Source organism: Oryza glaberrima, chromosome 8 (genome assembly GCF_000147395.1).
Source record: "Oryza glaberrima chromosome 8, OglaRS2, whole genome shotgun sequence".
NCBI classification, from domain to species: Eukaryota; Viridiplantae; Streptophyta; class Magnoliopsida; order Poales; family Poaceae; genus Oryza; species Oryza glaberrima.
In genome coordinates, this window is record NC_068333.1 from 7,596,950 (window position 1) to 7,667,929 (window position 70,980).

At 40.6% G+C, this 70,980-nt stretch overlaps 6 protein-coding genes and 2 long non-coding RNA genes across 16 annotated transcripts in view; 6 read left to right on the plus strand and 2 right to left on the minus strand.

Annotated features, from left to right (window-relative positions):
- The window catches only part of LOC127781460 (probable xyloglucan glycosyltransferase 3), a 5,172-nt gene extending 3,738 nt beyond the window's left edge, over nt 1-1,434 (plus strand). Inside the window, exons 5-6 of the mRNA XM_052308415.1 lie at nt 168-281; nt 388-1,434. Of these exons, the coding sequence (XP_052164375.1) occupies nt 168-281; nt 388-1,092 (819 nt within the window). The 3' untranslated portion in view covers nt 1,093-1,434. The remainder of the gene's footprint in view (nt 1-167; nt 282-387) is intronic.
- Nucleotides 1,435-13,674: 12,240 nt separating this feature from the next.
- On the plus strand, nt 13,675-16,414 carry LOC127783206 (protein NUCLEAR FUSION DEFECTIVE 4-like). The gene is made up of 3 exons (XM_052310441.1): nt 13,675-14,062; nt 14,710-15,596; nt 15,934-16,414. The coding sequence occupies exons 1-3, from the start codon at nt 13,721-13,723 to the stop codon at nt 16,412-16,414; spliced, it is 1,710 nt and encodes a 569-aa protein (XP_052166401.1). The 5' UTR covers nt 13,675-13,720.
- A 2,451-nt stretch (nt 16,415-18,865) lies between these two features.
- Nucleotides 18,866-24,374, plus strand: LOC127782144 (preprotein translocase subunit SECY, chloroplastic). Its single transcript, XM_052309217.1, has 8 exons — nt 18,866-19,086; nt 19,206-19,381; nt 20,022-20,407; nt 21,062-21,361; nt 21,448-21,537; nt 22,648-22,771; nt 22,887-23,050; nt 24,036-24,374. Exons 1-8 carry the CDS (start codon nt 18,881-18,883, stop codon nt 24,264-24,266), a joined length of 1,677 nt encoding a protein of 558 aa, XP_052165177.1. The 5' UTR covers nt 18,866-18,880; the 3' UTR covers nt 24,267-24,374.
- A 619-nt stretch (nt 24,375-24,993) lies between these two features.
- Nucleotides 24,994-30,066, minus strand: LOC127782143 (protein CNGC15b-like). Its single transcript, XM_052309216.1, has 7 exons — nt 29,767-30,066; nt 27,828-28,317; nt 27,527-27,730; nt 26,471-26,784; nt 26,157-26,268; nt 25,841-26,077; nt 24,994-25,680 (listed from the first exon to the last, which is right to left on the minus strand). The coding sequence occupies exons 1-7, from the start codon at nt 29,769-29,771 to the stop codon at nt 24,994-24,996; spliced, it is 2,049 nt and encodes a 682-aa protein (XP_052165176.1). The 5' UTR covers nt 29,772-30,066.
- A 2,624-nt stretch (nt 30,067-32,690) lies between these two features.
- On the plus strand, nt 32,691-34,923 carry LOC127782114 (uncharacterized). Its single transcript, XM_052309189.1, has 4 exons — nt 32,691-32,786; nt 33,051-34,104; nt 34,198-34,315; nt 34,841-34,923. Exons 1-4 carry the CDS (start codon nt 32,691-32,693, stop codon nt 34,845-34,847), a joined length of 1,275 nt encoding a protein of 424 aa, XP_052165149.1. The 3' UTR covers nt 34,848-34,923.
- A 3,891-nt stretch (nt 34,924-38,814) lies between these two features.
- On the minus strand, nt 38,815-42,855 carry LOC127782171 (uncharacterized). Of its 8 annotated transcripts, XR_008019122.1 has the most exons (5): nt 41,803-42,855; nt 41,553-41,677; nt 41,298-41,479; nt 40,972-41,194; nt 38,815-39,181 (listed from the first exon to the last, which is right to left on the minus strand). It is a non-coding gene; the product is annotated as an uncharacterized LOC127782171 (long non-coding RNA). The 8 variants fall into 8 exon arrangements; XR_008019119.1 differs by having other exon boundaries at nt 41,298-41,677; XR_008019117.1 differs by having other exon boundaries at nt 41,298-41,689.
- Nucleotides 42,856-45,320: 2,465 nt separating this feature from the next.
- Nucleotides 45,321-49,180, plus strand: LOC127781296 (glutamyl-tRNA reductase-binding protein, chloroplastic). The gene is made up of 5 exons (XM_052308236.1): nt 45,321-45,787; nt 46,345-46,425; nt 46,585-46,689; nt 48,068-48,217; nt 48,667-49,180. Exons 1-5 carry the CDS (start codon nt 45,395-45,397, stop codon nt 48,889-48,891), a joined length of 954 nt encoding a protein of 317 aa, XP_052164196.1. The 5' UTR covers nt 45,321-45,394; the 3' UTR covers nt 48,892-49,180.
- Nucleotides 49,181-55,996: 6,816 nt separating this feature from the next.
- Nucleotides 55,997-58,303, plus strand: LOC127783297 (uncharacterized). Of its 2 annotated transcripts, none has more exons than XR_008019277.1 (3): nt 55,997-56,171; nt 56,260-56,332; nt 57,947-58,303. It is a non-coding gene; the product is annotated as an uncharacterized LOC127783297 (long non-coding RNA). The 2 variants fall into 2 exon arrangements; XR_008019278.1 differs by lacking the exon at nt 57,947-58,303 and adding an exon at nt 57,037-57,094.
- The last annotated feature ends 12,677 nt before the right edge of the window (nt 58,304-70,980 follow it).

The following is a 70,980-nucleotide window of genomic DNA, read 5'->3' on the forward strand; positions in this document are numbered from 1 at the left end:
AGCTATTTACTCTCATGTAAAATTTAATCGCTATAGCTGTCTTCATTTAGCCCGCTATAGTTATTTGAGAAGGCCAACCACTAAATATCTTAGCCTGCTATTTAAAACATTGGCTATGGCTACTATGATTGAACGATGCCATTTGTTGCATTCTTGTATTATTCTAGGTTCTCTGTGAGCTGCCGGAGTCGTACCAGGCTTACCGGAAGCAGCAGCACCGGTGGCACTCCGGCCCCATGCAGCTCTTCCGTCTCTGCCTCCCGGCCGTCTTCAAGTCCAAGGTAATAACCTCATCGACGCCGGCGCGCCAGCCGCCGCCATTGCTAATGAGATGAGGATGATCTCGAGCTAATTCAGCTCTGACACTATATTATATGATATTTGCAGATCTCGACGTGGAAGAAGGCGAACCTGGTTATGCTGTTCTTCCTGCTGCGGAAGCTGATCCTGCCATTCTACTCGTTCACGCTCTTCTGCGTGATCCTGCCGCTGACCATGTTCGTGCCGGAGGCGGAGCTGCCGATCTGGGTGATCTGCTACGTGCCGGTGATCATGTCGGTGCTCAACATCCTGCCGGCGCCCAAGTCGTTCCCCTTCGTCATCCCTTACCTCCTCTTCGAGAACACCATGTCCGTCACCAAGTTCAACGCCATGGTCTCCGGCCTCTTCCAGCTGGGGAGCTCCTACGAGTGGGTCGTCACCAAGAAGGCCGGCAGGACCTCGTCGGAGTCCGACATCCTCGCCCTCGCCGAGGCCGCCGACGCCGACGCCCGGCCGCCACCGGCCAAGCTCCACCGCGGCGTCTCCGAGGGCGGCCTCAAGGAGTGGGCCAAGCTGCACAAGGAGCAGGAGGACGCCACGGCGGCGGCGGCGGCGGCGGCGGCGGCGCCGGGGACGCCGGTGAAGAAGAGCAAGGCGGCGAAGGCTCCGAACCGGATCTTCAAGAAGGAGCTCGCGCTGGCGTTCCTCCTCCTCACCGCCGCCACGCGCAGCTTGCTCTCGGCGCAGGGGCTGCACTTCTACTTCCTCCTCTTCCAGGGCGTCACCTTCCTCGCCGTCGGCCTCGACCTCATCGGCGAGCAGGTCAGCTAGCGACCACCACCACAATAAAGAAAAAAAAGCCACCGCCGCCGCCGCTGCCGCCGCCATGCGTGCACAGCGCGCCGGCTGGCTGGCCGGAGGCGAAGACGACGACGGCCAGCCAAGACACTTCCATGGATCGACAGAGGATTACATTTTTAGCCTTCTTCTCCTTATTTTTATCCCTTTGATATATTTTTTGTTCAGAGATCAAAAAAACAGAGTGCGTCTCCATGTTACAAAGAACTCTTCTTTTCTTTGTGCTTTAATTAGCTAGTGCTTTGTTGCTAGGAGAGGCAAGCAGGCCGCATCAGGTTGTTAATTACATTCAGATTAAGTTGTCTCAATTCAGTAGCCACATCTTGCTAATTTGCCACATTATGTTATGATCAACATGGTGATATTTTGTAACAGATACTGTACTACATATCAATGGATAAATCAAATCTTGTATGCAAGTTTAAAGTGTTCATCAATATCTGTGCTTGATGTTGGACGAAATTGCTATTTAGGCTGTGTTCGGAGGTGGGTATTGGGAACCTATTTCCCATGCACAGAAAATAGAGCGGTCCATTAGCACATGATTAATTAAGTATTAGCTATTTTTTTAAAAAATAGATTAATATGATTTTTTTAAACAACTTTTGTATATAATTTTTTTTATAAAAAACACACCGTTTAGCAGTTTGAAAAGCGTGCGCGCGGAAAATGAGAGGTGAGTGTTGGGAACTTGCTCTTGCACCCTTAGCGCAGCTGCGTTCCCACCGCACAAGTTTTCAGGTTTTGAGTTAAACTTTTTTTCTAATTCAAGATGAAAGTTTGCACAACTGAAAGTTTCTTATAATTCAGTTTCATATGGAAGTGCTATTAAAAGGAAAAATAGTGTGCGCTCTAATTAGCAATCACTTGTATTGAATGATTTATTTATTATAAGGCAAAAGGCCTGTCCCCAATAGTATGGAGTAGTACGACGGAGTAGTAGAGTTGAGCTGAAATCAGTTGGGCTGAGGACGCACGCATGGTGAGCCCAACTTTGTGCATATCCAGCCCAAAACTAGGCCACAAATGGACCAATTGCATAATGACATAAGACAACAAAGTCCAACAGGCCAGCATCAACATTCAAAGCCCATTACATTCATGTTGCAGCCTGCAACAGTAGCGTAACAACTCATCTTTCTGCCAAGCAGTGGGCTGGGAAGGAGTACTTCTAGGGGAATAAGTTCACCAGAGCTCCCTCAACTTAACAGCGAGATTTTTTGAGATCCCTAAACCACAAAACCAGAAATGTTAATCCCTAAACTTACTAAAACCATGCAAAGGAGGTCCCATGGTAGTATTTGCACCTGGTTTTGCTGACGTGGCATCCTAGTCAGCAAAAAATAAAAAAATAAATATGCGGGGCCACATGTAAGTGAGAGAAAATAGTGTAGGCCCACATCTCTCCTTTCTTTTATTTTTCTCTTCTCTTCTCTCCTCTCGAGCAGGCGCGATGGCAGACTCGGGCGTGAGGCGGCCGGCAGCAGAGCTGGGGCAGCGACAGCGGGAGAGGGGGAGAAAGACGGCCGGTGCGATGGCAAGCTCGGCAGCGGAGAGTAGCGGCGCACGGCGCGGCGGCAGGGGAGAGGAGCGGCAGGAGAGGGGGCACCGGCGGTAGAAGCTACTTCTGATATGTGCCGCCCCTGCCGCCGCCACCGCAGCCGAGCATCTGGAGCACCTGCCTCCGCGTGGCGCCCCGCACGTCGCCCGCAAAGAGCGCCAGGGAGACCTGAACGGCGGGGGCAGACACGGCCGCGTTCCTGGTCCCCGCCGTGGCGAGGATGCGCCCCGCGAGTGGCTGGCAGAAGGTGCGCTGCGCCGCGGCTAGCTGCTACCGCCGGTGTGGCCGACTTGTTCTTCCTCTTCGTCCTCCTGCCCCTTCTGCTCCTCCTCTTCCTCTTCCTCCTCACGCCAGTTGCCCTTGCCGCGCTTGCGGCGGCGCTCCTCGCTCTCACCGCCGCGGCCACCGGGCGACATGTGTGGGTACACGATCTCGGGCTCCCCCTCGCCATCTAGGACATACGCGACCTTGACCGACCGAGTGTTGTAGAATGGCGCGTTCATGGATCCCTACAATACAACGCAATGAAACCACGCGATCATATACCAATCAATCCAATGCGCGGTGAGGCGGGGGTGCATGGCGAGGCGCGTGGACGACGACGCAAACACACCGCGGTGATGTTGACAACGGCGACGCGAATGTCATGCTCGGCGAGATCGTGGAAGCTGCGGGTGTTGGCCTCGTAGAGGCGGCCGTGGCGGTTGACGAACCTAGGCCTCTGATCCAGGATGTTGAAGGGGCCGCGCGACGACTCGCCAAATGGCGGCAGCGGCTAGTGTTGTCCGTAGCCGCCCTCCGACACGTAGTGACCGACGGAGTAGAGTGGGGTGGCGGCGGCGGCGACCTTGTCTCCCTCCGCGCTCGCCCATTGCCACCTGCCTGCTCCGCCCGCTGCCCCACCCGCCCACCGGCCTCTTAGGCTCGGGGAGGAAGAAAAGAAGAGGGAGGAAGAAGAGAAGAGGAGAAGAGAAGACAAAGAAAAGAGAAGAAGAAAAAAGAAAAAGAAAAGAGGAAAAGAGAGGACGCTGACATGTGGGTCCCACCATATGCCACGTCAGTGAAACCGTGGAAAAATTAGGTCAATACTGCCTAGGGACCTTTTTTTGCACAGTTTTTTATAGTTTAGGGGGGGTGGAGATTTCTGGTTTTGTGGTTAATGGACCTCAAAAAATCTCGCTGTTAAGTTTAGGTACCCCTGGTGAACTTATTCCTACTTCTAGGCGATGCAGGCGTGCTGGGCTTTTACCTAGCAGGCTGCAGACGTCATCGGGGATAAGCTGGGCTGGCCAGGGGCAGCTGGAAGCCGCTTTGCTGATATTAGGCCGGCCCGATATCCTAATTAGCTTTCGGCTTTTGCATTTCGAAAGTTTAATTTGTGTCCCTAAATTATGGGCAAGTCTGTTTTTGTCTCCCTCAACCACAAACCAGATGTTTTATTTCACCGGTTCATTTTGTGTCCCTAGCGGTTTAGACTACGTTTTAGTGTCGGCGTATATTGGGGTGTGCCTACGATCGCTCGGAGTGATCACCCCCTATCCCCCCCCCTCCCATGCGCTCCTCTCTCTCTCTTCTTCCTCCCCCTTATTCTCTTCCTACTACGCCATAAATTTAAAAAAAATAAAAAAGTAAAGTTGGAAAAAATTATGTATAGAAATACTATATATAAAAAATATTTAAATTCAAATTTAAATTGAAATGGATATATAAACTTTTGACTTATAAACTTTGGTTATATAAACTTTAGGTGTATAAACTTTAAATGCATAGAAGTACTATATATAAAAAATATTTGAATTCAAATTCAAATTTGAATATGATATATAAACTTTTGACTTATATTTGGATCTCTAAATTTTAGATGTGTAAACTTGAGGTGTATAAACTTTAGGTGCATAAATTTATTAAAATAGGAAAGTAATGCGGTGCCAAAAAAGAAAACCACGTGGAGGAGGGGAGGTTGATCGCTCCAAGTGATCCATCGCCCTTTAGCCTTTTTGCGTCTATTTGGCACATTAACCTGTTCTTCATTTCACTTCAGAAAAAAAAGCAATCGGACCCAAGTGTCATCCTCTCTCTCTGTTGACGAAAAACTCGAACACACCGGCCTGAGAGATCTGCTTAGCTCTTGTGCAGGTCCAAAGATTGATGAGATGCGGGCGTGCCAGTCAGTTTGATCCTGCAACTGACAAGATATGCAAATAGTAGATCAAAACAGTCGATCGGCTGACAAGCCGATGCCGATAATAGCCGATGCCGATACCAGCCGATAGCGATAGGGTGTAAGCAATCGGCTATATGTCTAATGTAGATGATGATATAAAGGCAATCGGCTGTTGATAATAAAATATAACAATAATATAGTTCAGTATAAACCAATCGGCAGATAATGATATAATAAATAAGCATCGATCCGAAGGTTAAAGCACAAATTGGCTGGAGGTCCGATGTCATGAAATTTACAAGATTAGATTAAACAATGAAACCTTTGTTGTCATCGGCTAAATCCAACTTATATGTATATGCAATCCTTATGAGCCGATGCAACGTCCAGATAACTCACCGGCTGAAACCCCGATGAAACCCTTATTAGCAATCAAAAGCAGGCTAGAGATTATGGTTCTAAGCACGACTTAGTAGATCAAACTTAACTAATGCAGCACTAAGTATGAAAAGAAACATAATATCTAGACAATCAAGCCATTGACTGAATTTTCAGGGTGGTAGATGTCTAAGCTAATCTAATCTAGCAACGCGATTTAGCCGATACCGGCAGAAACCCTAAAACGAGAAGCAGCCGATAGAGCTAAATTGATATGCTAAGACTAGACTAACAGAGACATATGATAAATAGGTAGGCAAATATATTATCCAAACCAGAGTAATCCAAGAGGTCGAATGTACTGATGCAACCTTGAACGACGCCGATGTAGATGAGACAATTGCCTGGGCCGGCAGAACATTGGACTTATCCCTTCGCCGGAGATCGAAGACGATGCAGCCCCACGTCGGGTGCCAAGTTCCGCCGGAACGTAAAAACAAAAGTAGAAAAGGTAAAAGGTGGCAATGCGCCGAATTGTATTGATCGTGAAGATCGATTACATAGACCCCAGGTGTACATATTTATACCCATGGGTTGATACAAGTCCTTGTCAGACAAGAAAGAAACTTTCCTAAAGATAAAAGGAAAACATAAAGTCCTTATCGGACACTAAACACACTTTCCTAAAGATAAAAGGAAGCTAACAAACTATTCCTAATTAATAGATAAACTACTATGCCGCATCCTCTTTAAACTCGGTCACTTAGGGATAAGCTTCCTTTAGTAGATTGATTTCCTTAACCGAATATAGCAGGAATCCGACTATTGGCGACTTGATAACTCCCATCGGCTGATTCCGAGATGCTGCAGCCGATAATGATTCTAAGCCGATGGCGTCTTTGCCGATTACCAAATTTCACTGTTAACACTCTCACTCTTCTAGTGGGACCCATATGCAAGTGACCACATCATCTTCTTTTCTCTATGCCCTTTTAACTCTCTCCCTCCTCTCTTCTCTCTTCCCTACATTAGCGCCGCAGTAGCAACACCGACCTCTAGCACCGTCAGCGACTCCATCCTCCTAGCCCACCACCACTACTGCATAACACCTTAAAGGTGCCAGTTGCAAAACTGGCATACATGTCGGTTTCACATCCGACACCAATGACATTAGGTCATTGGTTAATGTCATTGGTGACGGTTATAGAACCAACACCTTTGTGCTCTCTCCAAAATTTTTTTTAAAGGAAGAGAAGCCGGCTCGAAGCATTGGCTCATTGAGCCGGTGCTTTCGAGCGCCCTCCTTCAAGCAGCCCCTAATCCCATACATCACATATCACATATTAACCACAATAATCCCTATCCTCATCCATCAAAGACCACAGATCAACAACAGCAATCCTCATCCCCAACCATCGCAGATCATAGATTAACAACAATAATCCTCATCCCCATCCATCACAGGTCAACACTAGTAAGATGAAGAACTACACAAGATGAAGAACTACCCAAGCAGTGGCGGAGACAAGGCCCGGCCAGCACGGGCAGGTGCCCGGGCTCCGCCGCATATGCATCAATGCATTAGAACTAACTATGGTGCCTAGCCATTAACCTAGCTGCGTACATGCACCATTAGATTAGCACTAATTATCATACTTAGTCATTAGCTAATAGCCCAATTTTACTTCTATCCATGATAAAATGCTATATGTATTTGTGTTTACATGTTAATTTGTTTTCTATCGTTAGGTTTGCCCAGGCTAAAAAAAATTTTCTAGATCTGCCACTGTACCCAAGCAATATGAACCCACTCTCTCTGGACCCTATAATAGATGCCGCTATTTTAAAGAACTGGCACCTACAATATATTATAGGTACGATTTTAATTTATAACAGGCACCAATAGTCGTTCAAAGGTGCCGATTTCATATTTTTCTCTCTCATGGAGGTGGAAAACGGTCAATAGGTGCCCGTTTTTTAAAAACTAGAACCTATGAGCCGGTACCTATGAGGGTTTTTTAAGTAGTGCACCACTGTTGGCAGTAACGAATTAAAAAGCAGAGCTAGGCGGCCGCAATGATGTACCTGGACCATGACGCCAAGTGTGCGTGGCCAACACTAGGGAACATTTGACCATATCAACGCCTCTCCTCTCCCAAGCTCAGTCAGAAAAAAGAACAGATCGACGTCATCGTTGGAGAGAGGTTCCAATTCTAGCTCTATGACATCCACTACGGCGGGAAGGGAGCAGGAGAGGAGGGCAGCCACGACCGCTCAGGAAGAGGTGGAGTGAAGCTTGATAGGGGAAGGGGGTGTGGAAGAAAACACCGAGAGGGTGGTGACCTCGCAAGATCCACTAGTGCATAAGGCATCGTCTACTCCGCCCCGTCGATCTTCCTCCCATGGTGAGCCGGCATGGAGAGTTGGAGGTCGAGGTTTGTCAAGGCGAGGATGGGTCCTTTCAACGACGGCGCAAAGAGAACCAATTGGTGCTAAGCTCGACCCCAAGCAGCCACAGCGTGGAAGCAGGACGCAACTGTCTAGATGGCAAGTGGAGGCAAGCCTCTATGCCAGGCCTTCCACCTCATCGGCGGACAATCATTGATTCCTCCCTTGGTCAACATTGAAGAGATGAGGACAAGGAAGCTAAGGTGTTCATGACAAGTCAACGAGGTTCCCTATAACTTAAGTCAAAAGGACGTGTGTTCGTGACGTGTGGTTCCATGAGGGTGGGTCCCACTTATCAGGGACCCATGTCCCTCTTATTTAAGTTAAGGTAGTTTTAATTTAAGGTACCTTTGTCTACTACTATCAGTCTAGCACCTTGACGTTGGTAAGGTAGAATGAAATTTACAGTAAAAAAGTAAATTTTGTAAAGCTACAAATATTTTAACTACGTAAAATAATAAGATTTATAAGGTGTTGAATCAAAAAATTACAGATTTGATACTAAATTTATCATAAAACTACAAATTTAAAACTAAGTATCACATAACTACAGATTTAGTAACAAAAATATCACAAAACTATAATTTTAGTAACAAAATTATCACAAACTATAAGTTTAGCACCAAATTAATCGTAAAACTAAACATTTATAGCTAACATAATAGTAGTGCTAGGAATTTAAGCTATAAAATAGTAGTTTTGTGATAATTTCAATATTAAAACTGTAGTTTTTGTGATATTCAGCTTTAAATCCATAGTTTTGTAACAATTTTAGTGTGAAATATGTAGTTTTATAACGATTTTTTGTGCGGAATATGTAGTTTTGTAAAGCTATAAAATAGTAGTTTTGTGATAATTTCAATGTTAAAACTGTAGTTTTTGTGATACTCAGCTTTAAATCCATAGTTTTGTAACAATTTTAGTGCGGAATATGTAGTTTTGTAATAGTTTTATAGGTTTTGTAATAGTTTGGTTAAAATACCTGTACTTTGTCAAAATTACTTTAAAAATAGATCATCAAGCAAGTGCTTAGTCAGAGTGGAATGTGGGAACTAATCTATACTGCAATCCTTCAGATCCGCTGTCGCGTGGGACCCACCTGTCATCCCTAACAAAGAAACCGCACCGCGCGCACCCCAGAAAAAGGAAACGCTGCGAAAAACAAATAACGCGCACGCCCGCCGGACCTAACCCACGCCGCGCCGGCCGCCGGACGCCACTTCTCCGCCCGCCTGAACTCACCGCCACCGCCCTCCCCCACGCCGCCATCTCCATGACCCTCCCCACGCCACCGAAGCCACGCCTCCGCGCCGCCCGCCTCACCTCACCGCTGAGCCGCACTTCCCCCCGCTGCCTCCTCAACTCCTCGCCGCCGGCCGGTACCCTACTCCGCCTGCAACCGCCGCCATCGGAGCCGTGGATCCGTCGCCGCCCTGAATTTCACCTGCATCCGCCCGCTTGTGACGTGTTTGATTTTTTTTTTGTCCCCGGTGATTCGATTCAATTCAATCCGATCCTTTGTTGGTTTTGATTTTTTTTGTGTTCTATATGTTGTTCCCCGTGGTCATCCTTTCGCCGTGTTCGGTTGTTGCAGGAGCGGATTTGATTGGAAGTTCCCAAGTCGAGGTCTCAAGGAAGAGGTCAGTTTCCCATCTACAGTCCGGTCGTTTGATTTAGTCACTTGGGTTCGGTGATTGATTTCAGATTTGAGTGGTTGATTACAACTTTCAATCGATGGATGGATGATCATCGGTTTCTATCAGTCCTTACACGAGGTGATTCGATACCCTGGGTTGATTGTTATTTGTAACCGCTGATCTGGCTTGTGGTATGTGTTTGTGCTCCTCTAGATGATGCAGGAAGGAGAGTGCCTGTTGAGATGAACCGAATTGATGGAGGTTTGATTATTATGGTCCAGGTTCATGGTTGCTTTGATTATTAGTTAGATTCATGATGAATCGGGGTGGTGGAGGTTTGCTTGTTATGGTTCATGGTTCTTTTGATTAGTTCATGATGGTTTTGAAATTATTCTGACACGAAAGTTTGTGGTGCCGTGACAACCCTCACTGGATTTCCTTTGGTCAGATCCTCAAAATGTGCAGATTTCTAAGTGGTTTCGAGATAGATGTACGAGAGATTGTCAGATGGAATAGCAATGCTTTGTTTGGATTCTGACCCCCCCCCCCCCCCCCCCGCGTGATTTGATTTATGCCTGAAAAGTCTGATTTGGGCCGTTGGTTGTTCTTCAGAATTGTTGGAGTTGCATCTCATGGTGAGTCCTATTTGCTGCATGAATTGGAATCATACATACAGGCCGCTGGCAGTTCTTTTTGTGTGATCAACAATTCCCCTTAATCAAATTTTCCATGTTTTTCGTCAGTAATTCTTAGTTCTTGCAGATAGCACATAACAAAGATGGAATTTGCAACCCAAACCTGCCTCGGTCTACGAGCTCAAGACAGGCTTTATCCCTATGCACTTAGTCTTTAATTCATGTTTTCTGTACTTAGGCTACTTTCTTCCAAAATAATATTCTTGCTCTCTGTAGGTCTCTGAATAGGAGTAATTTTTTTATGGCCCGTCTCAGTGAAGCACACCACCATTTTCTCTTCAATTCGTCATTAGAAGTTAAATACTTACAAAGTTGAATTTCTTCCCAAATAAATGTTCTCTTGCTTATTGCAGGCCTATCTCATAATTTTGCAAGACCAACCTTCACCGAGTGAAATCTTTAAATCACCGCCATTCTCTTCAATTCATCATTAGAAGTTAAATACCTCACAAAGATATATTTAAATCCAATCTATTACTCACTACAGGTTTCTACATAATTTCTATGGCCAATCTGAGTGAATCCTTTAAATCATCTCCCCTTTCTCTTCAATTTATCATCAGAAGTTAATTGCTTGCAAAGTTGAATTTCTTCTTGAATATTTGATGATTCTGAACAAAATCTGCTTGAAAGTTGCCACAAATGGTCTGAGAGAATAGTGAAATAAGAAGAAAGTAATTGGCCGAAAGAAAGCTTTGCATTCGATGTACACCTCAAAATAATTTGAGTTTTTGCCATTCCATATGAATTCGTTGTTAGCTGCAAGTTCCTATACTAGATGTACAATTCTTACATGTGTGCGGAGTGCACTAAATTTCCCCTGAACTCCCCTGATTCACAAGCATTTTTAATAGATAAATACCAGCACTTTTATGCATGTGCTGCTTCCTTCGGTGTTATGTACATATTAAACTTAGAAGAATTTCTTCTACACAATACAGTTGACCTTTTATTGGTTCATGTAAAATTTAATTGTTCTGTTTGTTTCTTTACAGGGAAGCTATGAAATTATGAGAAGTAGCATGCTTAAGTTGACTCTCTTCTGCTTGATATGATGTCCTGAACATGCATTGTTCAGGTGAGCATAGTTATCTATATTGAGATCCCTTCCGCATCGTGATCGCGTCCGGCCCACACCCCGGTCATGGCCATTCTGTCCCCTAAACTTTCCAGATAAACAATTTAAGTACGTCTCCACTGGTATATTTTGGTAGTCATTTTTGGATTTTTTTTTTTCTCTTGTCTTTTAGAACTTGCCAATTTTGTTGTTTCTCAGGAAATAGTTAAATGAGTATTTTGGCTTTGCTGTTTATCACTACCTAGGAAGACATGTCATGATTTCTTTTGCTTATCCAAAGTGTCAAACATTTTATTTTATTAGATCCTATGCTAAACTGAGTAACTACTGCTGATATCATTTTGTAATTAATACTCTGTATTTTGTCTACATGATTTTGAATCGAGGCAGCAGGAGCAAAACAGCCCACAGTTTTGTTCGAAGGACTCAATGCTAGGAATAGCACAGGGTTAAGGCATTGAATATTCCTCTCCCATGCTCTGGACCGTTTTTCTGTTGGCGGTCTCAGTCAGGCATTGCTCCAGTATTAGCTTTTGGATGGCTTTAATTTTATTTTGTGAAATTTGAATATGATAAAAGTACATGAATAAAAACTTATGTTATTTCTTATTTCATCATTGTAAACTATGAGATCAATCTAGCCCCAGGAGGTGTTTGACAATATTTGAATGTTTAATGAATCAACTAACTCTTGGATATGGGATCGTCTGAGAAAAATGTGTGTTCAATGATCTATATAGATTCTCTCCACTTCTGGGGCTACAGTATTGAGCTTGTTATGAAAATCAAAGCTTGAATTTCCATAAAGAATCATAAAAAAGCCACTTAAAGCATGTTGTATAATATCCAAGGTACTTTAGTTATTCACTGGAAGGGATCAAGGTAATATAAAGCCACGGTTTTGTATGCTATACCTGGCACTTCTGATATAGGGAATAGTTTTCACTTTTAGGGAACTACCGATAAATATGTTTATTTTTCCAAATTATCACACCTTTTTTTCCTGGACCATTTATCTTTCCTATGCTAATATAATTATTTGGAAAGTCTCGCAATCGTATTATCTTTTCTCTGCTAATATTTCTTTTATATATTTCACAAGGTTGCATAGCTGAAAATTTGCAGCCTAAACATTTCTTCTTTAAATGGCATCCCATAATTAAATGTTAAACTGTTTCTTGCTAACTTATGTATTTTTCGAGCTTGCATGGTGAACCATCAATTCTGAATTATTTGTACTTGTCTGTTTTGTCAATTGACATTCAAGCAACCAACAAGCACCTGAAGCTATCCTGATATACAAACCCTGTCAGTCTGTTTGGTTGGAGGGAGTTTTTAGGAGGGATTGGAAGTTTAAAGGGATGAGACTATTAACTGTTTTGTTTGGTTGGGGGACATGGGAATTTTGGTGGGATAGGAATGGGGAATTGAGGAATGAACTCCCTCCTTTTCAATACCTGGGTAGGGGCAGGTAATTGGGAGGGAATTCCTCCTTTACTTCGCCTAAACAAATCTCAGCCATCCGTTTTCATTAATGATCTAATCTCCAACTAAACTCCCTATCAATTTCCACCACCTCTACCAAACAAGAGACTGGGATGAAAAATCAAATTCCCATCTTAATCTCACCATCAATTCCCTCGTGTAAACTCCCAATCCCCTTCCCTCAAGTTGCCAAACAAGCCGTGTGTGGTCTATCTATAAATGCCGATATTCTTTTTATTTGTTTGAATCTTTAGATAGATAATACGCCTACCACAACGTTTTCTTGAATGTGTATACATTGGGAACTAGCATGTATACTTAAAATCAACAACAAGAATGTATGTTAATCCATACATAAATATATCTATCTGGATTGGATGTAGCCAATCTGTACATGTACTAAATTTAAAATAGCGACGGATAATAATGATTCTTCCATAGGAGTGTCCATGACATTAAAAATGCCATTGAAGAGGCAAATGAACACACAAAATATTAGGCAAATAAAAAGGGATTTGCAACACCAATTGGCACTCCTAATGCTTAACATGACTTTTGTGCACGATCTACATAACAAAAACTTTTACTCTGCCTATATGGTTATATATGTCTATCCGTGACGTGCCTTGCACGTGCACACTCACTAGTAATGAAAATGGCCCAGCTGTGGAGGAAAACTAAGGTGAAATTTTTTATCTTTTTAGATCAAAGAACATGGTATATGTGGACAACATAACACTACCTGATGTCAAAGAAAAAACATAACCCTGTGTATGTTAATCTGTATAGCTGAGGCATCCACCAGAGCATGCATGTGCAGTATATTATTGGTTGAATTTGGAAAACTAGAATACGCACCATTTAACATATATCGGTCAACATTATCATAATCCCCAAATAAAAAAGATAACTTTAACAACAAAAAAGATGCATCTGGCATGCAGCTACTAAATCCAAATGAACAAAATTCATATCACCCAAACAATTTTGGTCAAAATGGATTAAAAACTCAAGACGATGTCAAAAAATGAAAAAAAAATCGCCATGCTGCATCTGCCTATTTAAAGCTCAAGAACATTCAGAAGAATGGCGGCGAAACCAAACACAACAATCGCATGATCAGCTAGAGATCGAAACAGAGAAAGACCGTGACCCATGGCGAGCGGCGGCGGCGGCGTGAGGCTGAAGGCCGGGACGCGGCCGCCGTGGGTGGGGCTAGCGGCGGCGGTGTGGGTGCAGATGGCGGCGGGGAACGCGTACACGTTCCCGCTCTACTCGCCGGCGATCAAGGCGGCGCTGGGTTACACGCAGCAGCAGCTCGCCGTGCTGGGCGTCGCCAAGGACGTCGGCGAGAACTTCGGCATCGTCGCCGGCGTGCTCTGCAACAGCTTCCCGCCCTGGGTGGTGCTGCTCGTCGGCGCGGCCTTCTGCTTCGTCGGCTACGGCGCGCTCTGGCTCGCCGTCAGTGGCGCCGTCGTCGCCATGCCGTACTGGTTGGTAAGCACTCATCTGATTCAAACCAGAATTCAATCTTTGGTATTTTCAAAACTTGTATTGGGATGCTGATATGGCGATATTTTCAAAACTTTGGTCCAAAATTTTAAACAAAATTTAGTAACAAATATTACCAAAATTCATGAAAAATTAAAAATTTTGGCCGAAATAATATCATATCGAGGATGGTGATATGACCGAAATTTCAGACCCTGATTCCAACTCCATCAGGTTAAACTAAATGAAATAGTTTCTTTAAATGATTTTTCGAGAAATATTAATTTCACTCTTATTTTCTATAGCAAGTTTATAAAAATAAGACTATATAAGTACAAACGAAACTATTTTAGCAAATCTAGCCATACCATTTTTAACTATTAAAACTAATTCTCCGTTTTATATTATAAGATGTTTTATTTTTTTAAAAAAAAATTATTTGAGTATGATTAAATTTATAAAGAAATGTAGGAAACAAATATACTATCAAACTATAGTCAATATATTAGATTTAATGAAACTAATTTAATTTAATGATATAAAGAGTAAATCATCAATTTTTCTATGATCAAATCTTTTACCTTAACAAAATCTCAATTAAGTGCAACAAAGGTTGTATTAATTCCGATGCTATCGATGACATCACATAACAGCTATGGATTGTGCTAGCAATGGCAACAAACAGCAACGCGTGGTTCCTGACAGCCGTGCTGGTGACCAACATGCGCAACTTCCCGCTCCGCCGCGGCGTCGTCGCCGGCCTCCTCAAGGGCTACATCGGCGTCAGCGCCGCCCTCTTCACCCAGGTCTTCTCCGGCGTGCTCCACCGCTCGCCGACGAGCCTCCTCCTCCTCCTCGCCACCGGCCTCCCCACCATATGCCTCGCCACCATGTACTTCGTCAGGCCCTGCACGCCGGCGACGCTCGACGCCGCCACAACCGACGCCGACACCGAGGAAGACGGCCATTTCGCCTTCACCCAAGCCGTGAGCGTCGTCCTCGCCGTCTACCTCGTGACAACCACCGTCCTCGGCAACGCCATCAAACTCTCCGATGCAACCAGCTACACGCTTTTCATCGTCACCGTGCTTCTGCTTCTTGCGCCGCTCGCGATCCCGGTGAAGATGACATTGTTCAGGAGTTCGCCGCGGCGGCGGAGTACAGAAACAACGGAGGAGCCATTGCTGATCCCACCACATGTGGTCGTCGACGGCGGCGGCGATGGCGACGAGGAGGAATCTGACAAGGTGGATTTGCTGCTAGCGGAAGGGAAGGGGGCGGTGGTGAGGACGATGAAGAGGCGGCGGCCGAGGAGAGGGGAGGACTTCGAGTTGAGTGAGGCGCTTGTCAAGGCTGATTTCTGGCTGCTGTTCGTTGGATACTTCATTGGAGTTGGAACGGGTGTCACCGTGCTGAACAATCTGGCACAGATTAGTGTTGCTGCTAGTATTGGTGACACTACGGTTTTGTTGTCCCTGTTTGCGCTTGGTAACTTCTTTGGCCGCCTTGGTGGAGGTGCAATTTCAGAGAAATTTGTCAGGTATGTGTATTATATGGAAAAAAAAAGCTAATTTTTAGAAAATTTTGTTGAAAAGAGACCGAAATTTTTATAGAGTTATTGGCCCGTGCATTGTAACGGTTTTTTTATTCGGTTTAGTAAAAAGGATTTGGACAGAGTGGGTTGATTGGTCTTCTATACTATACTATGGTTGGGTTTTTTAGAAATCGGTTTTATAAGATGGAAGTATTTTTAAAGGATGAAGTGCAGGAGAGGAATGGAAGGTCTATTATTTTATAAGTAGTTGAGGAAATCAAAACAGCCCAAATATTTATTACCAATTCTTTTTTGAAAAAGTGTTATTTTGTTTTGTGGTTAGGTCGACATTGTTGGTTCCTAGGCCAATATGGATGGCGTTGACGCAAACCGTCCTCGTCGTCGCTTACCTCTGTCTGGCCTATACTCTCGGCCCAGCCATCGCCTACGCTTGCACGGCCGCTGTTGGCCTCTGCTACGGCGTGCAATTCTCAGTGATGATTCCAACGACCTCAGAGCTGTTCGGGCTCAAGAATTTCGGTCTCTTCTACAACCTCATGTCCCTAGCGAACCCGCTCGGCGCGGCGCTCTTCTCCGGTGAGCTCGCCGGTCGGCTATACGACGAGGAGGCCACGAGGCAACAACATTCTGGTGGTGCGTGCCTTGGCCCGGGATGCTTCAGGGCCGCGTTCGTGGTGCTCGCTGGTGCCTGCTCAGTGGGGACGGCGGTGAGCTTGGTGTTGGCGGCGAGGATACGACCGGTTTATAGGGCTCTCTACTCTGGCGGGTCGTTTAGGTTGCCTAATGCGTCACAGCAGCATTGAGCTTTGCATTTCTTGGAATTGAGTTGTTGTTGCATGTCACGCGTTACAAAAAATTTGGATAATTGGATTGTTAGCTTGGTTTGTGAATATTGATGACATGCATGTTATTCAAAATGGTTTATGATATGTGAACAAGGGATTTACTAGTTTGGTTTTTGGGATCTTTTTTATGCTTGTGAAATTTTAAGTTGGTACTACATAATATTTTATCATCTTATTGATAATAAGAAGAGTATTCTATATCAAATTACGAAATTCGCTAGTATGTCACAAAGTTTGGTGGCGTACTCATTTTTGCCACAAAATTGACGGCCATTGCAGATTTATCACAAAGTTAAGTGGGAATGCCATATCGCCCTTAAAGTACTAGAATTACCCTTGTCTTCTTCTCCATCTTCTTTCTATCTATCCCCTCTCGTTCTCAACTCTTGCGGCATTGCCACCGCCACTACTTCCATATCATCCTCAACTCCTATGGCATTGCCACCGCCTGATGATGCTATCTCTCATGGCCCGATCTTCTGGTGAGGGGATAACTCTCGCTTTGATCGAGTGCGACATTTGCGACGTGGCTACCAACCAGAAACAAGTCCACGACGCCGTGCAATCGCTACACCACAAACGATATCATACCAACCGTGACGCGCGGTTGATGATCCCTCCAATGCAAACGAGAGAATACTGAAGAACAAGATAACATGCAAACTAAATATTGCGAATAGGTGATTAAGCACAAAGAAATAGTTGCGATTGAAGTGGTAGATCTAATCGACTCGGCAAATCAACATACCTATTGGGGGCTCTGAATCTATAGTCGCCGACTAATTGAGCGACGACTAGAGACAAGGTGAATAGCACTTGGCAAAATTCAACTAAACAAAACCCAATTGTTCTAGAAGGTGTACATAAACATTTATAGAGGAAAATAGATATAGGGGTTAAGCTCTAATTCGTGAAGGTGGAGAGAGACACTTCCGAGATGGGCCTACTCTATTACAAGGCCCAAGGCCTAAGTTCGATTTCAACAATATTACTGTCTTGTTTTGACGATTCCCGTTGACTCGGAATGAATTCAGATATGAGACTGGATGCGTTTGAAAGGTGACAGTATAAGCTTTCCATCAAGTCCAAGATCACCTAAATCGGAGTTGGCGTAAAGGCGCTAGGTCCATTTGAAGTCAGTACTGTCTCCGGAGGCCGAACTGGATTTCAAAAATCATTGGACTTTAATATCTTGTAGATCCTCCATTCATCCGATGTATTCTTTGGCAGTAATTTACATTTCTCATGCTTGGTTGTATGCATATACTTGATGGTCACATCACCGCCACTGCTTCCATACCGAGCTTTTGATGCTTGCCAACCTGCCTCAATGACCCTCTCCGAGCTCTACTCAGCTGCTACTAGAGCTCGCTTGCTCTCTGCTATCTATAGATGCAACCTCGCTCTCTTGCTTGCTTGCCTATTGGTGAAGCTACTTTGCGTGTGTGCTCGGCCGATGGCTTTGCCGTCACTTGTTCGCTGCACCGACTGCTCACGTGTGCTTGCCAATGTTCAGTCCGTTGCCACTCGTCCTTGCGGCAGGTGCTTGCTACTGCTCTACCTCAGCAACTTATCGGTACTTAGCCACCATCTTTCGCCAATGCTCTACTCACGGATGCATGTCATCGTTTCGTCAAGAAGCCAAGAAGAGATGGGAAATGAAAGAAGATTGGGGAAGAAAAAGAAGGTGGGGACAAAGGAGGGGTATTCTGCTGAACTTTGTAGCAAATCTATAATGCTACTTAACTTTGTGATAGATGTGAGTATGCTCCCCAACTTTGTGGCGTACCAGAAATTTTCATGAAATTTGTTTGTTTGTGTTGTTCTTTTCTTATGAAAATGACATTTATTTGGAAATTCATGCCAAATAATTTGGATGATGCAGACCGTATGTTTTATAAAGGAGCTACAAATTGGAAAAAAAAATACATCTCATATTCACATACCCATTGATCAATTTAATTTTTGTAAATGTTGTTTTTGTCCCATGTTAGATTTCTTCGTCTTAAATTACGATATCTCAATTTCTATCTGGAGATGGCTAAATGTTTTCTGACAACACGAAAGATCGTAGTTGAGATCGATCTCTAGTCAGCATAGATCGACATGGCAAGTGTTCTCTCTCTCTCTCTGTTTTTTTTCTTTTTTTGAGAAACTATGGCAATTGTTCTTGGGGAAAACGAAAACTGAAGTGAACTTTGGCCCAGCCCAAACCACAAACCTAGCTCGACAAAACAAAGCCTTAATCAATCACAGGCCGATCTGCGTTAACAGAGACGTGCTTTACCGGCTAAGCCTGAGCTAATAACGGCCCACGACGACGAGCCCGGCTGAGGCCCAGGGCCCATCCTCCGCGCCGCTGCCACCTCCCCATTTCACCTCGCTTATCGCCTCCCAAATCCACTCGTCCGTCTCCTTCCACCCATGGCGGCCATGGCCACCCCGCAGCAATGCTGGCTCCCCACCCGCGCGCGCGCTCCCCCTCCTCCTCCTCCACGCGCACCCCCCTCCGCGGCCCTCGTCTCCGGCGCTCCCGCCTCCCTCCGCTTCCGTGGGCGCCGCTCCGCGTCGGCGTCAGCGTCGGCGTCGGCGGCGAGGAGGAAAGGAGCCTCCCTGCCCTGCTCCCCCAGGTAGCGTACCGGAATCACTTCTCGAAAGTAAAATTGCGCCGTGCCCGTACGCGCTTCACCCCGCATTGGCGGGGAACTCCGCTTCATTTCGATTTTTTTGCTTATTATCCGCTTCGCAGGTGCGCGTTGGAGACGGCTGGCCCTGGCTTTGACCCCCTAGGGCTGTACAACGATGGGCCTTCGAGGAATGACACGCAGTCCCCGCTGTCGAGCTTCTTCGGCATACTGTCGCCGGTGTTCGGGAGCTCGAGCGGCGGCAGGAAGGAGAAGTCGTCCTATGGACGAGGAGCAGCAGGTTGCCAAGTTAAACCCTTCATTTTTGTTGTGCATGTAACTTCGAGAATTTGTTGTTAAATGCTTTCGCCTATGCAGTACTAATTTACCTATGTAGTACCATTCTACATCGTTGTAGGAGCGTGTTATTACTTATTAGGATAAATGCGTAGTTTGAGTTGAAGACGATGTTATGTCAGTAAATTGTTAGTGAAGAAATTATTGAAAATTTTCCATCTAAATAATATCATGAAGTTCTGAGAGATCTACCATGTAAATTTTTTTTAACACAGATGTAATCTGGTAATGGTAAATCCTAGAGACTTCAGTATGCGTGAAAGGAAACCTCTTGATTACACATGGTTTTGACATAATGTTATCAGCATGATCTTTCTTGTTATAAATATGTGGAACTACTACTCCAACTTTTCGTGTTGTTTTTGTTTGTTAAATTAACTCAAGTCATGTTCATATTTTTCTATCAGTGCAAAAACTTATTTTACCCATGCATGCCTCATAGGCTGGCTGTTACTGTTCAATTACTTACAAGCATTGACCTATGTTGTTCATGTATCTGCAGCTTGAATCCACTTTAATAAGTTTAACCAACTAGAATTCCTATTTAAAATGTGTCTTAACCCAAGTAGCTCCCTTTTGAGCAGCTGCAATTGAAGATAGTTCCATTGACATTGGTGACTTCTTCAAGGGACCTCTACCTGGGAAGTTCTTGAAGCTCCTTGGTTATTTGGCCTTGTCTCGACTTGGTATTTATATACCTCTGGGTGGAGTGAACCGGGATGCTTTCGCTGGTAATCTTGACCAGAACAGTCTACTAGGCACTTTGGATTCTTTTTCTGGTGGAGGTATTGGCCGGCTTGGAATATGCTCCCTTGGCATTGTTCCGTTTATCAATGCACAGATTGTGTTTCAGCTTCTTGCACAACTTTATCCGAAATTGCAAGATCTTCAGAAAAAAGAAGGGGAGGCAGGAAGAAAGAAGGTTCTTCAATATACAAGATACGCATCTGTTGGTTTTGCAATTGTCCAGGTTAGATTCTTGGAGCACTTATCATATTTATTTGTCAACATGATTAATTGAAAATTTGAAGATGTGGGATGCCGGTTTCCAGGGTGCCAAGGGGGTACTACAAGTTAGTCTAGTCTAGATTTCGGAGTACTTGAGCAAACATACCCATATGAACCTCTAGAATATCATGTCGTTAGTCGTTATATTATATATCAACTGATCTTTACTTGATAGCATAACTTTGTTTGACCTTTTTGACTTGTATTGAACATGTCACAAAATTTGATTGCGAATCTTCCAGATATTAGGAATGCCGGGTGCTTGGAGAAGTTAAAGTTTTTTGAGAAACTATATTTTTTGTACAGCAATGACCTAGCTCTGGCGTAGAGGACAAATACTTAACATACTCTGGAACTTATTTCCACATGTAATTGCCAAATTAAATATGCTGTTGAAGCAAATAACATAGAAATTAACCTTTTGTATTTACCCAATTAAGTTTGTGCTGTTAACTATGGAAAAACTCTGTTATGCTTTGCCTGGTTGTATTGTACTCCTAGTACTTCATAGTATTTTTTGGTTATCAGTTACAAAATATTCCTTAGTTTGATTGAAAATTCAGAATGTTCTACTATCTTCCTTTCTGGTTTCTTTAATTTGTTTACTTCTTGCTAGGCTATTGGACAAGTTCTTTTTCTTCGTCCTTATGTTAATGACTTCAGCACAGAATGGGTCCTCACATCCGTGACACTACTGACGCTTGGATCAGTGTTTACAACTTTCATTGGCGAAAGAATATCTGATTTAAAACTCGGAAATGGAACATCTCTTCTTATATTTACAAGTATAATATCGTATTTACCTGCATCGTTTGGAAGGACAGTTGCACAGGCATTTCAAGATGGGAATTATGTTGGGCTTCTGACAATCATATTATCATTCCTTTTCTTAGTTCTTGGGATTGTTTATGTCCAAGTAAGCAGGTTTTAATTTGTCAAGATACATATGGAATTCCTCTCAAATTGCTAATTGCTTATTTGAGATCACTTGGGTGGTTTCAGGAAGCCGAGAGGAAAATTCCGCTAAATTATGCTTCTCGATACAGTAGTCGGAGTGGAGGGCTCCAACGATCTGCATATCTACCATTTAAGGTTTGCTGTGCTTCCATTTAATTCTATTTAATGTCTATATTTCCATATATTTTGTGCAAGGGCTGAGTTTGAGCTTCAGCTTTTAGTTGATACTCTGGATGCTTCTCATTTGAATACTTACAATTCAGAACTTTCTCCAAATTTATTGATAGTACTCCCTCCATCCACAAGAGTTGTACGTATAACGTTTCTCAGTTTTTCCACAAGAGTTGAACGTATTTTGTTTGTGCCTCGAAGCAGTAGTCGCATGGCTGCGGATGGATTAATTTGATCTCGTGTTTTGTGGCTGGATTAACTCCAAATCATGCGGCCCAAGCAGGCAACCAACCGAGCATGCACATGCAATTGGCGAGGCCGCTGCATGCATGCGGCGCCGGTGCATAAGGGCGAAGCTGTTGGTTGCGCATGCGCGATATGTGGGAAAAACGAAACGATACTGCGTATAAATCCATACAGATGAATAAATGGATCGGAGTAGTGTTCTCTTTGGTCACAGTGAAAAAAGTTATACGTACAACTCTCGTGGATGGAGGGAGTATTACATTTGCATTGTGACTTACCACATGTTGCAAGAATGACCTATCTTCACTTGATAGTTGTGGTTTCGTGCAAAATAAGGGATAATTCTGAAAGTTGGTATGCAGACTCCTAGTTGTTATTCTTGATTATATGTTGTCTGTACTCTTCTAACTGTTCATTTGAATGACACTCAATTCACCTTTTTGGTTCATTTTCTATTTTTCTTTAATTTTATGACTTTAAACCATTCCATTGGCAGTTTTGGATGTCTGACTTAACAATCTAAATAACTTTGTAGAGGGTGTATGGACGAAAAAAGGCCAGAGGATATCACCCATATGTTCTGACTTAACAATCTAAATAACTTTGATCTAACAAGAGTTGGAGCCTGTAGGACCGAGCACACAATTATTCTGTTATTTTTTAGCAAATGAAATAATATCAAGCTTCTAATAATTTTTTTCTTAACCTCTCTCCATCATTGGGAGTCATAATTGTTCTAATTTCCATTTTATTTGATTTTTCTGTCCTACCTTACAAATTACCAAAGGAAATATTACTTATAACTTACTATGCTACCATTATGAGCAGGTCAATAGTTCTGGTGTCATGCCTATAATATTTTCTACATCTTCTTTGGCTTTGCCTGGTACTTTGGCACGATTTACTGGCTTAGACTTTCTTAAAAAGGCTGCCATATCCCTAAATCCAGGAGGTAAACCAGGAGTTTCAATAGTTCTTTTGAAATTTAGTGTCTTTATATGGGAGATGGCAATGCAATAGACATTTTGTTTGCATGTAAATCACATTCTGTTAACTTCATGCTGCAGGTGCTTTGTATATTCCAACTAATGTACTGCTTATAGCCTTTTTCAATTACTATTACACCTTCCTTCAATTGGATCCTGATGATCTTAGTGAGCAATTGAAGCGGCAAGGTGCTTCAATACCGCTTGTACGGCCAGGAAAAAGTACAGCTGCCTTCATAAAAACAGTGAGTTATTGTTCTTCCATTAGAATAATTATTGTTCTTTCGTTGCATCCGAATTTTTAGTATATGTGCATAATGTATATGTTCCAGCTCATCAGCTCATTCTTGTCCATCTGCTTGGTTAATTCTGTGCAATGGTTGTCTGTTACAGAAATTAGCAATGGTCCTTATCATTGTGTAGTTATCAGTGGAAACTGCTTTCGTAGTGACGTGATGTATTAAAGAACTCCAAAACTCAGGTCACAATCATCTAAAGAAGTCAGTAACCAATAAACAGTCTGTTGTCTTCTCTGCAGTGTTAGATTCATGTGAGGCACACCTGTTCATGAAGATATTCTTTTTTCTTTATCATAGGAAATTTGGAGTTGTGGTAATTGCACAACTTATGCCAACCAGACTGGTTAAACTCATTCACGGCTCATATCATCAAAAAATATCCTAGATCCTATTTATAAGTATGTTGTGGTCTGGCCAAATGCTAGTCTTTGGTGGTGGCAAGGTCATTTGCTACATTCAGCTGCTTCAGAACCACATACAAGAGAATTTAGGATGCAATTTGTAGTCAAGACTTTCATCCTTCTGGATTTATATAACTCATATATATTCCTATGTTGGTTATGTGATTAATAAACTGTATGATGTAAATATGCCACCCTTGGACAATTGGACAACATTTCCCGCTGTTAGTGGGCATCCTTACTACTTCTATCTTTTTGAAGATCACAGCCAGTAACTTTTTTGCCAGAACTGATTACTGCGCAAGACAGTGGGACACACAGTTACATTTCAGTGGGACATACAGTTACATTTCATATGTTATGCATGTGAGGGGCACCTTTTACTTTCTTGCTGTGCATCATTTTGGAGAAATTGAACATAAAAGTCTCAAATTCAATAAGAAATCCAATCACAACTAAAGTATATCAAGTACTGCAAACTATTAAAATGCTTCTATATTGTGCACTGAAATTAAATTATCTCATTGCAGGTTCTTAGTAATATATCTGTCCTAGGATCTGCCTTCCTTGCTGTTTTAGCTGCTGGACCATCTGTGGTTGAACAAATCACTCACTTAACGGCATTCAGGGGATTTGCTGGTACATCAGTGCTTATCCTTGTTGGATGTGCAACTGACACAGCTCGGAAAGTTCAGGCAGAAATAATTTCACAGAAATATAAGAACATTGAGTTCTATGATGTCAACCGTTTCGACCAATGATTAATGACACTGATCATTCTTTTGAACTTGTACCAAATGTTCTGTTGTATTATAATTGGGTCATGTGGTAGCATTTAAGACTGTTCAATTTTATGCCCGTTTTCCTTCTATCGTGCATATCACTTGTATGTTTACTTGAGGAGCAGAATCATACATCCTTGTGTACATAAATATATTAGAATTATTTACCTCAGAATATGAACTTTCTACCATATTGTTCAGACCTCATCAGCTATAGTAGAATTGGCCGAGTACTTAATACATGTTGAGAGGATGAGAAGCAGAGACAGGGATTTATAGTTATTTAATATTTTTGTTTTACATATGAGGCTATTGCAAACTCTATTATACCTTGCATATGCTTGCTTTTCACATAATGATAGTTTGTAACTTCCCATGTTTATGTGGACACATCTTTTCAAATTTTTATTCTTTATCTTGGAATTTTATTTAGTGTACTGCTGATCGTGTGACTCCCCATGCTTGTTTAGTCAAACTAATCCTATTCATCATCTTACTTGTGGACGTGACCCTCCTCGCATTTGGTGTCCTTTTCTGCGATACAGTATTTAATAATTTAAGTGAGCATTGAGATAACTAAGTGAACAATTATTGGTGAATGAGAGTAAACATCCAGGAGCTATAATTATCACACAGAAACGATCACCACTTGTCTAATTAGTAGGTTACTATTTACATAATTTGATTATATTGGATGCAGTTTGTGTTACTCCGGATGATGATCTGCAGAGAAATCAGGTTCTTCAGGTCGCTCCTTCTGTGCTTTTTTGAATATTGATGCTATTTTTGAGACAGTAACTGTTTCTCTGTGTGATACAGTGCTGGAAGAACCATTAACATCCTCACTTCTCATCTCATTGAAGTCATTGACCAACGAGAAGAATGACTTCCACCTGTTGCTTAGACCTACTTCTGCCATTTTTTGTCGATTCCGGCGCCTTCGCCATGCTGATTGGATAAAGTGAGCGGCCCATGTTCTCCACTGGTATGAGTGTAACCTGAATGTGTGCTGCAGGTGCTTGGAATGCATCATCCTGAATGTGCTGGCTACGCACTTAATGTCATCGGCTTGGAGGGAGAATGCTTCCAATTCGGTAATTGTTTCAACAGTTCTTGTTGATGATGGATAGCTGTCTCTAGAGCTAGGAAGCAATGCCCATGTAAGCAACTCCTCACCACAAAAATCGCCTGGTTTTAGGATGATGGAGTTGAAGAAGCCAGTTCTGCCACCATCTGTTGTGGAGCTCTCTAGCTTGCCACGAATAATGAAGAGCATCACCTTGACAGGGTCTCCCTCACGGGTTATGTAGGTGCCTTCAGTGCGAAGGAAGTAGGTCATGCGTTCACAGATGGCATCGAGTAGTTGATGATCCATTGCAGAAAAAAATGGCACCTGAAATTTCAATTGAAGGGAGCATACTTTAGCTCGTCATTATTTTAGACTGTCTATCATTAGTTTTTGTTCCTTTTTCTCCTTAAACATGAATAGTAAGGATGAGTACATGTGATGCTTGTGATTGCAGAAGATATTTGAAGGAACAGGACTCACGTACACGTTCGACAAGATCAAGGCACAGGTACCGTTTTATATCTCGATGAAGATCTGCTGGTAGTTGTCTCAAGATTGAATCCTCTTCAACTCCCTGCGTAGCAATCCACTTGTATTTGAAGAATTGACTGATGCGGTATCGCAACTCATCAGGTATTTGATGATCTTTCATCCAATCCTCCATTTCTGTTTGCCACATTCTCCAATCTTCAGTATTTTTAGAAAGAGATCTCATGTGTATCTGTGAAGCATTTCTTTTCTTATTTGGTGTACTACATAAGTATAAACCGTTACTGAAAGTGTTTTACAAGACAAATTACCTGCATGTTGCCTATTAGTTGTGCAAACAAACCAATGCTGAGAAGGGTTAACCCTATTGCAAATAGGTTTTCACCAATGAAGGAACTAGTCACCAAAGGATTGCCATACGTGCTGACACCAAAAATATATACAAAATAACATTTCAGTAATCTGAACCATGATAAGTCTGCTACAAATATTGCAAGCAGCATGAAAGAATTTGTAAGAACAAGTCATTATGAGGTTAATGCTAGATAATAATTGCTTTCTGAGTGTAATGCCTTTTTGGAGCTTGAAAATTGAAAATGCATTCAGTAAGTATCGAGATACGAACGTCAACTGTTGAAGTCCCCACCACAGGGAGTAGAAATATTTCTCAGAGAATGAAGTTTTGGTTACTCCATTTTGTATTGCTTGAATGAATATGCCATAGTTGATACTGACACTGTTGCTGTTGGCGGTACAATCTGTGAACACATTTGTGCTATTTGCCCAACTTTGACTGTTACTTGATGTGGCATATTTACAGTCAAGGAAGTGTAAATCACACAGTCCTTTGTGTGCCATTCTGTCTTCAATAGAGCACTGTGTTTCCCAGCATGTCTTTTGCCGATCCACTGCAGTAAGATAGAATATTGCTCCAACCACCTGGTGGAAACATGGCATAAGTATTGGTTTAACTAGGTGATTCCCCGCGCTTTGCTGTGGGAATTACTAAGTAATTTTCAATATTATTTTTCGTTACAATTGAGCTAGGAATAAAATGAATAAAAAAAATCAAATCTCAGGGCTTATCAGTATTTATCGTGAAACGAACAAATGAAATTCGCACATTAATGTAGAACATATTGATAAGTATATATAAAATATTATAAAAAGATAGAGGGACTTGTAAAACTATTGTGGAAATTATGTGAGAGGTGATGATTGGATATGCTTGCATGTTTATTTGTAGAATTAAATATATTGTAGATGATGTTCCATGCTTGCATGAGGTTAAATATGTAATTATTGCTAGTGGATGATGATGTGGCATGATTGCATGCTAAGCCTTAGAGTTAATGGGTTATAACTTTATAGAAAGTATAGATTAGATAAGTTGCAACTTTTTTCCTATAGGATGATTTATGTTTCGCATATTTTTCCGATCGTTTATTCCATGAAGTGTCTTGACTTAAAAATGCCTAGTGAAATATTGACAACATTAATTCTAGCCAGGATGTATGGGGTTAAAGTTTATGTTTTGAAATGGGCCATGATCCCAACCAAATTGTCATTTTATCTGTTTGTAGCAATATCTGCTGCAAATATACTCAACGTTATTTATGTACTTATAAAATCATGATATGACGGTTGTTTTTGTAATCCAGGTGAAATAACCAACACTTACGTGGCTTGCCACCAAATAAAGAACGAGACTATAGATAGCTCCTTCCCACCCATTTTTCGCGATGAAACCCACCATTTCCATGATACTAAGGCTGAGAAGAATTACGATGTATAATCTGATGGCAGATTGGACCAATATTATAAGAAAGAAAGGGGCATTGATATGCTTGAAGCTGATAGATGGCATGACTATCCAAACAAGAACCTGCACATAGAAAGAAAGAATTTACCAGCATAAAAAATATCACACATTTTTCTGATTACTGCTTGCTATTTCCAACTTTCAAATGAAAGAGACATACTTGTGGAACTGGTAATGCAGCTACTAGGTCAATGAAGAAGTTTCTTCTGATGTATCTATTTGCAATCTTTTTAGGATCTGTGACAAGCTCACCCTTGCCAAGCACTTTGGAACTTGGATCAACATATGCAGTGGAGAAACTTATAGCAATATGAGCTATGAAGAATATGTCAAGAAAAGACCGTAGACAAGTGAGTATAATGGCGAGATGATGGTCCATTGTCATACACAACTGGCGGTCTCTGCCCTCAACAGTTGGCAGGAAGAAGAAAAGAGGATCAATGAAATGAGAAGCCACACATGAGACGAGGAAGACACGCTTCCATATCAGCACAGCATTGCCTCCAGGGTCTAGCATACTCTCTTCTCGGCTTATCCAGATTCTGGAAAAATCTTTTAACTTGAGCACTATCTTGCTGCTCATTGTTTTAACTGAACCTGTGGCCAAGTTATTCTGTCTGTCTCTTGCTTCGTTCTCAATAAGATTAAGCCTGCAGAGTAAAAAATCAATCAAAACTTATACGATCTAAGTACAAAGAACTTTACTTTTTTTGTTTCCTGGAGATGGTTATAGTTACAGCAATGTTGGTCAACATATGATTCTGCAATCATTGCACTTAAAGACTGGAGGTAGTTGCCATTCACTTGAGTAACAGTAAATTAATAATGGTCATTGAGTAACTCATGTGCTGCTACATTTGTAATGACCTAATTGTTTATAATCAATCTTGTCAGTACTAAAAGGTGAGTATCAACATTTTCTAGTGATCCCTGATTAATGCAGTTTTTTTTATAATTAAACGGTCTCGTGAAATGCTTTCGTTCCAAACTTGTATCAGTATATTGTCGAAGGTGTGTGGGGTTACTGTTTATTTTCCCCACTGTGAAACATTAGCTGTGATTATACCGTCCTAATTTACTAGCCCAATGCTGTTTCCATATAATTCAATGCAAAAACGATTCCTCATAGGTCGATCTGTCTCTTTTAGGCTCTTTTTTCTTACGCTAATATCCAACTGAGTCCCCTCTTAACTCTTGACAGTACTTTTCCTAATCTTACACTTGTACAAATGACAATTTCATCCTAGTCTCTTTGCTCTTGGAAATTCTTTAAATGATTATACATGAGACCTTGTATGTATATGATCTGTTCGATAATAACACAGAGATTCCTATATTCCTTAGAGGCACCACGAGGTGCTGAATACGTTAATCTGTGTAAAAAATATTACATATCCAACACTAAGAAGTGTAGTACCACCTCAAACATTCTTTAAAAGCGAGAGTATGATGCAGCAAATGAAGGTGAACTGTGTTAAATATATGAGATCCCTATTTACACCTAACTGAAGTATCAGACAGTGATAAAATTAATGATTTAAAAAGCCAACAAAACCTCATTAAAATTAATGTTCAAGGTGAAGAAAACAGAATTATCGGTAGGAAAATAACCACTTAATTAATGCTTGTAAATAACGAGCAAGTTCTCATTCTAGCAAAAATATCAATTTGAAAATAAGTCGCTAAGCGAGCAGCTGGTGCATGATTTAACACTTCAAAAACTTTACACTCATTTGCGTCAAGGCTCAATTATTCGGTTTATATAGAACACACACCATCCATCCCATAGAAGACCAACCTCTAAGTTAGGTTTGAATCCCAAAAGTTGTTTTTTACGGACAGAGGAAGTAAAAGACAAGTAAGACAAAAAAAAAAAGGAGAAAAGATGAAACCAACTAGTAACTAGACTTCAGGATGTACTTGAGGAATTCTTTTGAAAATAAAAATTGCACTCTGTTGTTGAAAGATTCAAACTCAAGAGCAAACTGAATTTATCCCCCAAAACGTCTCATAGAACTCCTGATTCAATACTAGATCAAATTTCAGCGAAATAACTCGACATCATTTGACACATCATCAAAACAATATGTTGAACTCACCTCATGTTCTTGTCAATCCTTTCTCAAGAGCTAAGCCCTCCTCATCCACAGCCACCAATCTCGTCTCTGTGCCTTTTATCTTGCACATAAAACCGAATTTCCTAGAGAACACACTCAAGAAAAATTCAACATAACCTTAGCATCCCACATATCATCACTCACTCTCTAGCACGCACACAAAAAAGAGACACGGGATCGACTGCCATTATCTAGAAGCTTCTAGAACCTCTCCTCTCATCGTCATGGGAAAACAATGGAGACAAACTACCTAGGATGAGAAAGTAAACCACTCGTAGCTAGGAACACTGGAGAAGAGAGAGAGAGAGAGCTAGGACTTCCTCAGGTGACTGTTTATAAATATTCTGGGAGTATGGGACAGGTGCACACTATTCACCATTGCATAAAAGAAAATGTGAAGTCCATACTTCTAAAATTTATATTAGTATTATTAATCTAAGATCAGATCAGAGGAATGGGATAGTGATTTCTTGATAGAAGAAAGACTTGGAAGAAGGTAAGCATATAAAAGTATTTTTTTTGTTTGTTTTTAGAGATTAGAAAATGGGTGAGTCAGAGTGTCTTGATAAGATGGCACCCACTGATTTTGTTTCTTGAAGAATATAATGTAAAGCTTTTGCCGGGTAGATCTCAAGAGAGGGAGGGCGTTTGCATTGAAGCAAAGACTCCTTTTGGACTAGTTTTCTACTAGTACTGTTTGAAGAGCTTCAGCTTCATGTTAATTTTTAAAGCCACCAAGATGTTAAGCTCACATAAGCAAATGTGGCTAACATACCTTTTACTTGTCCTAGTTGCAACACATGCTATACATCTATCCTAACAGTAACCTAGTACCAAGTGAGACATATTCCTAACACTATATATGTGTTCAGATTTATTGTTCTAAGATATTGCCTCATCCAATACTAAATTCCTATATTAGGGAGATGGAGAGAAAGTCACTTTTTAAATTTCGGCCTTACTATACACAAAAGTGTTTGAGTTTGTCTTATTATTAGAACGGAATTATAACTAGTAGAGTTGTCAACAAAATTGCTTCCATATAATTATATACTTGTAATACTTCTAACAACGCAGAATAGAAAAAGAAAATCCTTGCCCCGACAACACATCACAATGCACTATCGCAACTTGCACTACCTTAAATTATCCTATAGATAACTAGGCATGCTTAGCTCACTAGCTTCAGTAGTTTGTCTAGCTAAGCTCTCAGCATTGTAACAATTGTTTTCGATCCCAAGAGCAAATTAAGATAAGAGTTAGTTGGTTACGGATAAAAAGGTGAACTACGGAACTACTCCAACATGAGCTAATACATAACACAGCTTGAACATTTTTACTTTCATGAAACACGCGTATCACTACGCGGTGCACATATATGAGTGTACTAGGGGTTCTAAGGAATATCGGTTAACGGTATTATTTTTTACCTCACTAAAATCATATTGAAAACGAATTCACGCGTGTGAAAATATATGTGGACACCATATTTGAACCATTGATCCACCAGCGCATAAAACTGATGCTTTCCCAGCCCGGACAATTTATTTGTTTAGGGTGAATACATATTACATTGCATGTCATATTTATTTGTTTTGGGTGAGTCCTTTAAACCAAATGACTTTGGTGAGATATGACTTGAAAGTGAGTCTATCTTATACTACACCGAAAGGGAGTTGTCCGTCCAAAACTGCATCATATACACACCGATATATATCCTCGAAAAACCAGAAAAAAAAACTAAGTAAAAAAATGTTTAAAGGGCGTGAAGGTAGTGGGTGCTGTTATGTGGAGAGCTAGCCACAGTTTTCATCCATGTCTCTTTTTAAGTACCACTAGATGACACAGTTGATTTTTAAACATATATTTGATCATTTGTCTTATTTAAAAAATTTATACAAATATATAAGATATAAATCATATTTAAAATATTTTAAGTGATAAAACAACTTATAACAAAATAAATTATAATTACATAAAATTTTTTAACAAGACAAATAATCGTATGACAAAAAAATTAACGGTATAATCTATTAAAGACGGAGTTACATAATCACAATGCGTACGTGCGTACGTCAGATGAGTTTGCTGGACACGGTTTGGCATACGTACCGTAGCTTTTAAATTGTCTACTTGTTAATTGCCTGTTTTGTTGCTGTGACAAGCGTGGTTGGATCCTGTGATTTCCACTCGATCGATCACACTCTTCGCACATTCACAGCTATATCGTTGATGAAATTTAATTTATTATCTCAATCTCCCGATTACAAATGTAAATATTGAGGAAGTGAGTACACGGATGCTCGATCGTGCATGAGGTATATATATATATGGTTCTGTAGCTGTACTTTAGACATGACACTCCTTATTGGTGTAGTTCAGGTTAATTTGATAGGGTCAATTGCATATTTATCACTGGATTGAACATGTATTATGAATGCGCCACAAGAAAAACTATAATTGCAAATTTGCCATCAAAAATAGTTTGAACCCAATATAACCGTTACTAAACTCACAGCTTAGACTAACATTGTTAGATGGTCGGTTTTCCTGAAAATTAGGACAAGTATGCCCCTGCCCAGGAAATTGTAAAACTAACCTCATTTTGGCATGAATAAAATAATATTTGAGGCAACAAGTAATAACATAGTCAATTACTATCATTTTGGCATGAAAACAGTAGCATACAAACTAACTCATAACAGATGGAGGTTCACATCATATGATTCATCCTAACATGCAAAAGACAAGTAGACAACTACAAACTAGTTCAACTAACAACGAAAAAAATAGAGAAAATGTTCTAGCAGTTCAATGAGGAGCAGATGAAAACCTACGTCTAAACGCCTACTCGACAGACAGAGCTAACAAGTCACAAGCATTTCACTATAGAACAATATCTTTCCATGGTGGTCCTGCTGCTTCTGCCCGCCGTAGCCGCCGCGCCGCAGCCCGCTGCAGTTGACGCAGCCGCCCGCCGCAGCCACGCGCTGCAGCCTGACGTAGCCCAACGGAGCCATATGTAACGCCCCGATTTTCGTTCGGGATTAAAAATTATTTAATAATCCATTTTCTAGAAATTAAATAAAAATTAAAGCAATTGAATCAAGTGAAATATTGAGGGAATTAAAAATTTCCTTTAAAAATCATTGGCCGGAAATATTTTGTAATATTCTCTGTACCCTAATATACTCTCTGAAATTTCCCGCGAATTTTTAGAGCTCAAGAAGTAATTATAACAATACAGAGTTCATTTCATCAATTAGAATAAAAAGAAAACAAATAAAATCCCCTTCCTTCCTTGGGCCATTTCCGGCCCAAGCTTTCCCCTTCTCCTTCCCCTCCGGCGGCCCGCGCGCCTCTTTCCTCTCTCGGGCCGGCCTCCCTTCTCTCTCCCTCGGCTCGCTCGGGAAGTCTATTCTGCCTCCCTCCACCGGCCTCCCCTCTCTCCTTTGGCCGACAGGTGGGACCCGCGGCCCCGCCTGTCAGGGCCATCCCCTACCTCGAGCCGGCGCCTCCAACTGCCATGGCCACCACTCCTCCACCGATTCCGCGCCACCCCGCCCACCATCTCCACCCCGCGTTCCCGCACCCATCGTGGGGCCGCATCGCTCTCCTCCTCCTCTCTCCTCCCCCACTCCCTCCGCGGGAATCGGAGCCGAACCGCCGCCACCTCCCCCACGTCGCCGCCCTCACTCCGGCCGGAAAATCCGCCCCTCTCGGCCGTGATCCCCCTCCCCCGCGCCCATAAAAAGGCACCCCGTGCTCTCCTCTCCCATTTTCCCCTTTCGCCCGAGCTCGCCGCGCCTTCGCTCGCCCTCCCCACGCGCGTCCGAGCTCCACCGTTCGCCGGCGCTCTCCAGCCGGCCACCAACGCTGCCCTACCCGTCGCTGCACCGAGCCGCCACCACCATCAGCTCCGCCGCTCCCAGCCGCACACCGGCCTCCACCTCGTTTCCCCAATTCCTCACCGAAACTCCCATTCGACAGCCACCCCGAGCCATCTTCGCCTTAGCCACTTCCTGCCATTCCTCGCCGGCGAGCTAAACCTCGCCCGGCAGCGCCGAGGTCCCCTTCGGCTCCGCCGCGTTTCTCCGCACGCCATCCACCGCTCCTCTTCCTTCAACCACCACCGAAAAACCACCCCCACTGTCAACCCGAGGCCACCGTCGTTTTGCCGCCTCCGGCCGCCTACTGCCGCCATCCCCGTCCATCGCAAGGTGCGTCACTGCCTCTACCACGTTCGCCGCGGTCCACCGCACCTCGGCCGCTACCCCTCGCCGCCAGAATCCCACGGGAGCCCGTTTTTCCCCGTTCAAGGTGAGCTTCACCGTTCCTCGCCGCCTCCGGCCGCTGTTTTCCTCGGCACCGCGCCTTCCCCGTGCCACCTAAACTCTCTATCCCCTTCCCCAGGTCCCGGAGGTCCCCGGCCGTCACTCGTCGACCGTCGGCCGCCGTTGGAGCGCCGCCATCGTCCTCACCTCAGGGAGCGCCGCCGCTATCTCGCCTCCGTCCGGTGCCGTGCCACATGGTGAGCATCCCCCTTCCTCCTCTCCTTTCTGCCGCCCTTCGCGCGCCCTCTCACGCCGCCGCTCGCCGCTGGTGGCCGTGCGCCGCCTCGCGCCGTGTCTCGGCTGGGCCGGCTCTGAGCCGTGCCTGTGCTCTAGGCGCCCTGCCCTGTGGCCGCCCGTGGACTGCCGTGGTTCGGGTCCACGGTGCCGTCCTGGCTGCGGTGGACCGACTCCACCATGCGTCCTCCCCTTGTGCCGCTGACGTACGGGGCCCGCCTGTCGGCGCCGGCCCCCTTGTTGCTGATGTCAGCGCTTTCCTATTTCCTTGAGAAATTATTTAATAATTGCGCAATAAATCGATATTAATTCTAGAAATCCATTAAAATGGCTCAAAACTTCTAAAATTAATATCTAATTCATTCGAACTTCTAATTGAGCCATTCAACTTGCAAAATTCATCTAAAATTGAGCTCTACCTGTTTGTTTACTTTTTATGTAATATTTGCTTGGTGTTTATTAGAGTTTTTCCTTGTTTTGCGTGTCAGCGTGTAGATTCCGCTGTTTCGGAAGTTCACGGTCTCAAGAAAAAGAGTTCAGAAGATTCTTGTGAAGAAGCAAGGCAAGTCACACTTTCTCCCTTGAGCATGTTGATCCCAATTTATAAATGTTTTACCGTTTGCAAATAAATATGCATGTTTTGCTAATTATATGGGATCAGGGTTTACCTATCTGCTCGCTTGTGCCATGTTTACTTGATATCTGTCCTTTGTCAACATTGGGTAATAAATCGACTAGCTCATGTTACTTATGTGACCTAGCTAGAACTATTTGCTTAGCCATACTTAATTGCCACTAGCTTAGTTGATGGGATAATTGCAGTATTAGACCATTTTAGTATCTCAATGAGCTGTGTGCTCGAGACACCCGACCATGTTGCATTGGTCGTAATTATCCAACTAAAATACGACTGAATGGTGGGTTGTGGGTGCATGGTTTTGCTAGTCGCACCCATGGCAATTAAGGACCGGTTCACGGGAAACCCTGGAAGACTTACAGTACTTACCACAAGCGGGAGTGGGTAACTGCTTGATCTGAAGTATAGCTCGACCCTTTCCTAGGCACCGGTGGCGAGGGTGGGCGTGATGGAGTTGGGTCAGCCGGGGTGTCCGGTTGTCCAGCTGCCGGATTCACCGCGGCGCACGAGGGGACTGCCCGCTGCCTTGCGAGGAGTGGGGGTGAAACCTTAGCGTGGTGTGGATGGTTAGGGGAGAGTTATATGAAGGGTCTTGTCACAATCACTCGACGTGGTGACGTGTTCATCATGGGCAAATGATGACACGGTGACATGCCGGTGGATTGTGTCTTGTGGGTACAGGTGTGCACCTCTGGCCAGAGTATAACTATTCGAATAGCCGTGCCCGCGGTTATGGGCGATCGACTAGATTCACCGTGATTAGTCTCACCCCTAATAAATCGACCCAATGCACTGTAGTTCAGGTGGGTTGGTTGGGTCTGTTCAACGTGGTGTAGCGTTGATCAGTGGAGAGTTAATGTTGCTTTAATCACTCAACAGTTTTACTGTTTTGCTCAATAAAATGTTTAACAACCGCCTTTATGCAAATAGCCACAAGCCATCCTTGTATCCCCTTGCACGTCTGCATCATTGGTGTGGCTTGCTGAGTACGGTGGTTGTACTCAGCCTTGTTATTATTCCCCCTTTTCAGAAGTGTAGTGCTTCTGAGCTGAAGACAAAGTTAGAAGACCAAGGCTCAGACCCAGTTGAGTTTTGCCTGTGGAGTGGAGCTGAAGCCCCGCTAGGATTGCCTTTTTCCACTGTTGCTGCTTTCGTTTCGGTGTGAGGACTAAGTGCCTTTGCTGTAAGTATTTACGCTTTATTTACGTTTAGAACTATATATTACTTATCGTTTTGTGTACTCTGGCTGGTCCTGGACAGGGATTTAATACACAAAATAGTCTGGAAATTTGGTGCTAAATTTCTGGGCGTGACACATCCTCCACAGCCGTCGCCCCAATCCGCTTGGCTTGCTGCCCTACTCGCTGAAATCCATCTACACCTCTTCCATTGCCATCTACTACTCCAAAGCGATCGATTTTTGGTTAATTTGCTCCTAATTTGAAAGAAGGGATGAGAGGATTTGGGGTTCTAGGGTTCGTCATGGGAGAGGAGAGGAGTTCGAGCGGATTCTTTCTGATGCGGTAGATGTTGGGGAGGAAGCGGATAGGGTCGAATCTGGCAAGGGCAACATGGTCTTATCGCATTGCCTTGTTTTCTTAATTTAGTTTCATGAATTATTTTTGGCTTTTACTTGAATGAATTGGAACGGCGATGGCATATAGAATCTGCATACACTATTTTCAGTGGCAAATTTGTAATTTATGATTTTATAATGGTTGTTTCGAGTTAGAGGGGGAAAGGAGTGGCAAATATGCAATTCTCCAAATGACATGTTCTTTTTACCTTTTTATTTCTTTTTGACCGAAAGCGGGCCATCATGCTACCAGCTTCACCAGCAAGTTAAAAAAAAAGGCATGGAAAATTAGTGTTAAATAAGAACAAAAATTCAGTAGGGAAAATCATACTCCTATATCAAGTACTCCCTCCGTCCCTAAATATTTTACGCCGTTGACTTTTTTAAACATGTTTGACCGTTCGTCTTATTTAAAAACTTTTGTGAATATTATTAAAAAAACTTGAGTAGTGGTATATTTAACAATGATAGGAAAATAATTAATAATTACTTAATTTTTTTAATAAGACGAACGGTTAAATATGTTTAAAAAAGTTAATGACGTTAAATATTTAGGGACGTAGGGAGTACGTCCTATTAGTGCAAATCGAATTTAGGACCTTAGCTGCTCAGCGTGTGGTCATATTGTAATTTATTTTCAAATTTGATTGATATTCATCAAAATTGGACTTTTTTTTTCGAACGGTCAGACCGTTGTCGACGTTTTATATTAAGAAGAAGATATCCCATTTTGAGGAGAAAACGGGATCAAACCTTACAATGCTCAGTTAATTAGGGAAAACTGAGCGAAAACCACAACTACAACACCACACAAACAGCTAACCTATCCTAAGCTACCACGACGGAGCCCGACACAAGGCATCGGCCAAGCTTGCCAATTGAGACGACACGGCAGCCTACACATATTATCGTTACCAAGCTTGCCACCCAAGTGACACAACAGCTTCGACTTCAATGCGATGCTATCCCAACGCCAAAATGAACAAACAAGAACGACACCCACGAAGGACATCAGTCCAAGCTACCAAGGAACCACTCCTACACACAGCTAGCATCAACAATCATATAAAGAGATTGCAGTGTGTTATCATTGCCAAGCTTCGTCCCCAGCAAAGCAGCTCCGACTCTACCCCACAGTAACCAGATAAGAGTGATAAACACCCGCTGTAGTAAGGAACGAAGCCAAGGAAGTGAGGCCTCGTCAAACACCCTAGACCTGAAGAGCTTCGGGGACATTGCAGGGGACTTGCTGCTGACTTTTAGATGGGCTGAAATTTAGCAGAATGACGGGCTAGAATCACGCGCACTTATGGACTAAATTTGGTGAGACGAATGGGCTGAAATTCCCTAGAACCACGCAGATCAAAATCGAGACCATGGGAAGCGAAGAGTCGTTAGCACTAGCAGGGTGAGGATCTTTTGGTATGGGATATCTCTCGATTTGATCAAGCGTGACATTTATAACACTAGTAATCGTGCACGTGCAATGCACGTTTTGATCAATATTTGAATAAACCTGACATATTGCACCCAAAGATTTTTTATAGATATGTACTAAAATGTTTAAAGGCTATTACGTTTACACATAACATAGCTTTAGAAAATGAAAAGATAAGAACGATCTGTAGAATTTTTCCAATACTTTGCACACAATCATTAACCCAACCAACTAATTTTATTTCCAAACGTAAAAATTAAAATAACATAAGGGCAAGATGCATATCTTTGATCAATGACCAAGAAACATATGGAAAGATGGCAAATGCCACAAACCAAACCTGTGCACATGTTGCTAGTTAAAGCAATAGATATGCGATTGTAATAAGGACACCGGTTTCTCTTGCATACCAATTTACACAATAAATCCCATGACTTGAATATTGAACAATCCAATTAATCCAATTCATCATCTCAACACATTATTATATTTTTTTATACTCAATTAATCCCTCGATCATGTTTTTCAGCCTCATCTGGACAAATAACTAAAATAAAATAAGCAGCCTACAAACAGTCTGGTGATACAAAGTACAAACCAACGATCAACTACATGGTGTTATCAAACTATGACCTTTGTTAGCACTGCCCACAAATCGAATAGAGCAACACCACCTTTTCTGTAGGATGTGAATGGAAGAGAGCATACATCCAAAACAACATAAATGCTAAACACTAATAAATATTTCTGGCTGAGAAAGGGTAAAAAACATATATTCAAAAAATCTTAGATGTTGCCTCCTCGTCCAATATTCCAGGAAACCTAATTTCACATACCAAAAGAAACTGAGGGCAAATATAGTTTACTTTATGTTCATAAAAAACTGATAATGGACCTGGCAGCGGATACGATGATTTCAGCAACCACACTTCATGTGAAGCTAAACAGGACCAAGTAGCAAGAGACTGGCATATGATACCAATATCAGTACAACACATTACCAGGTTAAATAAGCAAGCAAACAGCCACACGCCGATTTCCATTCATCTGTTTTGTATGCCAAGCTTAAACTGAGGACAATGAGCAGCCCTGAACTGGAGGGGATCATTGCATTGATCTTCAACACCGCCAGAAGCAAGGACAAAGCTTGAGGAGGCTGTGAATTATGGAGCAGTGACCTGGACCATAATTGAAATAAATAGTTATCAATTCTTAAAGATTAAATTGAAAAAAAGGTTAATCCACAACCGAAAAAAAAATTTGGTGTGAAATATTTTTTGCACTGTAAGATATAAATTTTAATAATTAACAATACGAAGAACTGTAGTATTGGCTGAACTGCTGTAAAAGGATATCTAGCATTCCAACCAACCTCACAAGCGAGAAACACTCTCGGTATTCTCCAGGGCAAGGGCAACTATCTTATTTGTTAGTCATTTTATTTATCTTGTGTAGAAAAGGAAGAAGTATTTGGTTGTATATGATGCAAAAGTCGAGTTCCATTCTCACTTGAAATGACACAGAATTGAACTGAAATTTAGTAGAAAGACCAAATTAGACAACTCCACACGCAACATCCACCTTGATATTAATCTGATAAGAATTTTCTTAAATGATGCTCAGAAATTTTCTTACATGACTATATTAAATAAATCATTGACATTCTAGACTGAAAAGGAAGAAAGACCTGATAAAGGAAGAAGGGTCGATGTCTGAATATAAAGAATTGCCAAATATGTTTAGCCCCTCCTAGAGTTGAAAGGTAATGGTTTATACAGATATCTCTCCCAGAACTGCAGCACTTTAAAGATAGCTCAATTGACCCCAAAGTTAGACCGGCATAAGATAGAAAAGCAGAAGCATCGATCCCATTCAACTACAGTTCATCCTTTTTATAAAGGCATTTTTATTTTTTTTATGAAACAAATACCAATCAAATCAGTGGAGCAGGTCGGGGATTGGGCTAAGACCTGAGTTACACTCAGCAAAGATACTTATCTAAAATGAAAGACTAAAATGAGAGGAACAAGATTATACTCAGAATTTCCCTTCTGGTAACAAGAAAATTGTAAGTATCTTTTCCTCACACTTTCCGACCTCCAATCAAAGCTGCCCTCTAATGAGAGAAGTTAATACCGCTAAGAAAAGGATGCATAAGCTAAGGATGCATAGGCTGGGGTTCCAATGTTATACTTAAGCATTCAGCATCAAAACTATTGCAGCTGGATGGTGGGTTATTTATGAATGAACCATATAAATTTCAAAGCATGAATTTAACTTGTGAAGCAATTGCAGGGCAGTGAATTGAGTGCTTTGCAAATAAGTTTCTGGAAAAACAAGAAAAGCAGCAACAGAAAACCCATCTCAAAAGCATGCATTTTTACCAAAATTCTTGCTCCAAATAAGTTTGACTCATATTAATATTACAGGAAAATTATGTAGAAAAAACATGCCTATACAAACTAAATTGAAGTGTCTTTATATTGTTTCTATCTTTTTACCCGGTGAGCATGCCAACAACCATAACGCTAATTATCATTCTTGCAGGCTTCCTCCCTCAATAGAGGGTAGCAATACAAAACTATCTTTGCAATGGCTGTTGTTACATATTGGGAATGGATTGAATGGCAAAGCACATGCATATAGCTATATAAAGAAAATGTGAGGAGATATATCAAAATATTTATCCTAAAATCAGTAATGAAAGTATTGTGTGAATTGAAACACATTAGTGGTGTAGATAGTTGAGAGTAGATTGAAGAAATATATGACACCAATGTTGAAATTGACATATCGTTTTTCTGAGCACATAGAAAAAGTAAATATAAGGATGCAATGTTAGCACGTATAACATTTGATATCGGTTTTCCTTCAGCATAGGAATAGTTTCAATTTTTCATGTGTTGCATATAGAAGAAAGAACAAAATTCCAATTTAAACAGAGAAGGAGAATTATGAGTATTCTTACTTGTTGGTGAGATCTGTAAACGGGAGGTGCCGGGCTATCAATTTAGCTTGCTAACGTTAACTTCCTGCTTACCAAAATCATTCAACATTGTCGTTAGCCTGAATTAACTGTAGAGAAAAAAAATCATCTTATTCAATGGACCCATTTCTTCATAAGCTTGTTCATTGCAGCCTGTCTTATGCTCTCTGTAGTGGGATGTGCGTGTCAGATCAGGTTGCTGATTCTGAATTCAAATACAAAAGTTTATACCACAGCACTGTGAGTTATGACTTAATGTATTTATGCTAATTGTATTCAAATGAGATTATAGATTGTTTTCAGCTCACATAGAAGTAGTGGCAGACAAATTTATTGCTCTAGATATGCTTCCTTCTTATGCTACATATACTCACAGTTCTTTTGAACCAATTCGTCCCTTTGTCAGCAGTGAGGGAGAGACAATTCTCTCTAGAATATTTTATATTTAATTCAACTGAAAGTAGTAATATCACCAAGAGGTTTTGTTTATCTGCATGAATAAGTGTGGCTATCAAAAAATATGAATGTAAAAAATAATTGTTGTTAAAGAGACATGACATAACCTTTCCCGGTCAGCAATGTATTTACACTTTGGTCTACATCAAGTGAATCATAATGTAAAACCACTGTGAACATTGACAATTGAGGTTCATATTCTTCTTGATCTGGGGTAAAAATCTTTCAGCTCCTGCACTTGAATCTTGAATCATGTAGGCAATCATGTATAAAGGTAATCAAATTGACAGCTGCATTTATAATTTCTTATAGAATATGTCAAAAGTTAATTCAGAGTGAAAGTAATCAAACCCATACCTCAGCTACTGTTAAAATTTGCTCGCCTCATTTCCAAATGTTTGAACTGTACATGTCATACAATTGTACACTACGATGAGTGAAGTTATACTAATTTTACGACAAGCAATCTGAGAATAAAAATGGCATAGAGAAAAAAAACATTGAGCTGCAAAAAGTAAAATGAGAAACACACCATCCACAATATACAAGTTTGAGATCTAGTAGCATTATATGAATGCCATATATAATGTCTATTCCCATTTTTTTTCTTTTACGATTCTAATGTGGAGCTTCTATGTTGTCCATTGAAGTAGGCCGCTGAGCGGACACTAGTGACCTGAATTACATTCACATTCAAGACTGCAATTCAAATCATCAATTGAGCAGAAAATCAATGTAGATTGATGACTCGATGAGGTGCAAAATTTCAGAAAATCAATGTAGATTGATGGCTCGATGAGGTGTAAAAATTTTGCAGGCAAGGAAACAAAATATGGAATCAATAAACAATATAACATTCAGAAAATTTTCTCAAAGCACTTCCCTCTGTTAATGATGGCGGCTGCGGCGTGGCTGGCTGTTGCTCGAGCCACCAATCAACCATGGGTTGCTGCATGATTCCCGCACAGCTGCGCGAGATCCTGCGCCGGCGTCGCAACTGAGCTCCTAAGAGAAGCTGCTCTGCCATGGATCTGCATCGCCCGGCCTTCCTTGCTACTTCGCCACCGGCCTCCCTCACCAAGTTGTTGATCCACCCCAAGCCCCAATCTCCTGAGCCACTCTCCCTATGAGCACATCACAACATCATGTGAGACCGTGCGCCCCTCGCCGATCTGGGGACCTGGAAGCAGTGCAGTGCAGAAGGGAGCCCGGATCCAAAACGGCGGAAGCAGTGCAGTGCAGGATGGGGCCGGCCAAGGCAGATGGTTGGATCCGGCGGCGGTAGAAGGGGACCTTGGCTCCGGCGAGGATGCGGTGGCAGTAATCCGGATCGAGGAGGAGCGAGCGAGGAGGAGGAGCGCCGGCAGTACAGAGGAGCGAGGAGCAGCAAAGTCTGCGCGAGGAGGAGGAGCGAAGTCTACGCGTGTATGGAGAGTAGTATTCGCGGCAGTACTCAATCGTGCGGTGGTGAGATCGTGCACGTGGATGGATGGCAGAGATTAATCCGGATGATTTGGCATATCGGATTGGAGGGGAGAAAAAGTCACGTGCAATAGCTACTATAAACGATGCTTAATCAACCGTGATGTACGGTTGATGATCCTACAAAGCAAACGAGAGAACACTGCAATAACAAGATAAGATGCAATCTAAATATTATGAATAGATAATTCAGCATAAAATATAGTTGCGATTGAAATAGTAGATCTAATCGACCCAGTAAATCAACGCAACAACTATTGGAGGACTCTAAATTTATAGTCGTCGACTAATGGAGCGAGGACTAGAGGCAAGGTGAACGATACTTAGCAAAATTCAACTAAACAAAACCCAATTCTTTTGGGAGGTGTAGAAGGCTATTTATAGAGGAAAATAAAACTAGAGGTAGGTGCTGGTTCGTGGAGGTGGAGAGAGACAATTTCGAGATAGGCCTAGTCTATTATAAGGTCCAAGGCCCAAGTTCGGTTTTATCAACAACACTGTCTTGTTTCGACGATTCTCGTTTACTCGGGATGAATTTTCATATGAGACTGAATGTGTTTGAAAGGTAACAAGATAAGCTCTACAACAAATTCAAGATCATCCAAATCGAAGTTGGCATAAATAGTTAGGACTGTTCGAAGTTAGTGCTGTCTTCAGAGGCCGAATTGGACTTGAACTTATCATAGGAATTTGTGGAATTATGTGAGCATCCGATGGCGTGATGTTCTCATCATCTCAATTGTTTTTAACATTTGAATGATTCATTAATGGTACAAATTGTATATTTTCTCTATAAAATCCACACCATACACTCCAATCATTATATCATTTAGATAACTGATCAATATATAAGATAAAGAAAGCCCATAAAAGGAAATCATATAGTAAGTAAATAAAAATTTACAACCCATACTACAAGATATAAAAAAACACGTTAAAAAAATAATCTGACAGTAAGCAAGGAAAAGTTACTCCTTCTCTTCCACTCACTACGACGCTTACGTATTTTAAAATTCGGGATTGCTATATGTCATTCAAAAGAAATTTTGGGTTGAAATCTTATAGGTTTTGGACCATTGGATCCATGCCAAGATTTGTGCATCGGCTTCTCTCCTCCAACTCCGGCGGTCTCCCCTTCTTCTCCGGCACCAGCGACACCCCAACTCATGCAGGGAGTATACGGGTTAGGGTTTGGGGTTGGGGTCAAGGTAGGAGGGGGGTTGGGGAGGGGGAAGAGGGGGTTTCCTCGGGGCTTAGAGGGATGGCCATGGGCGGCGGTGGACCGGCATCGGCGGCGGGGGCAAAGCAAGCGTGTGGTTAGGAGGTGGCGAGCGGTGGTTGTGGATCCGACGGCGGGGAGCCGCCAGAGATGGGGAAGACGGCGGGGCGGGGGCACCTCGCCGTCGCCGCCTCGAGGAGAAAGAGAGGGGGGAAGGGGCTGTTGACCCCTTCCGGCCAGCCTGCGAGGCGGGTGGCGACGTGGTGGGGCGGTGGCGGTGGGCGGTGGCGGTGGCGGCGGGGGATCGCGCGAGGATGGAGAAGTGGTGGCGACGTGCGATCTGAACGGGGAGGGGGGGAGGAGGAGAGGAGTTAGGGTTAAAGGGGTCTGTATGAATTTTGAAGCATATCCAATGGTCCAAAATTCGAATGGTAGAAGGTGGGATTTTCTGTCACAAGATATATAAATAGCCCTTTAAAATTCAACTGACAAATAAATATTCTATTATAAATTATTTTATGAAGATGATATTATTGGATTATCATTTAAATTTACTTTCATATTAGTGCAATTTTATTTCTACAAACATTGTTATGTACTATGGCCCCGTTCGAATACTCTGTAAAGAGAGGATACAGTTTTGAATATTCGTGGCACGCTTTTTAAACTACTAAACGGTGTATTTCGTGCGAAAACTTTCTATATATAAAAAGTTATTCTAAAATATCATATTAATCTATTTTTTAAGTTTGTAATAATTAAAACTCAATTTATCACACGTTATTACCACCTCGTTTTGCGTGAAACTTTTATCTTCATCTTTAGGAGATTCAAACATCACCTATATAAAATTAAAGATTAGTTTGAAAGGACTGTACCCATTCTAAACAAGTCTTACTAAGTGAAAAAAAAGTATTATTATATCATACAATTATCTCGCACAAGACACGAGATCCCATCTCCTTCTTCTGTTTTATATTATAAACTTTCTAGCATTACTCATATTTATATAGATGTGTCTAGATTTATTAACATCTATAGATATGAATGTGGACAATGTATAACCTAAAACGGAAGTAGTAGTTTTTAATAATAGCATGAACCAATTAATCATAAATCCGAATCATCAAGATAACATTTGACGACGAATATTGCCACACGCCTATCTCCTAATCTCGCCTCCCCCTCCCAAATCTCCAAACGAATCACAACCTCCAACCTCCATTTTCTGTCCATCACCACCACACCATGTCACCGCCTCCCTCCTCCCTCCTCCCCTCCCCGCTCCCATCTCCGGCCATCCTCCTCTCCACCAACCCCTCCTCCCTGCGCCTCCCGCCGCTCGCCGCCGGGAGGCGCGGGGCCGCGCGGGCTGTGGCTGCGGGGGCGGCGTCCGCGCCCGCGCCCGCGACGCCCGTGCAGGCGCAGCAGCGGGCGTCCCGGCCGTCGGCGGCCGAGGTGGCGCGGACGGTGGTGGAGCTTGCGCCGTCGGGGACGCTCTCCGTGGTCGGCCCCGACGGCTGGCCGCTCGGCGTCGGTGCCCGCTTCGTCGCCGACGGCTCCGGCGCGCCCGCGCTGTGCCTCGCGGCCTCCGGGCCCGCCGCCGCCGCGCCCGATGCGCCGTCCAGCTTCCACGTCGAGGTGAGGGGGATGCAGCCTTGCTCATGGATTGATTGATTGATTTCTTAGGCTGTTTACTGTTGCGTGGGGGATAGAATTTCACGGATTGCTCGCGTTTTGACTTCACTGTTTTGCTTTGCGTGAGATTAAGACGGAAATTCGAGGCGCCGTAAGGATTTTGTGCACTATTCGAGTAGAATTTGAGTTAGGCGGCCGCTGGACTCTTACATTACGCAGGAGAATTCGTTGCTGAAGCTTTGCATTGTACATTGCCTTTGCAGTTGTTTAGTTTGTGGTTTGCATTATTGTGTATACTTGTGTTGTTTGGAAATCGTAAGTTCCTAGAGTCTAGACATCTTAAGATGTCAGATCTCTCCACTATGTTAAATGCATTTTGGTTTGGTGGAAGACAGGTGCTTGTAACAAAGGTGAACACTTTCATTAGCTAGTTGATGCGCCGACACTGTGAACTTGTATAGAATCATCGATGACTAAATTCTAATGCTGACAATGTGAGCACTAGCACAACTATTTTGTATCTTGTACTCACCATTCCTTCTCTACCTTTTGTTCTGTAGTTTCGGCAGAGTGGGGCCAGGACACCTCAATGTACTTTGCTTGGTGCTTTGACTAAACCTAGCGATGAATATGAATTAAAGGTAAACTTTTTATATGGTTTTTCAGTTTGTTCAAGACATATTTGCATTACAGTTGTGAATTGTATGTTGATTACAATGGGAAACTGTCTACTGCAGAAGACTAGCATGATATACTAAGTCGGACTACTGATTCCTAATGTGCTAAATTGTATTATGCAGAAGCTTTCTACTAGGTGGCAAAAGAAATTTGGGGAGGAGATAGATCAAGATCTTTTGTATTTGATATCAGTAGAGCGAATCTTGCACATTGAAGATTTCAATGAGGTAAAACACATTATTTTCTACTAGTTACTTTTGGTTTCTTCATATTCTGCAGTTTGTCATTTGGGAGTTCTTATTATAGTACTGCAGTGTTTGTTCCTCATTAATTGCCTGCTTGTTCATTATACTGTCAATTTAAATACTTCTGAATTACTTTATTTTTCTAAAAAAAAAGATTTAGTGTTCTTCACTCTTCAGGAGAAAATGAGTCCAAACCTGAAACTTCTAGTGTTCTTTGCACTTCATTTTGTTTTGCTAATAATAAGGATATACATAGTAGTTAGGGATGGGTTATTTGTGCATCATTTTTGCACAGTGTGTAGGAAACAGTAATAACATGAGAAGTGGGTTGAATTTTTTTGTACTTGCTGAAGATTACTGAGTAGAACGGTATCAAATAGTTATCCATGGCCTGAATGGTGATCAATAAACTAGCTGACAAAAATAGCCTCTTAACATGAAAATGTACATTAAAAGCATGGAGGAAGATAACTTTTACGTTCTATCCTAAGAATATTTTCAGTTGGAACATCCATTTTGTTACCTTAGCTGCATTGGTCAAGGTTATCATTTCTGTGTTTCAGGTGTAGTGTACCCCTTGAAAGTGTCTGGCCTTCTTTTTTTAGTTATAGCTGGTTTTGCCTTCTTTCACATTAGGAAGAAGACCTATTTATTGTTTACATTATTCAGATTTTGTTTGGCAGACCAGTATTTTACGAGGATAAATATATAGAGATCACTTTTAGTTGAATGTCTCCTCAATTTTCTTTCATGGATAGCTTCTTGACTTTAGAAAACAGCAAAAAAAATCATTAATGTATCACTTAATAAAATCACCTGCACCCTCCGTCCCAAAATAAGTTCATTTGTGGGACTCTGTGTCCAATATTTGACTGGCCATCTTATTTTTTTTAGATTAGTATTTTTGTTGTTATTAGATGATAAAACATGAATAGTACTTTATGCGTGACTTATTTTTTTAATTTTTTTCATAAATTTTGTAAATAAGATGAACGGTCAAACGTTGGACACAGAAAGCCACAACTAAACTTATTTTGGGACGGAGGGTGTATTGATCTACCTCCCCCCACACCTATATTTAGTTTATTCCCCGCTTGCCGAATCACTTCCACACAACCAAATTACTCTGGAAATGAATTGATATAGGTTGCTAATTGAACTTTGAGCAGCTGCTGAAATTTGTTCAACTAACATATTAGGTGCTTTAAATGTTAAGTTTCATCTTTTGTATATGATGCACTTAGTTTTATGTGTGTTGTCCAGTTTTTATTTTCTGATGGATGTGTGCTGGTCAGCCAATTACACCTTAGAACTTTTTAGTTCAAATGAGACTGATATCATGGGATACTTTTCTGTTCAGGATGGCATGTGGGTAATTCCATCAGAATACAGTGATGCAGAACCTGACCCTCTTCGAAATTTTGCGGAAAGCATTGTTGAGGAAATGAATAGCAAACATGCTGAAGATGTACATAGGATATACAGTATTTATGTTGAATCAGATTTCCAGGTACTGAAGTTATTCCTGTCATTCCTACAACTTTGCTTCTTACTTCTTGAAAGGAAAAATAGCTAATGTTAAGACAAAGCACATGTTTGTTTTTTCATAGTTTCTTTATAATCACACAGCTGTAGAGATTTTTTTTTTGATGGGAACATAGCTATAGAGAATTACCAAAACATAAAGATGCAATTTACTGTTAGTCTGATAGTGGTATAGTGATTGTGTGTTATATATATGAGTTAGGGGCATATCAAACTGTGCATCTTTTTATTCTTTATTTGAAGAAAAGTAATTAAAAAATTGTTGATCTTATCTTTTCTAAAAGATACTCCAGCTGATTAATGTTTTCTGTGCTAAGTGACAATCCTGAGATAGTGAGATATTATATGCCGCACCAAGTGTCGAGTTCCGTCATGTTTACTAAATGTGCTAACAGTGTTCTTTTATGGTGACAGGCGACAGAGGTGAAGATGATTTGGGTAGACAGGTTGGGTTTTGACTTGCATGTTCATTCCGGGGAAGTTACCTTTGCTGCCCGGATCCCTTTCACGAGAGAGGTCTCTGATGAGAAGGGAGTGAAATCATCATTCAACATGATGTCTCATCATGCGTGGGAAGTAGAGAAGAGTTATGCGGCCCCAGAGTTTGAGAAGGTAGAGCTCTTGAAGAAAGTCAGATAGGTACTGTGATTTCTATGGTGCCGCCTTACCCTGCATCCGTTGTCAGTATTTTGTCATTCATACGAGTATAGCGCAACTTTTGCCGCATTAAATGTATTGTGTGTACCTCCATTTTTTGCCATATGTGCTATAGGTTAGTCGTTCTTTTGTGGAGAGCTATGAATCTAGACTGTAAGGTTGGAACTTTAGCTGTGGCTTCTTCATGAGATGAGATTGAGATAATTAAATCATGTTTATACGATCTTCAGTTGTAACATGCAACGTTCTACGTAGTCAGAATTGCAGTGGAGTACTGGCTTTATGCCCCAAGTATAGAGCACTTTTGATGTAATTTTCAGCTACAAGTTGTTACTACCAAGTGGCATTTTTCTAAAGAAAATCCCTTGGGTATTTTGGTTTCTCATTACCGGTGAAAGCTAGCTAGAGCCTAGCACCACCAGTTTATCGAATATACGCAGTGTATTTGTGTTTGAACATGCTATTAATTTCTTTGTTAATTGTATTGATCGTGATCAGGGGTACCGTAATGGTTACCGGCAGTAGGGTTTGATAAATTATACCCAAATTCAAAATTCCGAAAAAAAAATTTCATGGATGTAGTTCTTGATTTGTAGTGGTAGATGGTGAAGAAATGTTTTGAAAAGGAGTAAGATAAAGTTCAAATTTGAGAGCGAAACCGAAAGTACATTAGATTGTTGTTGAATTGCTTCGAAATCCATAATATAGAAAATGTTATGCTGAATTTTTGTATTTTACACCTAAAAGTTAGGTTTGCAAATATCCTATATATTCTTTTATTTATACCCAATTTCTACACACATTTAAGTGATTTTTCAATTTTTTGCTAGACACTTGACGATAATTGCGTAAATATTGTGGTTACCGCGAGAAACCGTGCGGTAACCACGCTGAAGCCGTTGATCTTTGAATTCAAATATTTGAAGACGGATTTTACACGGTTTTATACGGTTACCACGGTAACTCCCTTTAGGGGGAGGGGGGAGGATAACTCAAAAACGGTAACTGACTTAAGGGAACCTGATTGTGATTGCAGTTTGGGTTTAACTGAGATATCTTATCACCCCGAAAACAATCAGAAATCTATTTTTTTTAAAAAAAAAAAATTGAACGACCTTGTTTGCATACTAGTAGTCAGAAAAGAACAGTACACTACACCATGAATGAAACTTTGGAAATATCAAATTCTTTGAGATACTGTTCATAATAAGCTTCTAGTTTTTCAATTACAGAACGGAGGTATTATAATTCTGACACGTTCGTATGGCGCACTACGGACAAAAATTCATTGCCATGAATCAAAATGACAAAAATAATAATTTTATTATCATCTCTCTCTCTTTCATCTCTATCAAGGCATGTTTAGTACTCCCTCCGTTTCACATTGTGAAATCCGTAGTATTTTACCGTTTGACTATCTGACTTGGTATTTGTAAAGATCGGTAAAATTCACATTTAAAATCACTTTGGTCAACAGGCTTTGCATGCATGCAGATGTGTTTGTTCTTAACCTTCCTCGCCTTATCTCTGTAACAGAGTTTGTTAGATTTTAATGTGATCTGCCAAACAGAGAGGCACTGATTAAGTTCCACAACTACTTTTTCCGTGGCAGATGCAAAAAATAATCACAGGATAGCACAACAATCGCAATCTGGCCCTTGCATTGTTATACTTTTTATTTCGAATAACTAATTAAATTATCGTGCTTTACCACCAAGAGAAAAAGCAATCACTCACCACAGGTTTGGGAGTTTAAGCGCTGTCCATTGAGATTCTTTTTCTCAGAGTGAAATTTCATACAAATGTAGCCATTTCGTTAAAACCGTAATTTTGTTACAACTTTAGCCTATCATGTTGCAAATTTCGATCAGTAGCGAGCAATTTTATCACTACACTGCAAATCTGCACACTGTTTGTGTGGTTACGAGGCATGATCAATGAGATCAACAAAATTAGTGTTATGTCAAATGTAAGGTACAGTTTACAGGATTACATTTCACAAACTTTTAATGATCGTGATAAAGGCCGATGTTAATATTGTAATACTGTGAAATAGTGGTATGTCAAACGTAAGGGAAGAATAATTGTAATTCAGTTTACTTGTGTTGACAAACGTCTATATATGCTACATTTGTTAAGAGGCATATATGTCTCACAAAATTACATTCCATAGAATATGTTAGTTAATTAAAATTATAGTGCACTTATCACTTATACTTTATTTTAAAAAAATCTTGAATGAGAGTACAGTGATAACTGATACATTGGAGGAAGAAAATAAATAATCATATATCCTACATCCGAACAAAAGCAACTGCCAAAACTAATCAATTAATTAAGAATCTAGCTAGCAAACGACGTACTAGATTATTAGACGAGACTAAAAATGAACCAAAGACTTTTACAAATTGTCGATCGATTCCCTCAAAATGTAACGCAGATTTCGCAGTAACATTTGGCAAATATGCCATGTTTCATGCACTTGTGACGCTTGACTCTGCCTTTGTTGTATTTCGCCTCAAGCCAACAGTCCAACTTGCATGTAGGACCCACGCAGACGATCAGCTTGCCAATAGCTTTGTAGCAATAATCTACCAAAAGAAAGAACTCATTAGAAGCTTGCTTATAAAATAGTCTAGCTTATCATTTATTAAATCACATTAAACATTAATTGTAAACAGTGTCCTATAATCTCATCACTGACAGATATATCTATAGAGAACAGCTCAAGAAAACAAATTAAATAAAATTCAGAGCATATAGAACGCATGCAGTTTCTTCGAAAGATGAAATCAAATGGGTTGAGGGAAGATGAACCTGTGGCAGAAGCAGGACCTCCAAGTGCTAACACAAGCAGTAAGATGCAGCAAACAACACTGGCTTTTCTCGCTTCCATAGCTGATTTACCGATCGATGGAGACTTAATTGGCAAGGGATATGATTAGATATAACCCTAAATGCACTCTAGGAATGAAATCTAGCTACTTTGTGACGTTATAATGAGTGGATGCGTTGTACCTATATTTATAGGGAGGATTATCTAGTGAATGCAGGAGCGGCCCTTTTCAGCAGCCGGGATAATCGACTGGATCGATCTGGTCAATCCATCTATCCCTATAACGTAGGCGCATTCGCATGTTAATTTCTACTGCCGCGAGTACACTTTCAGCCTGCACGCCGATAATTATATTTTGATGTTTAATTACCACGGCCATTGACCAGTTAAATAATCCAGGAAAAAACAAATTAATGCGCATGCATATGCGCCTAAATAGTTTGAGGACCAAAAGAACTTCTGCATACATGCAAGCGTGCGATCAGTTTGAGGGTTTCGCGTGATTACAGTCAGGTTGCTTTACTAAAACATTAAGAAAATACATTCATTCTATTATACTGAAAAAATTCCAAAGATAAAGTGAAATTTTCTAGTATTTGACACCAAAACCTTCTTATCAACATTTTTGATATGTTAGATTCCGAAACTTCTCCTTTCAAATAGTAATAAGCTTAACTTGTAAACTCCATCTACTTGAAATTATATATGAATCATCAGAAACTTTGCACGTAAATAAAAATTTATATTCATAAAATTTCTACATATACAAAATATTTTCATTCATAAACTTTATACATAAAAGAAAACATTTATGTTGATATACTTTATACGTAAACAAAAAAAATAGATTCATAAATTTTCTACGTAGATAAAATATTTTCATTTATAAACTTTATATGTAAAAAAATGATTGATAAACTTTATACATAAATAAAAAATTATATTGAGAAACTTTTACAATAATAGTAAAAAATTACTATCCAACTTTTTACTAGAATGAAAAAAGTATACCTAAAATAATAAGTGACATATTTTGGCAACGTATTTAGGTGACAAAATTTTAGGATTAAAATTTCCGATTTTTTAAGATAAAAGAATTATAACGAATCGCCCTATATATTTGGGATTACAATCAAAAGTTTAATTAATTAGATAGTTGGATGTTTCCTAAATACATGGCCTAATTAATCCTGGACGCTACCGCTAATTACGTTTGCACGCGTGAGGATCGCAGATCCCAAGATCGTGATGCATGGTCGATTGGACCTTAAGAGCAAGTTTAATATTATAGCCAACTACTGGCTTTAAATCATCTATAGTTAACTTAATGACCAATTCATATAATAGTTACATATAAATATATACTACATAATTAATATCTGGTCCCACCTGTCATACACACATGTACCTTGGCTACAAATCTGTAGCTCGCTGCCTTTCTCTCTTCTCTTTTATCTCTTTGAAATGTGTTTATAGCTGGTTTATAGCCTACTATTATTGTACCTGCTCTAATCTGAAATAAAGGGAGTATGTATCGAAGGGATCAATCCTATAAGAGCAGGTACAATAGCAGAGGCTATAAGCCAACTATAACTACATATCGAGAATAAAAAAGAAGAGAGAGAAAGTGGATTACAGATTTATAGCCAGCTAGAACATGAACTGCAAGATATTATGTATGTATAAGAGGTGGGACCGAGTATTAATGGGTAGTATATTTTTATAGTCAACTATTGTATGATTGAACTATTAGATTAGCTATAAATATTTTAGAGCTAGTAGTTAGCTACATTATTAAACTTGCTCTAATGTAGGAATTTCTTTCGTCGTCATCATTATTGAAATCCAACTGCCCAACACAGTAAGGACTAAGGAGGCGATCCCCCGATTCCGCTCCGGCAATTCCTTCGGCGGCGTGGAGGCGGCCCCTGATAAGGTAATTAGTATAGATACTTAGCTAATAATCTCTCCATCTATTTTTATAGTAATATTTCTAAATCTGAAAAATTTATTTTTGATAGGCATATTTCAATCCAACAACATATCATCTTAATGGCTTTCTTGGATTTAATACGTGACTCTCTATTCTTCCACACAAGATTGGCTACATGGGCATTGAGAAATGTAAATATTAATGAATCGCTTGTTTATGAGGAATGACTAGTAGTATGTTTAAATGGATGATAAGTATAATCACTTATCATTGGTCTGTATGCCAAAATTAAATATAACTATCAAAAGTAGATGGAGAGAGTATCGTTTTTCGATTTGTAGTATTTACTCTATTTTGTATTATAAGTCATTTGATTTTTTTTTTATAGTTAAAGTTTGTTATATCTGATCAAGTTTATAAAAAAATTTAGCAATATTTATAATACAAAATTTCGTAGGATCGTGTGAAAATAAATAGTAAGATTGAGATACTACGGAAAATAGGAAACTTCCTCCTTTACGGGTCGAAGCCCAGGACACAGCCGCACATACACGCTGAATTAAATTTAAAAATATACTGTTTTATTTTTTTCTTAAAAATATTCGAGATGTAAAAGTTTTAACATAAATATACCGTCAGTGTCGTGTAACCGTTGCACGAGAATAGCGTGGAAGCGCGAGGAATGAGCGAAAGCGCTAGAGAGCTTCCGCTTAATTAGTAACTAATTACTCAATTAGGGACTGTTTAATAATAATTAGTAATTAATTATCCTAATTGGTAATTAATTATCCTAATTAGTGATTAATTAATAATTAAACAATTTGAATCCGGACAGCCATTCGGTCTCACTCGCTCTGTTTCATCGTGCGAGATCGCGCGGTCTCGCGCTTTTATTGGGTGATACCGTACGGTCTCGCGCCGTCGTGTTGTGATACCGTCCACGTCGTCACGTCTACGTCATTCTCGCGCAACGGTTGCGCGAGACCGATGGTATATTTCCACCAAAACTTTTACCTCCCGAATATTTTGAGAAAAAAAATAAATCAACAGTATACTTTTAAATTTAATTCCATACACGCCTCCAACCGGAAATGTAACTCGGTATAGCGATTTTCGCCTCCAAAATATAATTACCGATACGTTTGCAGAGCTAACACTAACCTCAACTTACATTCAGATCACATCGTACTTAATTTTTTCAGCTACGTATATATGTTTAGCAACTAGGATTAATTAACCCCTAATCAAAAGGAGCACAAGACTTTACCGTGGCCATAACAGCCATTTCTTTTTTTCCTCGTAGAATACTACATTTTACCACTAAAATAAAGAATACTACATTTTATTAATCTCATAATCATGTGTATTGTTTACATTATTAGATGACTACCATTTCAAAATTTTAAAATATCAGCGCTACAAGAATCTATTTAATCTGTGACGAAATTTGACGAAATTTTCGTGATGTTTTCAAAGTTCGTCATGGATATATAACTATGGATACAAGGCCCATAATACTGGTTTATCGATTTCGTCATACACCGGCCCAAAACCTGTGACGTTATAGCAATTTCGTCGCGATTTAAATACTTCAAAACCATATAAGCGATGTAAATTTTATGAATAATGTTACTATCACTTAATTGGATGAAGAAATGACCAAAATAAAAGTTATAGATATTGATAAGTTATACAACTTTAATGTTGATGACTTTTTCAGTTGAAATCATTTAGTATTTGAAAATATTGTTTGCAGTTGTCATAATTTGAAATTCAATTCAAATTATTGAAACAAAGTCATATACCAAAATGACCAAAACAAAAGTTGTAGATATTGATGATTTATACAACTTTGTTGTTAATGACTTTTTTAGTTGAAATCATTTAGTATTTGAAAATGTTGTTTGAAGTTGTTATAATTTGAAATTCAAATTCAAATTATTGAAACAGAGTCATATAACAAAATAACCAAAAGAAAGTTATAGATATTGATGATTTATATAACTTTGTTGTTGATGACTTTTTCAGTTGAAATCATTTAGTATTTGAAAATGTTGTTTGAAGTTGTTATAATTTGAAATTCAAATTCAAATTATTGAAACAGATTCATATAGCAAAATGACCAAAACAAAAGTTATAGATATTGATGATTTATATAACTTTGTTGTTGATGACGTTTTCATTTGAAATCATTTAGTATTTGAAAATGTTGTTTGAAGTTATTATAATTTGAAATTCAAATTCAAATTATTGAAACAAAGTCATATAGAAAAATGACCAAAACAAAAGCGGGAGGGCCCGGGTGGCGACGGCGCTGGGCGGCGGGCGGATGGAGGCGGCGCCAGCGGGCGGCCCGAGCGGCAACCTCAAGGAGGGTGGGGGGTGGATTGGGGCTCGTCGCCTCGAGGAGGCCGACGGCGATGTGGCTTTATGGCGAGGGTCGACCCATCGCCTATTCTTCAACTGCTTTCGATGTCCCTCCATATATCTCAGGTCAACAAATCCATCTAGACCCTGCTTGTTATTTTCCTTTTTCTCCAATCTCATGTGGAGTTGTTGATTCGCTTGCAACGGTGAGCAGTGAGTTGATTCGCCGAGGAAGATGCCGACTCGCCGGATCCCTTCATCCTGCCAATCTTCATTTTTTTTCCAGTGTAGGTACATCTCCTCTGTATATAGAATGTAAAAACTGCTTGAAACATTTTTTTGGAAAGAATGCCTGAAACATTTAGTGTCTTTACATGTGAAGTAATCTCCTGACTGCTGCTGCTTCCTCTGTATTTATACGATTGATTGCATTTGTGATGTGGTGCATTGCATACTGTGTGGGTGTTGACGCCTCTGATATATAATGCATATATGCCACTAAGGGAATAAATATGTACATGAATGCTCCTCAACCATGATAATATAAGCTAAACAAATGAGCAAATCACAAAGCTTGAGCATCCACGAGTATTATTATTTCGTCGAATGTAATTTACAACTAACTTTCACCAAGACTGTTTGCCTTTCAATTACAGAAGGATAATTTTGGATCCTCTAGAGTTAATATGCTTATTTTTAATTCCAATTCATCATAAGTGCCACTTGTCTGCACAAGATATACGCTTTATTGCATATCTCATGTGAAATTTGGGCTACTTTACTCTTGCAGTTCTTAAAATTTTGTTTAAAAGATATCTCTTGCCAGTAGACCTGACAATACAAAGCATATTTTGTACAATTATTTGTATTGATAATACAATTTGATTTCTAATTTGCCAACAGAATTGAACTCTTTAACGATAACTAGCCTAGCTACTTTTGCTACTTTTGCCTGCACTTAGTGGAACTGAGCCTGGCTATTTCTATTCAGATACAGTGCTTCCTACATGATCAATATCTCAAATCTCAATGAAGATAGGTAGATTGTTATTCCAGGTTGGTTCTCTGGATGTGTGGAAGTTTGCAATTTGCAGATCAATGGCTGTATATGGTTGATATAAATTTGAAGATCACTGGCTCTATATGGTTGATAACTTGATATGAGGGTAATTGGGAAATCTGTGATAATGTATGAAAGTTCCCTTTTGATGCATTTCTGTAGCACTATTGAAGCACCATGGAATTTTTGTGGCCATATTTATTTATCTCCATGCAATGAATAATAACTCTTCCTATTTAGCGCTAAATTTTAAGGATGGTTGGCCCTCGAATCATTTTTTCTCCTGCTGTATCTGTAATTCCTATATGGTGACCGAACCATAATCGGTCGAAATATATTTGTAACGTCGTCTCATTTTCACATCATTTATTTATCCCTTGCTGAAAGAGAAGTGAAGAGGTGAATAGGTAGTATGTAGCCTAGCGGGCGATGGATAGCTAGATTGCATTTGATGTTTCTGATGGTATTGCTGGTTTGAGCTCGAGACTGCATTTTTCTTTTTCGAGTTTGAGATGAAATATTTGTAGTCATTTGTATAAATAACTTAGGTGATGTCCTGCCTGTTTTTGGTTGGTACCTGTCCTTTTATTTCTTATGGACAGATATATTGAGGTGCTTATTACTTTATTCATACCATTATTCTATAGTTTAATGCCTTCTGTTTTCCTTCTAATTCTGAGTAGAGGATGCCCTAAACATATGCCACAAAAATAACTCCATTAACCTATATTTATTCACATTTAGAAAAAGAAAATTAGGAGGGAGGACTAATATTGTTGAGTAGTTTAGTGACTTAATATTGTTGACTCCTTTTATTGACACTAAAATTGTATTTTTGCAGCACATCTCAAGAAGCTATGGGCCTGTTTGGCATAGCTCCAGCTCCAGCTCGAGCTCCATCTCTCCTGGAGCTGGAGCTCATCCAAACAGTTTCAGCTCCACCGAAACTGGGAGTGGAGTTGGGCGGAGCTCTTTCACAAAATGTACTAGAGTTGTGGAGCTGGGTTTAGGCAGCTCCACAGCTCCACAACTCCACTCCAGACTCAACTCCTGGAGTTATATTTAGGAGTTAGAGCTGTACCAAACAGGCCCTATGTATAAGTTGTAGCAAAAAATTCCATTTGCACATCAACAAGAAGGCCTTGATGTAATTCAATCCTCTATTTGCTATGAGTGGAGGACGAGAAGCAAGGAGTGATTCCATTCAATGTTTAAAAGATTTGTTTTGTTTTCTGTTTTCAGATTTCCTATTATTAGGTTGAATCTGAGATGAAATATTGTTTGAATTCTGTTGTATTCTGATTGTATCTGTTATTAGTTGAATCTGAGATAGTACCTGTAATTAGGTTTGAATCTGAAATGGTATGAGAAATTGGATTGAATTTGGTGGGCTCAAATTTAATAGGCTTGTTTAGTGGGCTTTGATTTGATAGTTGGTTGATAAAATGGGCCTAGTTCTAAAATGGGCCAATTTTAAAATGGGTTAGTCTAAAAAAATTAATGGGCCTCTGTTTTAAAGTTAATGGGCCGTCAAAAAAAATAATGGGCCGTTTAGAAAAATAATGGGCCGTATAAAAAAAATTGCTGATGTCAGCTGCCACGTCATCGCACACGTGTCAAAACGGCCACGTCACCTGCCATGTTGGTCGCCACGTGGCAACCATCTGTGACGTTTAATTTCGTCACAAAGGTTGGGCCTGGGCTGGACTACACGAGCCCATAAGCGTTTTATGACGGTTAAAAAACGTCATAGATTGTTTTGATCCGTGACGATTTCGGAGAAAACGTCGGCAGATTTAATCTGTGACGCTCAATAGATGATGATAAGTATAATCATCACAGACAAATTCTTATGATGAATTTTCAATGATCCATGACGAATTTTTTTCGTCATAGATTAAATAGATTCTTGTAGTGCAGTTAACACTTGCAAGATAAATAGTTTGTTGCTCATATTTTTTTCAGGTTGATTGCCTATTTATCTAGATATTTAACTTGGATGATATTATCACCGATTATGATTTATTTGCTCAGTATTCATAACACTAAATTAAAATAAATAAGTACATGCTACCTGTCTATCAATCTTTTGTGTTTTTGTGTGTTTTATGTACGATAATACGATTTATTATTGCCTATAAAAGAATTTTAAAATTTGCATGCAATTTTATGCTATTTTTTAATCATGATCTTTGTCAAGTTGGCCCTCCTTATATAACAAATCCTGGCTTAGCCACTGAATCCATTTAGTGACTGTCCCTCTAACTTCGTTTGAAATTTGAGGGAAACTAGAGGAATTTTACAAGATCTGATTCCTATAAAAAAAAAATCCTATATGGTTCCTTTGACCAAAGGAATCGCTATCTCGAATTCACTTGAAATTTGTATGAAATGGGTTACTTCATAGAAATTTTGGAAGAAATCAGCATGAGGTTCTACCACACCTTTTTCTCTTCCAATGACACAAATTTGTTATGTGTTTTCTATATGTCATCCAAAAGATCTGTTTGACAAAACTACAACTCTATCTCCACCTCTTCTGACGGTGTGGAACATAACTAAACAGTTTCAGTTATACTTAAAAAAAAGGAATGGAGCGGGGTGCTCTCAAAAAATAAACTAGGGAGATGGAGTGAGATTTAGTCTCCTCCATAAGTTCACTCCAAATCTCACTCGCAAAATGTCAATTTGGCCAGCTTGCCAATCCAAATGAATAGTCTAATTGGCATTTCACTCCAATAACCTCTCTATTACACTATTCAATATAAACATGGGTCCCACCAATCAGGCTCTGTACTATTTCACCCCTTCTCCTTCACCCTCTCCTCTCTCATCTTCTTCTCCCCTTTCTCCTCTTCTCTGATGCGCCACCGGCCGAATCCACACGGGGGCGGCGGGGGCCGCATAGGGGCGGTGCGGTGGCTAGGCAAACGGCGGCGACGCGGATCTGAGAAGACAACGACGGCATGGATTCGGGCGGATGGCATTACTAGAAAATCGGTTTTTTGGATGGTGATACCATATATTTCTTGCTGGCGGTTTTGTTCGAAAACCGCCAACGAAATTATAACGAAGGGTGAAGGGCTAAGAACCGCCAGCAAAAATTAATTTTCGTTGGTGGTTGGTTACATAGTCCGCCAACAAAAATAGTATATTTTCACTGGTAGACCATATAAACAACCACCAGCGAAAATCAACTGCGGTAGTTAAGGAGCACAGACTACGGAGAGAAATTCCCTATATAAAAATTTCGCACCGGCCTCCTCCCAGTCCAACTCCCACCACACGAGTCTTAACTCCTTCCTCCTCCTCCCCCCATCTCTCTCCCCTCCTCCTTCCCTCGGCGTTGGTGACAAAGACCACGACGATGGCGGCGACCACGACGGGAGGGACGGGCGCGCGGGTCCCGTGGATCCCCAGCCGGGAGGGGCACGGTGCAGCCGTAGAGCCACAGGTGGCGGATGTGCACACCGACGACAGCGAGCACCTTCTACCCCCCTCCTCCCCTCTGCGGCGACTCATGCAACCGAGGGAGGCCGGCGCCCGCAGCGGCAATAGAGGGAGCAGCGGCGCCGGCTTCCCTCCTCCTCTCCCATCCCTCTCCCAGATCTGGCAGGCAGGGATCGGGGAGGCCGGCAGCCGTGATGGCAACAAAGGGAGGAGGCCGCCAGCGACGGCAGCAACAAAGGGGATGACGACAACTGTCCCAGCTTCCCAGATCTGGCGGCGGACAGCTACCATGGCGCCGGGCTCAGGACTTCAACGATGACTTTTGTGATTTGGGATTGGGGATTACGGATTGTTTTTGCAGAAATGTGAAATGTGGATTCGGGATTTTGGAGAAGATTTTGAAATGGAACCATGAATTTGGATATTTTTGGTGTAACTTTTTTGCCTTGAAAATTCTTATTGCAGGCGTCAACGGTGTAGCGGATCTGATTTAATTTTTTTCTCCAAAATTATTTTCGCTGGCGGATCTCATTACTTGCCAACAGCAAAAACAGATTTTTGTTGGTGGCCGCCCCACCGCCTCGACTGCTAGTAAATTTTCGCTGGTGGTCGGTCGACTGCTAGTGAAAGTGCATTATTTTCACTGGCCTTTTGGCACTGGTGGCACCTCTATTCGCCAGCGAAAACCCATTTTGACTGCCTGCAAAAACCCTTTTTCTAGCACTGTGGGTAGTGCTGGTCCTCCTGCTCGCGCCGGCAGCAGTGGCGGCGACGCTAGGCTGACGAACAGCAGCGGTGATCTTGCAGAGCAACACATCTTCTCTGACTTCTCCAGCAGGTTGCTGCCTACCGGGATCTCATAGTCGGTTCACCACTTCGAGGGGACCAGGTCTCGCACTTCCATCGGGTCGCTGGAGATCTCGCCATCCCCAAGGTTCCGTCGCCGGCCATCGGCTCTCCCCCTCGGCCACGTTGCTTCCGAACAGAGGAAAAGTTAATAGGAGTATTAAATGTAGATTACTGACAAAACCCATTCCATAGCCCCTAAGCTATTTTACTAGACAAATCTAACAAGGTATATTAATCCATGATTTGCTACAGTGATGCTACAGTAATCATCATCCACTAATCATGGATTAATATACCTCGTTAGATTCGTCTCACAAAATAGCCTAGGGGTTATGAAATGTGTTTTTGTCAGTAATCTACGTTTAATACTCCTAAATAGCAAGAATTTAGAGGGCTATTTAATAACCCGAAGGATCCAAACAAGGCCATGATCTACAATTTTCATCAATACTAACATGAAGCTTAAGATCTGGACATATATATAATATAGCAATTTTCATCAATACTAACATGTTGTGTAGAAACCATGTCTCATGTAAGACCTGTTTTCCTTCTCTTTACTCATTTATTCAGTTGCCACATTATTTTTTTCATCCTAGATGGTAGCTTATTTAATGCTATGGACATCATTCTAGTCAATGGGTTGGGAATGGTCTTATAATTTGGGATGGAGGGGGTACCAAACAAATTAATGAACACTTGAAAACACAACTCCAAAGAGTTACTAGTGAGATCCCTGCACGTGGCTGCAGAACTTGTGTATGATGAATTGCTACAAAATGGTGGGTGCAAGCTAGATTATTTGGTTAGGACAAAATGGTGGGTACATGATCATCCAATGGCAGCTTAAAATTAAAAAAATAAAATAAATGGCTGCTTCGGATATGAGAATTATATATTTATTTTGCAAAGTTATTAACATTTCCATAATCGTGAAGATATGATGATCTTTTCTATTTATTTGGATGTAGCCAGTCATGTACTCAAATAATAAGATTGTTCCCATGGCCATAGCATTTGAGCATTTTTTTTTATCTCCAATGAAGTATACAATAATCCAATATGAAAATTTAAGATCTGATGAAATAAATTCAAGATCAATAAACTGCTTGGAAAACTGGCCAACAAGTTCAAAAATAAAATCGATGTTTGGGCAAGATTTGTCTAAATTTCACTAGTTTTTTGTCATTTATTGAGCTCAAACTGTGATAAGTGATGAAACCACTCCCAAGCGGCAATGGGTCAGCAAATAATTTTTCAACCCTGCCTATCACTCACCATGTAAGGTGCTCCTTCTCAAAATCACCAAGACTATTCCAGTATCACAACACTTTATAGAGAGTTCCCATAGCATGATAATATATTATTATTTGAAATTGAAATAATCAATCACCCTATTACCAAAAAAATTAACAAACATGTAGTAGCACAAATCAATTATTCGACCAGACTAGCTAATAACCTAAAGACTCTAGCAAATCATTGACCCCGGCAACATCTCATCTTCAGTGCTACTATTTCCTGCAAATCAAGCAGTAACATTTTGTCTTGTAACCTTTTCCCAAGCACTTGTGATCAATGGCTTTGCCTTTGGTGAATTTCGAGAAAACCCAACAGTGGTACTTGCATGTGAAACCCACGCAGATCGGCAATATGGAAACAGATTGTGTACAAGTATCTGCCATAAATTAATTTAACCCATCAGTAACTTATACAATTAATAATCTCATTTCATTTGCCATAATTAATCACAAGAAACATTCAAATATCGAGTTTTCGGTTTAAAAATCGAGAAACATTTAAAAGTACTGAAAAATGAACTGGTTCTTATCGACAAATTAAATATGTATATCATTCAACACAATGAGATTATACATGAGATTCTTTGATAAAAAAATGAGTATAACAGTGTGTGTGAGAGAGAATAACCTATAGGTGTTGGTATAGAATTCCCAAGTGATAACAGAAGCATCAAGACGAAACAAATGGCAGCTTTTCTCCCAACCATGGCTGATTAGCTCTGATCGGGCTTATTTATTACCCGAGACTTGTAGCTATCTTCAGAATCGATAATTAATTCCTATGATATGGGAATCAAACTGTTCTATCATGAAGAGATATGATGATAATATGTCTATTTATAGATAAGAGAAATCAAAGACGCTCGATTGATGGGGGACGTGAATTGTGGGTGGATAACGGCAGTGACTAAGTTAGTTGAATATTCATGCATATGCATATGGACCTGTTCAGCCGGAAAACTTCACCAATATAATGTATGCATGTACCACATCATGACCAACTTATGATATGAGTGTGATTAATTAACGGCTACCGCCTAATCAAATGTTTCAGTTGACCATTGATGCAACATTAAGTTATACATGATGAAACAGAAAAATCAGCCTATGAAACATATAGAAATTTTGTGAAACAAAATGAGAACACATGGTGAAACATATTGCTATTACGTATGAAACACTAAGTTTTTATTGTTTGAAACATATGTTTTTCTTTTATCAGAATATAATCATGGGATATCTTGTTGTAAAGATTTATTTATGGCGAATTCAACGGTGTGATTGAATCATTCATCAGATAAATAGTTTAGAAAAAAAATATTTTTAAGATCACTAATACATGTATGCATGCATGCATGGTGAGGGAGCCAATAGAATGGCAGGAGAGAGAGTAGGGCCTGAGCATCCATTGGTGAAACATTAAGTTATACGTGATGAAACACCAGTTAGTGAAACATTTAAATTATTTTACGAAACATAATAAAAACACATGTTGAAATATATTTCTATATATCACGTCTGAAACATTAAATTTAAAGGATTGAAACATATGTTTTCTTTCATCAGAATGTAAGAATACGAGATTTAATTATAACAAATATAATGGTGTGATTATATCATAGATTGGATAAGTAGTTCAGAAAAAAAAATATTTTGAAAATCATTACAGCAATGTATGGATGTGTGGAGTGGACAAGAGGTAGTAATTTGCTCGTCCAATTTTTCTTGTTGCGTCAGATGTCTGATACTAATAATTTCTGTCATCTATATATATAGTCGTTTCCGTTTGGTAAACTATATTTTTTTTCTTGTTTGGTAAACTGCTTTTCACTTGCTATATCTGTTTTTTCCGTCCCAAAATAACTTAAACTCTAAATTTGATTTATGTCATTTTATCTATCCTCACTTGGCAAATTAAAGAATCTGAAATGCACTACAAACGTCGACTCTCATATACGCGCACAAACACATACTCTTATAAACACACACTCACACACACACCAATTCTAAATGTATGAGCACCTCTTAAGACTGGATTAGAATATCATAGAATAAACAAAGTCATCACAAATATCTCGATATTGATGGATATATCGTCACCTACTACATATTGAAAGAATAATTAATCATAAATACGAGCATCCGTGTAAAATCTTGAACTTAAACCAGGCATGGACAATTTCTACCGGAAGAAAGCTTAGCTTACCTTGCAAATTTAGAAATCTTATCTCTTCAATGTACGTTCTTGGTCTACCCGTGTATACTACTTTTCTATTAATGAGGTGTGCTTTGACATTTTTCTTTACCACTAAATTTTCTCTGGATATGAGGGTTCCAATAGTAAGTTGCAAATAATAATATTATTGTAGTATAAAAACATGAATTAATTGGAAGAGATAAATGAAGGTTGGATAGCATATTTCATATGATTGTAATTTCATCAGTAAAACAAAATACAATTTATTTGCACTTATGCTAATTAAAACTTTCTATGAACTCTCACATTAGCTAGAAATTGATTTGATGCATCGGATTATTGTGAATGTAGCTCATGCTGAGAGTCATGTTAAATAAACAAATGACACAAATGAAAATAGCACAGACTCTAATTTAGTAATAAAATTCATAATTAAAAATATCATATCGTATCCATCTTACACTCTGAATTTAGTATTTATTAATTAAAATCTAGAATTCAAAATTCATAAATAGTAACTCGTAACTAACGTGGACCCTAATTTTAGTATGAGCAGATGAATATCAATTCACAACCAACACATGCAATGTAATAATATAATTTTAATATTAAATAGTAGCCTATGTAATGCATGGGTTAGCGACTAGTGGTTATAATTTCTAATTTCCGTAGCAACTTTTATGAGATTATATGAGTACTTTTCATGACATATGTACAACATACCATATGTTTTCAAACTATATATTTATTACTTTTTTTATAAGCCAATTTTGAAAAAAAAATGACACATGGCCATGTATTTTTGAGCAGAGGGAACATGTTATGAAACACAAATCTTGAAACTGAGTCACATTCCTTAATTTGAGAGTTAAGGCATGTTGGATATATTTTCCTTAATTTTCATTTTTCTAATAATTCATGATTGTTCATTCTGACATTTCCTATATATTCTCAACTAATCAATCTGCATTGGATCGATATGATGAAAGAGATCATCAACTCAAATTCTGATGGCATCACCTGGACAGAGGTTGCATATCATGATACTGAAATGACAGAAATAATTACAAATTAAATAGATCGATTTGTAATGCGTCTTAGAAAATTTTGGATCTTAGAAACTTTGAAACGTCTCTTTAATATCCCCAATGATAACAAGCCGTGCATTGCGCGACTTTTGATTCCATATAAGAACTATTTGTTGTATAGGATCTATTAGTTTATAGAAGATTTTAGATGAGTTATTTTATTTACAAAGTATCTATTGGTCTAGCTAACTATAGATTTAGCTAAGTCGTACTATATGAGAAATCACTAGAAGCTTCTTGGTTTTTTTTCTTCATTATCTTTGCCCCCGCTCTCTTTGTACCATGTGTCTATAAGAGGAGGCACTAGAAACCTCTATAAATTCCCATACGTTTATCCTATTGTTATTTTTTTAATGCATATGTAACCTTTTGATCCAATGGCCATTATTTATCTAAATTCTTTATTCAACGGTTGCTATGTTTTTTATGATACGGCGTGTTCTCGTGTAAGAAAGCTTGTTTCTTTCACTATGCAAGATAAGATAATAAGATATGATGATAGCCACCGGCCGGAATACACAGGAGACTAACAGTGCTCTGATTCTCTTTTCTCTCGGGCTGAAATGCCCGCGCCGAGAAATAGCATTATATATGTATCGAAATTATATAATAGTTTGATAAGATGCACATTGTGACAGTACACCATTAGAGGTAGAAGTCAAATTAATCATAATGCCAAACAAATTAACAATGACGGTGTACACAACTTCAAAGAGATAAATTTAGGGATCTAGCTAGCTTACGAATATGACTAGCACAAATTATTCAATGACACTACTAGCTAACGATCGACAACCAACGAAAAGATCACTTCTGCAAATTATTAATAAATCTCCTACAATTACAATGGAACATAACATAATATCTTGTCTTCAGTGGTACTAAACATTCTTACAAAGTTGGCACAAACATTTGATCTTGTAACCTTTTCCCAAGCACTTGTGAGACTGGACTTTGGCTTTGTTGACTTTGGCGAAAAACCAGCAGTCAAACTTGCAAGTGAAACCGGCACAGATCGGTGACACAGAAACTTCATACCAGCACCATTGTTCTACAAAATTAATTTAGCTAGTGAACTTACAATAATCTCACTTGGTTGATGATCTTAATCACACAAAACATTGGAAAATAGAACCTATAATAATCTTTTTTATGCTTACTCATAGTGGTGAGTCCATAACAGTTTTACAGCTAGCATAGGCATAACATAGTTAATTATACCATAGCTAGTATATTCTATAAAACTTCTATCTTCGGGCCTTCCAATTACATAGAATTTTAATGTAGCAACTACCGATGACATCAGGCGGCCGCCCTGGGCTGGGGTCTCGGGGCATTAGATCTGCCGTTGCTTAGTCATCACATAAGACATTAAAATTAAATTAAGATTTCAGTTTCTACATACAATTGAATAATAGATAATACATATGAAATGATACTCGAACACAATACATTAGAGAGGGATAGAGAAGGGAGGTGATTAGGGTTGAGCAAGGAGCCTGAAGAACTAACCAGCATAAGCATGCTGCGCAAGTGTTGACAGAAGAAGTACCAAGACCAAGCAAATTCCAGCTTTTCTCTCATCCATGGCTCGTTAATTAGCTGTGAGAGAGCTAACTGGTAATACTAAGACCTCGGCTTCAAAGTTTCAAGCTCCTCTGTCACACAAGAGAGTGATGAGGTTTAACTGTATGATGATGTGTATGTATAGGGAGAATAATCCAACTGAAGAAGATGTAGGTTGTAATGCAACGTAAATCATGCGAGGATAAGTAACAGCATTTTACTGACTGAGTGTGACAGGAAGTAAATCATGCGAGGATAAGTAACAGCATTTGACTGACTGAGTGTGAGAGGAAGTTAATTAGATAGGAGAATCCATGCACGCATGCTTGGCCCTGTTCAGCCGGAAGAAAGAACTACATTGCATGCAAGATTACGTCTATGTATAGATCGAGAGAATAATAAAACTGAAGATGCTGAAATGCAACGTGAATCTTTGAAGGGATAAGTAGCAACATCTGTGTGGCAGTTATACTACAAATACTGTGCGATCCTTTTTGTTTTTTTGGAGGGGTTGTTATTCCTCATAAGTAAATTAATTATATTATTATTAATCTTTGGGTTAGTATAAAAATTAATGAGAAAATTAAATATGTTTTATTAAATAAATGACCTTGCCGCACATCCATATATAAGGGTGCTCCCAATACCCGCTCGAAGAGACATAATCTAGCGGTTTCAATATTTTGTACTGCCACTTTGCAGGCAAAAGTTGAGTGTCCTTCCACAAAATTTACCCTATATATGCTAGTTAAATCCCAGAGATTTTTCTTCCTACTAGCAGCTAACAAAATTATCCATTCATTGACACGCAAAATTAAACAAAGAGATCGTCGTCTTATCCTAGCTAGCATGTACAGGTCTAGATCTAATTCTGTTATCGAAAGAATTTATGATCAGCTTAGTCTTCGGCTCCACCTCCAAGCTCAGTCAAGCTCTGACCAAAGGTGAGGCCATAATTAAACTCCTCCGGCATGCTTGTCCTATTTCATAAATACCTTTTTTTGAACGTATGTATTGCATAAATACTCACGATGCAAATTATTTATGGAAATTAATTTATTGGTTTGGATTTGTATTTTGTTTTTGTTGTTCTGGGAGGGTGTGTGAGCTCGGTAATGTTTGGTTGTTGTGAGGTTATTTCGTTATTAAATTCTACAGGGAAAGATGTTTTGTGTTCCTTAATTTGAAGTTTCAGTACCCTGTACTGTTGTCATTCTTGACTAATCACTCATGTGCATATATATTGTCAAAACATGTCTAGGAATTAAATCACATTCCTTTCTAAAACAAGAAACTGAAACAGGGAAAAGTAGTTCAAGCCAGGCGTACTTGTTGGATACATTTGCTGAACATTCTGTTGTGTGGCACTGTTTTATCTTCTTGACAGAGAACTACACCAGATTGATCCATCTATGATGACCTATCAGTAACGGGACAAAGTGTCTCATCACAGGTGAACGCATTTGTGATGGGTTCAATTGGAGCCCATTCTAGATGCGGCCCATCACACATAAGGGGTTGTGGCATGCCCGTATGTGCACTCGACACATAGCACGTTTGACATGCTCACATATAGACCCATCATAGGTGATCCTTTTACCTGTGAAGGTACAAAAAATATCAACCATCACAAGTGAGGACACCCCTCGCATATGGGTATATTCTTTTACCCATCATAGCTCTTTCTCTCTCTCCCACCAAAAGAAATCGAAGACACCACTAAGTCCTTATCCACACATCTCTCTCCCTTCTTTTTATCTCCACAACCAGTCAACCATAGCTCTACCTCCCCAGCTGAGCATCCCCTGAGTGGCCCCCATGTCCTCTCGGGCCCCGAGCGCCGGTGGCCGCCTCCTCCACCCCAAGCGACGACCGTCGCCGCCACCGTTGTCACATCGACCTCGAGTGTCGGTGAGCTCGCTTCTCCACATTTGAGCTCCATCCGTCACCGCCATATCTTCGTCATCACATTGAACTCTCACCGGCAAGCTTGCCTATCTGCCCCGAGCTTTGGCTAGTACTGTCATCATCTCCTCATATCGTCCATCCCCGAGCTTCAGCTGTTGCCTCCTAAGGTTGTCCGCAGCCCTAAGGTTGTCAGCGGCTGCCTCTCCGCTGCCCACAAACTACGGGATGCTTGATCTGGTCTCCAACAGGTTGGGGACCACCGGATCTAAATTCCCTAGAGCTTTGGCCGCCGCCTCCTCCACCCTCTCCCGCATGGTAGCCATTGTCTGCCTCTTCACCGCCTCCGAGCTACGAGACGCTAGATCTGGTCTCCAGGAGGTTGGGGACCACTGGATCTGAATGCCCCTATACTCCGGCCGCCTCCTCCTCCATCCTCCGCTCCAAGGTCATCGGTGGTCACCTGATGAGGACATCACTCCTTTGGATACACATGCTACTCTTCATGTTGTTTTGTAAGGTTCAATCACTAGAGCTTGTGTCCGACAGTTAAATTTACATGTGAGCTCGTTCCTAAGTACTTCTTTATGTACTCTTGAGGATAGATAGCTACCTAATGATTTAATTATGATTACGAACTATAGAGAGGACCATGGAGCACTTGGAGAGAGGTTAGGAGATGAACAAGGTCATCGTGGACGTTCAAGACAAGTTGGAGGTCCACTTCGGGCTCTAGGAGCAGTCTACACTAAATTTGTCATCCAGGTTGTATTTGGACTCCGATTTTGATGTTCTACATATGCATGGAAAGTTAACGAGACCACCTTTTCAATGGATCTAATCCCACGTCAAAATTCCTGCCGAATCAACGGGAATCTTCAAAACAAAAAAGGCGTTCAGAATCTGTCAGGTGCTACGTCACCGTCTTTGGGTCCGTTGGGCCGTGCGTACAGGGGTCTAAGGTCGACCCTAGAACCTATATATTCAGTAGCCGTCATTGAGTTAGGGTTAGGGTTTTGCTTAGATTATTTCTGCCTTCGCAGTTTCGCCGCTAGATTGGTTTGTGAAACCCCAACTTCGAGTTCTTAAATAATCATTCATTTGCAATTAAGTTGTTGTTTTTCATGTTCTTGCTTGTGTTCTTTGATTCACACGCAGGGATTAGCTTTCTCGGCAAGGTCAATCGGTTTTAGCACGGTTGATAATCAGAGAAGACGTGCTACTACGATTGCAGGGTTCGGATCGTGTTGATCGGAAGCCGAATCGTGTGTGTCAAGTTTCCACCAAATCGATAGTTATCTTCACATGAAAGAAGATGGGGCATCTCGTAATCCCGTTGCCACCACCGCCTCTCTGCCTTTACCCCAAGGTCCATTCTAGAGTGTGCACCACCGCGGCCTCTGCCTCTTCTCCGGTCTCCTCAGCATTGCCGTGTCGTTCTTCTGAGGCTCAAGTCGTCGAGGCAACAAGGATTTTGCAAGTGTTTTTTGTGTTTGTGTCATGTTTTGGATCTTGCAAG

Bases quoted from the DNA above. Each gene is read 5' to 3' on its own strand.
- LOC127782114 (XM_052309189.1), top strand. From the start codon at position 32,691: ATGGTGGTCCTGCTGCTTCTGCCCGCCGTAGCCGCCGCGCCGCAGCCC. The intron at 32,787-33,050 runs GTAGCCCAACGG...TTCATCAATTAG, and splicing joins GCCACGCGCTGCAGCCTGAC to AATAAAAAGAAAACAAATAA. The intron at 34,105-34,197 runs GTGAGCTTCACC...CCCCTTCCCCAG, and splicing joins CCCGTTTTTCCCCGTTCAAG to GTCCCGGAGGTCCCCGGCCG.
- LOC127782143 (XM_052309216.1), bottom strand. The intron at 26,785-27,526 runs GTAAGTGTTGGT...TGTTTCCACCAG, and splicing joins TTTATTTGGTGGCAAGCCAC to GTGGTTGGAGCAATATTCTA. The intron at 26,078-26,156 runs GTAATTTGTCTT...AATGCTTCACAG, and splicing joins AACTAATAGGCAACATGCAG to ATACACATGAGATCTCTTTC.
- LOC127783206 (XM_052310441.1), top strand. From the start codon at position 13,721: ATGGCGAGCGGCGGCGGCGGCGTGAGGCTGAAGGCCGGGACGCGGCCG. The intron at 14,063-14,709 runs GTAAGCACTCAT...ATCACATAACAG, and splicing joins TCGCCATGCCGTACTGGTTG to CTATGGATTGTGCTAGCAAT. The intron at 15,597-15,933 runs GTATGTGTATTA...TTTTGTGGTTAG, and splicing joins ATTTCAGAGAAATTTGTCAG to GTCGACATTGTTGGTTCCTA.
- LOC127782144 (XM_052309217.1), top strand. From the start codon at position 18,881: ATGGCGGCCATGGCCACCCCGCAGCAATGCTGGCTCCCCACCCGCGCG. The intron at 19,087-19,205 runs GTAGCGTACCGG...TCCGCTTCGCAG, and splicing joins TCCCTGCCCTGCTCCCCCAG to GTGCGCGTTGGAGACGGCTG. The intron at 20,408-21,061 runs GTTAGATTCTTG...ACTTCTTGCTAG, and splicing joins TTGGTTTTGCAATTGTCCAG to GCTATTGGACAAGTTCTTTT.
- LOC127781296 (XM_052308236.1), top strand. From the start codon at position 45,395: ATGTCACCGCCTCCCTCCTCCCTCCTCCCCTCCCCGCTCCCATCTCCG. The intron at 45,788-46,344 runs GTGAGGGGGATG...TTTGTTCTGTAG, and splicing joins CGTCCAGCTTCCACGTCGAG to TTTCGGCAGAGTGGGGCCAG. The intron at 46,690-48,067 runs GTAAAACACATT...TTTTCTGTTCAG, and splicing joins ACATTGAAGATTTCAATGAG to GATGGCATGTGGGTAATTCC.